Source organism: Eretmochelys imbricata, chromosome 8 (assembly GCF_965152235.1).
Source record: "Eretmochelys imbricata isolate rEreImb1 chromosome 8, rEreImb1.hap1, whole genome shotgun sequence".
Lineage (NCBI taxonomy): Eukaryota > Metazoa > Chordata > Testudines > Cheloniidae > Eretmochelys > Eretmochelys imbricata.
The window spans coordinates 78,300,939-78,354,046 of NC_135579.1; the positions used below are offsets into that span (position 1 = coordinate 78,300,939).

The following is a 53,108-nucleotide window of genomic DNA, read 5'->3' on the forward strand; positions in this document are numbered from 1 at the left end:
GGACCAGGGTTTGAGAATTGCTGTGCATGAAAATCTGAAGATAAATTTGATTAAAAATGGACTAGTTTATTTTCATTGTCCTCGCTGAGAGAAATACAAAAACTAAACAAGCAGTATGAGCAGTGGAAAATTAAAACTATTTAAAATTCTTTGTGTTTTAATGATCAAAGTTATTTGTCAAGCAGGCCATTTGTTTCTGTAGATATATAAAAATGCATGGGGCTATATTTTCCCCCTCTGCGAAAATGAACAGATGGGGCTCTAACCTGGGGGTAACAAGGTGAGAGGCCTTAAAAGGTGTAGTGTCCGCTCCATTACATACTCCCCCTTCCCATATTCCATTCTATGAGCTTTGTGTAGTTAAGGCTCCCTGGATATTTGGGGACAGGAGTGGACAGAGCCAGGCAACAGCTGTTCCCTCCAGAAACCATGTGTGATGGGATCCCCAGGGTGCAGCCTGGGACTGTGAGACCACTGTTCCCCATTAACTCTCCAGCCTGGGCTGTCTCTCACAATGCTTTGCTAGTGACAAGCAGCAAATCCCTCCAGGCACTGTTATCATTCAGCACAACCACATGTGGAGCCCCACACCCAGCTAGATTGCATGAATGCTCCCAGAGCCACTCATGAATCACACAGAGAAAGGCACCAACTGAACCCCTGCAGCTCCCAGCCTTGGACTTCAGGAATATACCTTCTTGCACTGCTTAAGACAAGCAGTGCTAGCTTATTAATTGGTTCACCACTTCATCAATGGAAAGTGGATATACATCAGCCTTTGTAAACGTGAGCAGATTTACCAAATTTCAGGCAAACTCACTGGTAAAGATAAACAGTAAAACAAGTTTATTGACTGCAAAAGATATAATCCTTTAAAATCTAAGTGATAGGCAAAAGGTCAGAGTGGTTACCAAAATAAAATATAAGCATGCAGTCTAAATTCTCAACCCTATTAGACTGGACAACATCTAAATTAAGCAGTTTTTCAAACTACTGTACTGGTGACCCCTTTCACATAGCAAGCATCTGAGTGCGACCCCTCCCCCATATAAATTAAAAACACTTGTTTATATATTTAACACCATTATAAATGCTGGAGTCAAAGTGGGTTTGAGGTGGAGGCTGACAGCTTGAACCCTCCCATATAATAACCTCACGACCCCCTGAGGGGTCGAGACTCCCAGTCTGAGAGCCCCTGAGATAGAACAATGACTTTCAGCAGATCATAATCTTTCACCTGATACCTTACATGGCATGCTTTATATGCAAAATCACAATTATATATAAATGAGGACTATGGGGGTTATAGGGCGCTCCTCTGAAGTATAGAATGTTACACCATGGATATCTGAGTAGGAATTAATGTTACTTCTCGGAGCATAAATTTCTGCTGGCCCCCACTGTAGTTGCAAGTGTGCCATCTACTGTTCTCAAATAGGAGTTGTACTGGTAGAGCGAAGAGGAACGCGAGAGCTGTGTGGCAGGATTGTTATCCGCACAAAATTCTCTGTTACTCACACTCTCTAGGGGCACCCACCTTTACCCCATTCCTAGGGCTCAGGGCATAACCTTACTCTCTAGGGCATCCACCTTTACCCTTCCGTGGGCTCAAAGCATAACCCTATTCATTTAGGCACCCATGATTACCCTTCCGTGGGCTCAGAGCATAACTTAACACTCTGTGGGTTTGCAGGGTCTTTTACCAGTGAAAGAGCCTTACACAGTAATATCCTTAACCTCTATTTATTAACAATCACCAAAACAGAGTGCACACTAAGCATACAACGCTCACCACTCCTAATGAAATTTTCTTGATGGCCAGTCAGGATCAGGTCATCTGGGGGACTCCAGCTTCTGCTCTTCATGGTGTGATTAGCAGGGTATTGAGTCTGGCAGCTCTGATCTTGGGGCTGTGTCTGGGAGTTGGTTCCCAAGGACTTCCTTTTGGACTCCAGTTTATATAGTGAAACTTGAGTCCTACTTAGCTATACCTTAACCAATCATTTTACTAAATTTTACAAACAATTTTCTAACGAATCCTAATATATTGTAAAACAATTATTTAACCAATCATACCCCACCACCTTAATTGATTTACACCAAGCAAAATTAGTTATGCAACAGACAGAGACCACACAGATAAACAATAGAGAAGCGGAGACCATAAAGACAAAACAATAGAAGTATAGATTTTACAATCACAACTGTTGATAAGTGATTTCTTGTCAGACAAAGTTTTCTTTAACCATCTTCAGATCTATATCTTTATCTGGTGATGGTGGGTACTGTTAGGACAGGATCACCTTCTTAACACCCTGATATTACATTGTTTTAATGGCCTCACCCGACTCTGCAGGTTAATTAGAGTCAGGTGTTCTCATTAGCCTGGAGCAGCCCCTGCTCTGGTCAGTCAGGGAACCGAAAACTGCTAATCCAGTGGCCAGCATATTGGCCTTCTGCTCCTCTGCTAAACCCGACTGGCCTGGAGGGAGGAGGAAGCCTGCTGCTGCTACTACTGCCCCAACTGCTCCCCTGGCTGGGCCGGACTGGAAACCACCCATCCCCCTTCTCTGCTACCTTGTTGCTAGCTAGCTGCTGGACCTGCCCCCCCTTGGGTGCTGCTGTTACTGCTCCAACTACAGCCCCGGGGGGGCTGCTTGCCCACTCCCCGGGGGGGAGTGAAGGACCCCTACCCCAACCAGTGCTGCTGTGGACATCACCACCTGTGAGGGGTCCTCTCTGCCTACCTGGCACCGGGCTGCTGCTGCCTTTGCTGCTGCTTGAGAGCTGCTGGACCCCGAAGGAGGAGGGGACAAGGCCATCTGCTGCTGGGGGGATGCATGGGGACTCTGCAGACCGCTGTGGAGGGGGCCTGAAGGCTGAGTAACTTTTGGTCTGTGCTCTTGTGGTGGGGGTTCTGACTGTGTTTGTGGGGACACAGGGGGTGTGGCATGGAGCCTGCCCCCCAGTCCATCTGTGTGTCTGCCCCCCAACCCCCACCACCACCGTCAGCGCTGCTCCCTCCACCACCCCCAGAGGACACTTACCATCTGCCTCAAGCTCCTGCTTCTGGGACTCCGCTGCTTGCTTGGCCTGCCGCCCCCTTTCACCCCCTTCTGGGCCTGAAGCAGCAGCCAGCCCGCACTGACTCTTTGCAGGTGCACGTGCACCCTGCCCCACCCTGGACTGACCCCCTTCAGCAAGCCCCCCAGCTTTGTCCCTGGTTCCCTGCTCCATTTTGCCCCTTGCAGGCTTTTTGCCCTCCCCTTTACTCCTGCACCTTGCTGGCTTCAGTTTGTTTGCCTGCCCCGCCCTTTTCCCTCTGCGGCCTTTGTTTGTTTGCCCGGCCCCTTGGTTCCCTGTCTTGCCTCCAGCCTGGTTCTCCCCCCTCCCCACGTGGTACCCCTGCCTTGATTGGCCCCTTACTCAGTGCGCCCATGCCCCCTCCCATGCGCTTGTGTCCTTCCCCTGTTTGAGTTTGCCCCGATCTCACTGCACTCCCCAAACGTTGTTATGACCCCCCTCCCCTAGTGCAGCTAGAGGAGCCGGATTCCTACCCTGAGTCGGTGACTGTCCCCCACAAGCCCTTGATAGCCACCCTGTCCAGCCCGTCCCTTTTGGCGCCCTCCTCCCCTGCCTGCAGCCTAGCGGGGAGGAGTGGTTGACATGCCTCCCCTTTCCCCTCCTCTCTCTGGTGTTTTCCCCTCCTTCCCCACTCGTTATGGCAGGGGACACGACGGGTGGGGCCCCTCCAGCAGCCCCAGATACCCCGCCCCCGCCTGCCCCTCCGTCACCCCCCCCAAGCCTCTACCTCAATCGCCGCTGCCAAACCACCTGCCACCACCCCCGCTGGGGCGCCGGCAGCAGCGGGCACCGGGGTGACCTCCGTTGCTGCCACTTCCCTCCCCCCCCTTAGATTCTGGGGGAGCTTCCCCAGCTAGTGGGAAGGGCCAGGGTAGGAAGAAGGGGAAGGGCCCTGCCAAAAAGACCAGGCCCTCCATGGCAGGGACTGCCCTCGCTGCCGTGGCCCCACCTGCCGCTCCATCATCTCCCCCGCCCACCGCCTCCACTACCAGCTATAGCGGCCGGGGCCCCTTTCCCACCATGACCAGGAAGCTCAGCGTCCGTTGCCTCCTGGTGCCTGCCTCGCCCCACGTGGAGACGTACGTGCGGGCGTTGGCGAGGGTGGTGGGGTCCACAGCCATTGTGGCGGCCTCCAAAATGTATGGGAAGGTGGTCTTCTTCCTGGCAGCGGACGCCTCTGCCCAGGAGGCGGTGGAGAAGGGCCTGGCGGTGGGGGGCGTGTTCGTCCCTCTGGAGCCACTGGACAACCTGGGCGTCCGCCTGGTCCTGACTTACGTCCCTCCCTTCCTTCCCAATGCTGCCCTGTTAGCTGCCCTCTCTACCCTGGGGAAGCCCATCTCTGTTTTGAGCCCTCTCTCCCTGGGCTGCAAGGACCCCGCCCTCCGTCACGTCCTCTCGTTCCGCCGGCAAGTGCAGCTGCAACTGCTGCCAGCGACGTGTGACGGAGAGGCGCTTGAGGGGTCCTTTTAATCCCCTACCAGGGGATTAATTACCGGGTGCATTATTCCACGGGGGAGGCCCGGTGCTACCTCTGCTGGGCGATGGGGCACGTCCGGAGGGACTGCCCCTTGGACCGGCAAGGAGAGGCATCCGGGATCCCCGAGCTCTGGCGGGGTGCTGGCCCCATCATCGCTGGCGCCCCTGTCTGCCAGGCGCCTGAAGCCGCCCCTCCTCCTACTCAGTCCACCACTGCTCCCGCTCAGGCCCAAGGGGCACTCCCCCCAACACGCCCAGACAAGCGGGAGAGCCCCACCTCTGCTGCCTACAATCCGGCGGGGCCCCTAGAGGAGGGTGCGGCAGGGTTACCGCGGAGCATGAGAGAGGGCCCGCCCCAGGGGGAATCTTCCCTCCCTCATTTCGCCCCACCACTGCCTCCCACGGTCCCTGAGTCATCATCCTTGCCCCCGACCCGACCCCTGTTAGCTGGCCCCCCCGATGATGCCATGGAAGGCTGGGCCCTAGTTCAGGGGAAGCGGGGCAAGTGGAGGGCTTGAGCTCCACTCCTTTCCACCGATGCGGAAGCCCCCCAGAAGACCAGAAAGGGGGGCGCCGATGCCAAGCTCTCTGCCTTGCCCGCGGGCGTGTGCCGTCCCCTGGTGCTGGCTGGGGAAAACGTGGCAGCACGGGAGGGCAGTACCATCCCTCCGTTGGAGTCCCTTCCCTCCAAGGCCCCCGATGGAGCCCCACCTACCCTGTTACCATCCGGAACCCCCGTGAGCCCTGGGGCGAGCGTCGCTTCAGGCACTGGCGGGGAGACCTCTGGGGTGGCGGAAGAAGAGCTCCCCTCCATTTACGAGGAGATCGAGCCCTGGGTCTGACCCCAGTCACCCAGGGGGAGGACGACCCTCTGCTAGCAGGCCTCAATCTGAGCGACCTCACCCCGGCCCCGCCTTTCCCATGCTCCTTTCCCTTAACCGCTGCTTCTGCTCCCGCCTCCGAGGGTTCCCCGGGCTCCTCCATCTGCCCGGCCGCAGGTGGTACCCTGCCATTGGCCGCCGAGCCCACCAAGGCAACCACCAGTGCCGTGTGGCTGGGACCTGAGTCCCACGGGCTGCCCCTCGTAGGCGTGGGGCGACCGACCTCCGTCCCAGGCGGGGACCCCACTGAAGATGCTGTGGCTACTCCGCCGGCCGTGGTGCCGGAGCCCAGTGTCACGGAGGGCCCCCTACCCCGCCCTCAGCTCCCAGAGCCCGGTCGAGAGGGGCCATTTCCCAACGGCCTGGCTCCTGGGGCCCAGGATCCTGCCTTTGCCCCTCTCCCTGACTCTGCATCCAACCCCTGCCTTGCCCCTCCTCTGGATCCCTGCCCTGCCCCTGATGTCAACTCCGCCCCTGCCCCCTCCACCTCCTGTGCTATCATTGCCGCCCCTGGGGCCGTCATCTCCTCATTCCTGGAGGATAGCCCCCAAGGAGCTGCTTCTGTATTTCCCAGTCCCGACTCACTAGGGGCTGCTACCTTCCCTCCACCACCCCCAATCGAGCCAAGGTTTGAGGGGGGCTGTGTGGTGCCAGCCCATCGGGCGCCACGTCGGGGGTCTGCCCCTTACCTGCCCATTTCGGTGGGCCATGGGGCTGTGTCAGTGGTCCCTCCGGAGGACAGCTGGGAGCTAGTGACCCCGGCCCCCCATACACTGCGAGAGGAGCTGCGGGAGTTCCTTGAGGACGTCTGGGGCTCCCGTAATAAGGTGCAGCTCGCCCTGCAGCAATGGGGGGACTTCCATCTAATCCTCCGGGCTGTGAGGGCCCTCATGGGGGAGGGTAAATGGATTAGGAAGCAGCCTGCCGCGGCCTACCAGCGGGTCCACCTCTTCCGTGATTCCCTACTTACCTACGGGGTAGGTCATGGATTGTTGTGTGGCCTGTTGGGAACCACGAGCGTCCCTGTCGGCGAGGATCCCCCCCAGCCCTCCTCATGGCACCTCTTACCATCACAACGTTAAACACCCAGGGCTGTAGGATGGGTCTCCGCAGGTGCCAGGTGCTCTCCTTCCTTCGGGAGGGGGGTACTCCGTGGTTTTCCTGCAGGAGACCCATATGGATCCGGCCGCCGAAGATAGCTGGCAGCTGGAATGGGGGGACAGGGTCTACTTTAGCCATCTCACAGTTCGTACGGCTGGAGTGGCGACCCTGTTCTCCCCCGACCTACGGCCCGAGGTGCGGGGGGTCGCCGAGGCTGTGCCGGGCTGCCTGCTGCACCTCCAGGTCCGTATGGAGGGGCTCGTGGTCAATCTTGTCAACGTTTATGCCCCGACATGGGGCCCGGAGCGGCTGCTTTTCTTTCAGCAGGAGCCCGCCTTCCTCGGTACCTTGGATCCTCGCGAGTGCCTGGTCCTGGGCGGGGACTTTAATACGACCCTCGAGGAGCAGGACCGCTCGGGGACCGAGCAGTGCCCGGCCGCCGCGGACGTCCTCGGGGAGATAGTAGACCATCACTCCCTGGTGGACATCTGGTGCGACCACCACCCGGACGACGTCTTGATATTCACTTTTGTCCGGGTGGAGGCCCATCGGTCGTGCCACTCCCGGTTGGACCGCATCTATTTATCACGTTTCCATCTTTCACAGGCCCACTCCTCCAGCATCCAGCCGGCCCCATTCTCCGATCATCACTTAGCCACCGTGACGGTCTCTCTCTGCGCAGAGAGGCCGGGGCCGGCCTATTGGCATTTTAATAACAGCTTGTTGGAGGATATGGGCTTTGTGGCGTCCTTCCGGAAGTTCTGGCTGGCCTGGAGAGGGCAGCGGCGTGCCTTTCCCTCGGCGTGGCAGTGGTGGGATCTAGGGAAGGTGCGCGCCCGGCTCTTCTGCCGTGACTACACCTGGGGCACCAGCCGATGGAGCAAAGCGGCGATAGGGCAGTTGGAACGGGAGGTCTTAGAGCTGGAGAGGCGTCTGGCCGCCAGCCCCGAGGATCCATCCCTCTGCGGGGCATGCAGGGAGAAGCGGGAGGAGCTCCGGGCCCTCGAGGACCATTGGGCCCGGAGTGCTTTTGTTTGATCCTGCATCCGCCTCCTTCGGGAGATGGATCATGGCTCCCACTTCTTCTACGCCCTGGAGAAAAAGAGGGGGGCCAAGAAGCATGTCACCTGCCTCCTCGAAGAGGACGGCACCCCCGCTCACGGATCTGGCGGAGATGTGCGAGAGGGCCAGGACCTTCTACGCAGGCCTTTTCTCCCCGGCGTTTGGCTTTGGACCCCAGTTTGTGGGTTTTCTCCAGGTTCTGTATGCCTCCACAGAGTGTCTGGTCAGGCTCAACTGGACCCTGACCGAACCGGTCAGCCTCAGGCGAGGAGTATGGCAGGGGTGCCCCCTCTTGGGCCAGCTGTACGCTCTGGCGATCGAGCCCTTCCTCTGTCTCCTCCGCAGGAGGTTGACGGGGTTGGCACTACAGGAGCCGGAGCTGAGGCTGGTCCTGTTGGCATATGCCGACGATGTGCTCCTCGTGGTCCAGGACCCGGGTGACTTGGCACTGGTGGAGGCTTGCCAGGCTGTTTACTCGGCAGCCTCCTCCACTCGGGTCAACTGGGTCAAGAGCTCTGGCCTGGTGGTAGGGGACTGGCAGCAGGTGAGCTCCCTCCCACCCGCGCTTCAGGCCATCCGGTGGAGCGCGGGTCCGCTGCTCTATCTTGGCGTTTACCTTTCTGCCACGCGTCTGTCTCTGCCAGAGAACTGGCAGGATTTAGAGGGCAAGGTGGTAGACCGGCTCCAGAGATGGACGGGACTGCTCTGGTGCCTCTCCCTTCAGGGGAGGGCACTGGTGCTTAATCAACTAGTCCTGTCCATGCTCTAGTACCGGCTCAACACCCTGGTCCCGGCCCCAGATTTCCTGGCCAACCTCCAGATGTTGAATCTGGAGTTTTTGGTCAGGACTGCACTGGGTCTCTGCAGGGGTTCTCCATCTACCCCTGGAGGAGGGAGGGCAGGGCCTGAAGTGTCTCCGCACTCAGGTCCATGTCTTCCGCCTCCAGGCCCTGCAGAGGCTCCTTTATGGTGCAGGTAGTCCGGTGTGGAACGTACTGGCGCACGCATTCCTGCGCCGCTTCCGAGGGCTCCGATATGACCGGCAGCTCCTTTACCTTCATCCGAGGGGTCTTCTGCGAGACCTCTCCGGGCTGCCGGTCTTCTACCAGGACCTCCTCCGGACCTGGAAACTGTTCACAGCAACCAGCTCCGTGGGGGAAGATCTCCTCGCGGAGCCCCTGCTACACAACCCCCCAGCTCCGTGCGCAGGTGGTGGAGTCCCCCTCAGTGCGCCAGAGGTTGGTTCTGGCAGAAGTTACCAGAGTCGGAGACCTCCTGGACTACGACCGGGGAGACTGGCTGGATCCCCTGACGCTCGCTCAGCGCATGGGGCTCTCCAGACCTCGTACTCCCCTGCGCGTACTTCAGGAGGTGAGGGCCGCTTTACCGCCCACTGCTCGGGTTTACCTCGACTGGGTCCTACGAGAGGGCGCGCCCCCGCCCACCCTCCACGCCAGACCCTCCGGACCTTTTCATCGGGCCCCTGCCCCGTGGACCCGACTGACCCCACTCCCCCTGCCCCTTCACCGTGAGCCGGCTAGGCGAGCTGCAGCCGGTCCGGTTCCAGACCGCACCAAAGAAACATCTCTACACGCTCATGCTCCACACCCTTCACGTCCTCACCCTCGCGTCCCACCCTGACACAAAGTGGCGGGACCTCCTGCCACCTCTAGAGGGTGAGGAGCCCCGGTGGGCCAGCCTATATTCCACCTTAGTTCCGAAGCCCACCAGGGATATCAGTTGGCGGCTCCTTCACGGGGCCATGAGCATGGGCGTGTACTTGGCGCGGTTCACTCCAATCCCGGACACGTACCCCTTTTGCAGCATGAGGGAAACACTGCACGTCTACCTGGAGTGCACCAGGTTGCAGCCCCTATTCCGGCTCCTCACGAATATTTTGTTAAGGTTTTGGTTGCACTTTTCCCCTCACCTCCTTATCTACACACTCCCTGTCCGTGGCCCCACTAAGTCTCGGGACCTCCTAGTCAACCTCCTCCTGGCCCTGGCTAAAGTGTCCATCTATAAAACCAGGGTGAGGAGGTTGGCCGATGGACTCCCCTGTGACTGTGGGGCCTATTTCCGATCCTCGGTCCATTCACGTCTCCGGGCAGAGTTCCTCTGAGCAGTGTCCACTGACTCCCTTGACGTCTTTGAGGAGCAGTGGGCACTGTCCGGGGTCCTCTGCTCGGTGTCCCCGTCCGGTTCCCTTCGTTTGACCCTTTGACCGCACTCCCATCCCTGTTGTTCATTAGTTGTCCCCTGTAATTACTTGGTTTTCCAGGTCCTGTGGACCTCCCCCCGCTTAGGGTGGGGGGGGATCCTTTAGCTTCGCCCGCCCACTTCCTGGATCCCAATAAGGCTACTCTGCTGTACCCAATTGGCCTGGGTCTATCACAATAGGCTGTGAGCTGTTTGGGGCAAGATTGTCATTTACAGTGTGTGTGAAAAGTGGCCAAAACAAGGAAGCCCCAATTGTAGTTGGGTCCTCTAGGTACTTGTGTAATATAAAGAAGAGGAGGAAGAAAAAGAGCCAATCACAACTGATAGATGAAAACTCAGATCTATCATTTTTGACTGTCTCACTAAATAAGTATTTATATGAGACATCAGTGCACCCTTAAAGAAGCTGTTTTGGTCTATCGGGTAAATGTGTGATTTTTGGAAACATAACTGAAAATTTTTTGTGTGTATATTCTGATGATCCACTAGATGTCAGTGTAACCAAAGCATTAAACCGATAGATAACAGGTCTATTGGCTGGAGAACCAGGACAGAGATGTCCGTGGAACAATAGTTATGCTCTCCCTTGCCCAATGGACACAATACATGTCGGGACTGCTTCGTTTTTATGCTACTCTAGGAAATATGTCCAGGAACAATATCACAACTGATTACTCTGACTCTGTGATATACTTCCTACCCATACAACTTCTGTGGAGTAGGAATGTAAATACTTTTGAGAATGATGAGCTGGTAGTACCCTTCAGTTCAGAGGTAGGATGAGCAGGCAAAATGAAGTGCTACCAAACAGGTGGAATCCAGGTAAAACTAGGGGCACTTGAGGGGGTTGATACCTGTGAATGTTGCTTTGTGATTGTAATTTTTCTCTTTATTCTTCCCTGAAAGGGGTCTTTCCAGCTTTTCTTCAGAATGTGATGACTATTCTTCCAGACACCGAGGAGTGGTCCTGGCTCCCTCGAGAGATTATCAGGGCTGCTTTCGAATCAGGCAGAGAGCTTGATGCAAAGTACTACAAGGTGCTCCCTCCCTAGGTTGAGGACATTGTCTCTTTACAGTGCTCCTAGCTTTTGCCATGTCAGGAATGAAGGACCAGCCCCAAACACGGATCTCCAGCTGGTAATCAAACTGTCATCACTAAGTCAAATGCTCCTAGGCTCCCAGATCAATTTTTCTATCTGGAAACAGCTCGGCTATATATGATTGGGCAGATCTATCAGGTGAGAAATCCCCTATTCTTAGAATATTTCTCACCAGGGCTAGAGAGTAATTAAAAAATAAAAAGTAAAACACAATCCTCAATTCCCATGGTCTGTTTTGTTTTACTGGTCTTTATGCATAACACATATTCATAAAGCGTCCAAGCCTTCTGTTTATTACATACTCTACTAATCACTCTCTTCTGTCCTATTCACCTATCCCCAAGAGACGTGAAGAAAACCACCAACATGCACCAGACAAAACAAAAATGGGGAGTTATATTGCCTTTACTTTTGGAAGAGCAACTAAGAGTTCAATTAAATTTCTTACTTTCACTTTATACCATAAAAAACCATCAGCGGACATAAGAATTGCACTACTTAATCAGATCCATGGTCCATTTGAGCCCAGATCCCATCTCTGAAAGGGCTTGTCTTTGTTAGGATATAGATATTCAGGTCTGTCTGTAAAGGCCTGTACTCTAAGAATTTAGGTGTATTCTTATCACTTGGCTAGTTATAGAGGTATAAAAGAAAGAATCAAAACCACTGTCTGCCGGTGTAAGGGCCTTCTCTTACTGTGACAGTCTGAGGCCCTGTTCTCAGGCTAAGGCCTTTGGCTAAGCAACAGAGGCAGCCATAAACTGGGAAGTGAACGGTCACATCCTCACATTCCAAACTAGTCACATTGAAATAAGGTGCTATTGGGCTGTTAGGCACTATCAGGACAGGATTGTATTCCTATCACCTCCAGAGAAAGGGAAGTGCCTAGAAAATGTAAAAGGAAACTTAGTTTGATAGCATCCTGTCTGGCAAGAACTCACTTATCAATAGCTCGGATGTGAAATCCTCACTTCTGTATTGTCTTGTCATTATAGTTCCCACTTTGCTATTGTTTGTCTGTATAATCTCTGTCTGGTTCTGTGATTGTTCCTGTCTGCTGTATAATTAATTTTGCTGGGTGTAAACTAATTAAGGTGGTGGGATATAATTGGTTACATAATCATGTTAGGATTGGTTAGTTAAATTTCAGGAAAATGATTGGTTAAGTATAGCTAAGCAGAACTCAAGTTTTACTATATAATCTGTAGTCAATGAGGAAGTGAGTGGGCGTGGGTGGGGGCGAGAGTGAGGGAAATGGGAACAGGGAATGGGGGTAAGAAAATTGCAATCATGTTTTGCTAAAGGGCAGGAATGGGAACAGGGACACAGGTGTAAGGCTCTGTGGTGTCAGAGCTCGGAAGGAGGATACTAAGGAAGGAAACTGGAATCATGCTTGCTGGAAGTTCACCCCAATAAACATCGAATTGTTTGCACCTTTGGACTTCGGGTATTGTTGCTCTCTGTTCATGCGAGAAGGGCAAGGGAAGTAAGTGGGTGAAGGAATAAGCCCCCTAACAGTCTTCACTCGTGATTTTCACTTAATATGTTTGTGAAAGCTAACATGGACATTCCCCAATGTTTGGTCCAGGCATGGTCCAAATGTAGTAACTACCTTGAGCTGTCAGTTAATTAAAATTATAAAAAATCTGAGTGTAGGCATAGCCATGTTGGTCAATATTACTAGATATACGTCAGTGGAAGCAGCAAAAAACCCCATAATGGACAATTATGAAATAATTTGCACATGGAAAACTTCCTCCCTAGCCCTTGTTAGTGATAAGCTGATGACCTGAAGCATGAGGGTTTATATATCTTATAAAATAATTTGATCCCATCTAATGTAACGATGGATGTTTTCATTATCCAAAGAATAGGCGATCTTTTCCTATTTCTGGAGCGTCACATCACAGATCTTGATGTTGCAAATTGGGCTTGCAGGAGATGGGAAAAACCAATGAAAAGTCACCTGGTGAATAGCTTTTCCTCTTGGGTGCTACATGCTGTCGCTTCTGTCACATACTGTAGTAGGTGGAATTTCTGCTACCTAGAAATTTAGTGTTTTCTCTTCTACTATTTTGCATTTGTTCTATCATTTAGAGTTGAAATGTTGCATGTGTGTTTGATGATTTTGTCAGGTAAAAAGTGTTTTCCGTAAGATCATTTGTGGATAACACATGGCCCTGATCCATGAATACTTAAACACCTGCATTAGTCATAGGATGAGAGTTGAGTTCTGCATGTACCTAAGCATTTGCAGGCTCAGAACCAACAGATGTATACATTTATGTTTCCTACACATTGAATATAACTGAAAGGAATGTATGAAAAATTTCAGATCTAATTTCTTCTTTAATCCTCCTTTCCTGACTGCTAAGCAACTGGAAAACAAAATTAGAAAGATTTTTTTCCTACTTTTTAAAAAACAAAGCATAGAGTACCTAATGTTGCAGAACTCTTGCAAGATTAGAATTAAAGCATACAACTAGATTGTCATTTATATGCTACACCTTATAGTGATGTCTTCATTTACTCAGTACATACTTTTAAATTCACTGTTCAGTCTACATACATGTACTATAACATACTATACACTCATTGAAAGCAGATCAAAATACATCTAAATCCACATTTATTTTAAAGTCAACGACTTAATTTTCAAATCTATTACAAATTTGTTTTTCCTTATGTATTTTGAAAACAACAAATAGAACTAATTAGGATAAATACCTACTGAGCTTTCGTCTTACAATTAGTTCTATTACATTCTGAGCGCAGGGCCTCCCTTTCCATTTTTCTTATATAAAATACAAACAGTTGTACTTACAACTATTAATACAACTATTACAGCTCCAGTAACAATTAATACTATTATTGAAACATTGATACCATCACTGATAACATCAGGAGGAAGCGTACCAGGCAAGGATTCCTTTGGAGGAAGAAACAGAGCTGCTTGTGCTATATTAGACACCTCTGAGGTCAGGAAAGCATTATCAATGGCACGTATTGCAAAGTAGATTACAGTGCCATTTTCTATTGTGACACTTTCTGCTTTAAACTGAAATGATTCTTTGGTGCCGGCAGGGTTAGGTATCAGACTAGAGGTATTCACGGAAATAGCATTCTCAAAGGTGTTTCTTAGGTCCAGAAGACTTTCACTCATTTTTATTATGTATCTGTCAGCTGGAAAAAGAGAGGTATGCAAGTAAGAATGTGTTAGTATGCCTATTATACTATCTGTAAATGTAAGGATAGTACAGGATTTGTAGAATAGTTTTGTATCTTTATAAGAACTCCAGTGATACTCCATGACCAACCCGACCATTTTACCCACCCAAGTTATTGATGGGCCTGCTTAATTGACTAACATTCTTTCTCTGAAGAGCTCTGGACAGAATTCCTGTTAGAACTTATCAGTTCCACATTTCAGTTGGGTCAACAGTCTACTGTTAACTGATGTGGGGCATTCCTTCCCTTCACGAGCACTAACCACATAATGTTCCCAGCACTCTTAGCTTCTGCTGGGCTGAGCAGCAAGAAACCAAAACCAGGAATTTGAGATGAGTCTTCCACATGGCAGTGCAGAGAACTTCCATTAAACTGCCCCCATCTATGCCTTACTCCCCCATGCTTTACACAAAAGTATTTATAGTACTAAAATAAAAACATAACTTTTGGATGAGAAATGAAAATAGGATTTCTTTCACTTGTCTCTAGGGAGTATCCAGGTCAAGTATAAGACCAAACAGTACATTTGAAAAACACAGCAGTACAGGGACCCTGCATCCTGGTCAACATTCCCTCTCTTAATGTGAGCAGGTTCTAAAGCATAGGCTGAGAGATAGAAAAATGCCTGCTCCATTTGCCAGCATAGTTAGTGTGTCAGGGATCTTGCTGCAAATGTGCCTGGCTTCCCACTGTCCACAGTTGTCATTTCAAGACTATGGTTCTGTTCTGCTAGTGGGTTTTCTAGTTCTTTGCTTGATTTGAGTTCTACTTCCTGCTCTGCATCTTCTTTTCTGTCCCTTCAGAGAGGGGGTAAGGGGTAGCATAAGAGTGCTATTCCAGCTCTACACCATCAGAGGATGCTCCTAACTGAGGTTATTCTTCTGTTGCTGGCTACTCTAGCTGTAGGGCTGTTTTGAGCCAGACGAGTAGTGAAAGTAGCCACATAGAAGAACCTAGGCCAGTGTTTTGGGGATTTAATGGAGTTGCTGGTTTGTTCCCTGGTGAGCTGGTTGGCAAGAGCTGTAGGTGTATGTAAAGATTTTAATCTGAAGCTGCTCTCTGTGTGACTGAAGGTTGTCTATCTTAACCTCTCTGGCTTGTGTTGATGTGCACACTATAACATAACCTGGTTACAACATACTTAAAATATATATTATAAACGAGACCTAGCTGTGTCCCCATAAATGGACTAAAGCCTTGGACTGTCCATGTTATAATTGGGACCCCTGACTTGTTTATAGTTGCAGTGTAGACAGTGGCTAAGCCTTGGAAGAGTCACTGGTGAGTGTGGTTTTTGATTTGTTTGCCTTTGTAAATTAGCATAAGGTTGGTTGGTATACAAGTTTTGCATTTTCTGTTGTACCAGGTTTGGGAGCACAGGCACTGACTTTTGGCTTTTCCAGGGGGTACTCCACCGCCGCTCTGCCCCGAGGCCCCACCCTCACCCCATCTCTTGCCACCCCTACTTTGCCCCCTCCCCCAAGTCCGCACTTCTTCCCATCCTCTTCCCACTATACCCTGCCCCATCCCCTTCTCTTCCCACTACCCCTCCCCCTCGCCATCAAACAGCTGATCGGCAGCCAGCCCCGGGACCCTGCTGAACCACTGTGACTAGTGAGTGCTGAGCCTCCCCTATTTTTTCCATGGTGTTTGAGCCTGGAGCCGCCTCAGAGTTGGTGCCTATGTTTGGGAGTACTCCATGTTTCTTTAAACATTTTTTTTAAAGGATTAAGTGGGACTAATGTGAGTATCATATTGAACAGTGAATTTATTGGTTATTAAGTCCTGGTCTACACTAGGAAATTTTATAGAGAAAATCTAGAGTCGGTCAAGCCATAGCAATGGTCATATTTTTTGCAGATGGGAAAGACAGCTCTTTTCCTCACCTCTCCTTCGCTGGCTCTTCATATGTAATTTCAGATAACTGACAATAATTCATCACTTCCAGCTGACTAAAACAAAACTTCACCTTACCTTGTCCCACATCCAAGTCATTCCCAGGAGCTGTCCAAGACAAGTGAATTTTATCTTCTTCAAACTGAGCCTCGAGGTCAATAATTTTACAGGGTGGGAACACATCAGTAGTTCCTCCTGATGGAACATTCGCCACTACAAAAGAACCTCCTGTTGCAACTCTATTGAAACTTCCTAGTTTTGCTTGAATTTCATCATCACTAACTTCAGGTCTCGGGGCATTCATTTTGATTTCACCTGCCCCAAAAAAAGAAAAAAATTGCTCATGCTATTTGAACGTTACAAAACTCCAAATTGTAACACACTTTTTATCTAGCATCCTTCTCTCTTTAATCTACTTTTTTTGTTGGCCTATTCAAGCTTAGTGCAAAAATTAGCAAGGCTAAAAACCAAAGTGAACTTCAGGATCCTGCATCCTTGCACAAAACTAAGGCAGACCCCCAAAAGCAAACCAGATTTCAACGGCAGTTGAAAGTAGCAACAGTGCCTATTGTCAGTTAGGGTATTTAAGGTATTGAGCAGGTGTCAGTGGGAAGTGGTTGTGATAAGGTAGCTTCCACCCATCTCCTCCTAGGTATTGCAGGCAGCATAAGAATTACAATCTTGTAGGAATTTCCTTATTTTTCTGAGTTTAAGTTGGAGACATTTTTTATGTAGACTTCTTTAATTCAGTATATTCTAATTTTCTAGGAATACAGAAAATTGTCCCTCTGTGTGCACACACATGTGCAAGAAAGAGGATATGACATGCAAAAGCTAACAATCTAAAATTAAGGTTGAGAAATCAGGCACTCAAAAGTCAAGAAATTCAAAAAGCTAAGTTTTCTATTACCATATTTTATATATATATATATATATATTTACTCCTGGGGGAGCTCTGCATTACTGCATGCATGCATAATTAATGAGCCCCGCAGATTTTTAATTTTTTGTGCAGAAAAAGCTTCTGCCGAAATGTTGCTGCAGTTCTGCCTTTAGCCCACCAGAGGGTGCTGTGGTGATTGAACAAAGCTGCAGTTCACAGCCAGCTAAGGAAGAGAAAGCCTGCCTTATTTACAGTGCCTGTCAGGCCAGGTCAGGAGACAGACATGGGGAGATAGACAGCGTGGGGTGTTGGGGGGAATCAGACAGGGGCTCATAAGGGCTAGTGGGGGAGGACAGACTGGGGCAGGGGCTGAATGGGAGTAGAGGCACAAGGCAACAGGAGGAAGGGGTGGAGGGAGGTGCAGGGCCACATGGTGAAGGGGTGCAGAGCTACATAGGGACAGGGGGTGGCTGAGTGGGGGCTCAGAGACACTTGGGGACAGGGGATGGGTACAGGGACACAGGGACAGGGGAATAGCTGGGTGGGGACATAGACACACATGGGACAGGGAAGGGCGTACAGAGCCACATAGGGACAGGGGGACAGGGTGCAGGGCCACATGGGGATGGGGCGAGGGATGTCTGAGTGGGGGTGGAGGGACACGTGGACAGGGGGTGCAAGGACACATGGGATGAAGGGACACATGGGGACAGGGGCAGATATGCCTGACTGCATGGGAGAGGCTAGGGATCAGCCAGGGTCTGCATGGGGGAAGCTCTCTAACAATTCCTCCCCGCTCCCCGCCCCCCCAAACCCCCCGTGTTCCATACTTTTCCCACCCATACTCAACAACCCTCCAAGTTCACACCCAGGCTCCTTCCCAGCAATTTACTTCCCTGTTCCTCAGCTCCTCCATTACCCCTGACTCCCCCAAGCCTTTGCACTGCTTCTGAGGGGTGCAGGAAATATGGTTCTGTACTGTAGTTTAAATGAATTATTACTCAGTATTATTGCCTAGTAAGGAATCTACTTGTCAAAGATTCCCTGAATCTTTTTTGTTGTCTGTATTGTTACAGATATACTTGCTGACAGGTATTTTGAAATAAATGACCAAAAATAATTGAAACTGGTGTGATTATATTGTGTTATTTTGACAAATAAAATATGCAGAATTTTGCAGAATTTTAAAATATTGTGTGCAGAATTTTTAATTTTTTTGTTGCTGAATTTTAAATTTTTTGGCACAGAATTCCCCAAGGAGTAATAATATATATATTTACCATCATATTGCACAATTTGCTGGGGTGGGGTTTTTTGTCGCGGGAGGGGGGGCATGTACTGGTACAAGAATGTTAAGATGTATATTTAATAAGGAAAACAGGAATAGGAAATACTACATTGTGCGAACACTGAGTGAACACTGAGGTATAAATCTTAACTGTTGGAACTTCCTGAGGTATTTGGGTGCCTAATATCTCACGCTTAGAGTGTGTTTCTTACTCAGTAGAGCAGCAAGTCTGTCTACCCAGAGTCAAATCTGCTGGATTAAATGGCAAAAAGCAAGTTACTATTTTTTTCTCCAAACAAACCGTTGTTAACCAAGTTCCATTTGCAGAGCAAACTCTGTAACTAGTGCCTTCAAATTATGCCCCCAGTTACACTTGTGCAATCCCACTGAAGGCCAGAGGACTGCATAGATATACTGAGCATGGCATTTGGCCTGCAGACCCTGGTGACAATTCACAAGCCAGAAAGAACACAATTTGATTTTCAGATCCTAGGCTGAGTCTGCAGGGCTCTGAGTTGTTAACAGCACAGTTGTTCTTTGTAAATAGAACAATTTTCTTCTGGAGTGATTGAGAAAACAAGTGTAGAATTTGACAATACTATTTTTACAAAGTCACTTTTCAGAATAAAACTATATTTTAATGATGAATTAACTGTTTTCTTTGCATTTGATTTCTCTGGGGCCTCTAGATCAAAAGAGAAATGCAAAAGTAGTGGAAAGATGAAAAGATATATTAAGTCACAACACACTCGTAACAGACTCACTGTAAAAGTATCATTAACTGAAGCTCCATTGATTGAGAAGGCTTAAGCAGTAAGACCTGAATAGCAGTATCCATACCTGTGGTTTCTGGAACTGAGAATCTTTAACTCACATGCCTAATGGAAAGAGTCCTGAACAATGTGTCCAGAAAACCCAACAGAAGAACAGAAAAATTCTCATGTGGATGCATTAAACTGATAAATTTAAATTTCTTAACTTTGAAACGGATTCCCTAAAACCTCATTTTTAAGTCTCAGTGAAACATACAAATTTAAAATTTCTAACTTCAGCTGTTTTTTTATATGATTTTCAGTTCCAGGATCTTTGGCAACTCCCATGTGTTCCAAAGAGCACTTAATTATTATAATATATATTTTTTTTATAAAATGTGGTCCTATACCCATTGCTCAGATATAGCAAAAATGCTGTGGTTCCAGCTACTGTTTTCTAAAAGTATAAACAATAGTGGAAAAGATATATGTAACAAATGTTAAGGTTAAAAAGCTTTTTGTGAAGCTAAATGATCTCCCATTCACCCATATTGAGAGAGAGAGGAGAGAATTTTCTACTTCATAAATGTTTCTTACCATTTTCTATGTAGCCTGGAACATACAAGGCTCGGCTCTGCCTGCGGCCAAGTCTGACAGTCTTATTTCTCCCCTGGATATGCACTTTTAAGTTGTATCTACCATTTCCCTTGAAAGATGTAAAGTACTTTGAATAGATTCCATCATTCTTGGTAATATCAGCACCTTGACATACAAATATTAATAATTACCCATCCAAACAAGGTACTTTTGTTAAGCAAGAGCATTTTTTGCTGTTCAGTTCATAAACACATAGGGTCTACACCTTCTTCTATTGAAATCAATAAGAGCTTTGATACGGACTTGGGTGAAAACAGGATCTGTCCCATTGTGTTGACATGAGCTCATTACTTATTTAACTGGAGATAACAATGTAGCATTAAAACATGTTACTGTGTATTTACTGTTGTTTCCAATAGGCCAGCAGTTCTCAACTACTTCTTAGTAGTTCTCCATAGTAGTCTGATCTGTGGAGTCCTTCTTGGTGGTCTGCAGACTAACATACTTTGAGATTGAAGCAATGATGGAATGTGGGGAGGAGAGAGTCTACAGTTTGCATTACATGGTTCAGATAATGGAGAAGGTGGAGAACAATAGAATTATGCATTTGAATCACATCACCTCTGTAGGCACAATAGATTTGAAAAGGAGAATAATAATCCATGTAATTTATACTTTTGAAGGAGATGTTTTTAACATTAGCTATACTGTCTATATAGCATGTGACAAGCTATAGAAACAGACTCTCGCTCTCCTGTTCTGCCACCTGCATCCCCTCTGCAGGGCAGACCTGTATGTAAAATATACATAAGTTCAAACGGTGAATATGGCTGAATCAGACCCACAAGGCAATTGACCCCTTTTCTGTCCTTGTGCTAGCTATTTGCATGATGAGTAACAGCTCAGGAGAGGGAGAAGGCTCTGCACAACCATGACACTCCCCTTCTTCTTGGGCACAGTTTCTCTCTCTCCTCCTTCCTAACACACCCAACAGCGTAAGTGCACCAGCATGTCAGGGCACACATGCTGCACCAGTTTAGACCCAGTGCAGTTTATTCTCATCCTGAAGCTGTGGGGGAGACCAGAGTTACCATCTCCCTCCACTAGATGCCTCTTGTTCTGTGCTCATGGCATAGGCATGGCTGAACCAAAATGGGGAATGTATACATTTCTCGACAAAATGTAAGGAAAGTAATAATCAGATTACCTGAACCATCATCAAGGAGTTTGAGCTCCACTGCAGATCCAGTCTGTGGTTCAACAGTGGCCATCACGGTTGCACCAAGAACAGGCAAAAATCCTTGACTAACTTCTGCATAAATCACCATTGGATGAGGGAAGTTGTTTGTATCCTTATTCATGTGGGCTTTCACAGTCACTGGAGGCACAGTCAAAGATGCTGCTCGAGATGTTACTATCATTGATATGACTTGAGAAACTGTGTGGCTATTTTGAATCCAATATAACCAATCTCCCACCTGGAAATCAAATAGATATAAAAATATAATATAAAAACTTCATTAGTCTAAGGGCAGCTTTGTGTTTCCCTTAGTTAATGATTATCTTAGTTCAGGGGAGATTTCCCAAGGCAAACAGGGCAGTTAAGGTATTGCTACAGGACCACAGCTAAGGTAATTTGCATACCTTACTTGTGATTCTTCATGCTCTCAAATGTTTGGTTTCTTTTAAATTTAACCTTATATCTGAATTTGCTCAGTTTTAATGGTGGATGTTTGAGAATTATCACATTCTTGGAAGGATTAGAACCTGTATATTATAGATATGTACCTCAAGCTTAATTTCCCCTGAATTCAATATTTTGTCTGGCCGTCTTGTGTACTTGGGATGTGTACAGTGCATAATAAAAATTAGGAAGAGCACAGACAACCGACTTCCATGGCAAGTCAGTTGAGTTACAGGAAGGATAAAATTGGTTCATTAGGAATATATGTTTATAACTTCTAAAAAGAGAAGGTGCATTTTAGTCTATGAAAATGTTAACATATTTGAATAATAAAACAAAGTTTAGTTTTTACCTCTGCAGTGCCTGATATATTCAGTCGAGCTGTTCGGAGGTTTAGATTACTAACTGTGAAGCCTGAAGTTCTATATTCTTTTCCTTTGGGGTCCCTCAGTAAAATGTCTGGTGGAGATGTGCTTTGATCCCATGTAACTACAAAGAAGGTGTCATTTCCCACAGTGCTATCTATAGTCACCGTACCATTCATCCACTGCTTGACTGCGACACTCCGAGCTGTACTTTCAAGCTATTAGACAAATAAAATATGTTTTACGGCAAGTTAGCAGATAAACACTTAAAATACCAGTAATTTCAAAGTGGTTCATTTTCCTCTTAAAGGGGAGAACAAATCAATATTTTGTCTATTCAGAGGGCACCTCGACTGGCTGGTGGATAACTGGCCCACTACTGGAAGAGGGGATAGAGGAGCATTAATGCTGTCACAGGCCTGTTGGCACCCCCCTGAGCAGGTCTCTGCTGTTCTGTGCAGAGCTGAGGGTTGTGCACAGGAGGCAGGAGCCTCCTGACACTGTGCCTCCACACATGGGGAACTAGCAGGAGGATGAGGGCCACGTGGATTAGCCATTGAAGGGAGTGGAATGATGAAGGCCTAAGCACATTTTCAGTAATGCCCATTTGCAGAGTACAATTACTTAAGAATGTGAAAGTATAGTAACCAAGCATCTCCTTCCACTGTTATATGTGGTCTATCCACCTACCTATCAAATCACATCTGTGCAGGAGATTAGTGCTACATTTCCTCTCCAGCTCTAAGCCTGTTTCCAGAAAGATCGCACAACAAGAGAACCATACAACCACACGTAGAGACAACAGAAAAGCAATGATAATTGAAGAGACAGAAATAATAAAACACAGCAAGAACAGAAACAAGATTTCCTTTACCAGCATTGGTATTGCACACGTGGGCCACCAGAATTTACAGATAAGCTACCAATATGAGTTTTATAGTGGCCCACTGGACTACTAGGCTGCCAGTAGATTTGCTCACTTCTCTTTTAGGGATTAAAAAAACTCCAAATAGAAAAGTACCTTTTAATAAAATAACTTTCTGTTTAGAATAAAAATGGGAAGCTAGATACTGAAACGCTATTTCAAAGAGCATCCGAGTGGACATTTGAGAGTCAGGTGTTCAGACGGTACTCTAGTGATGAGATTGATATAAGTGCTTAGAAAGTGAGATAAACTGTCTTTTAAGAGCAGCTGTTAATAGCCCAGAAAATAAAGAAACATTTTGTTTTCTTTCTCCTGAATAGAGGTGATAGTGGAGCTACAAAAACAGGAACCTAATAATAATGGGGGATTTCAGCTCTCCCCATATTGGCTGGGAATGAGTCACCTCAGGATGGGATGCAAATATAAAATTTCTAGATATCATTAATGATTTCTTTTTGTAGCAGCTAGTCCAGGAACCCATAAAGGGAGATGCATGTCTTTAACTAGCCCTAAGTGGTTCACAGGATCTGGTCCACGAGGTGAATATAGCTGAACTGCCTGGCAGTAGCACCAATACTGTAATTAAATTTAACATTCTTGTAGGGGAGAAAATACCAAAGATACCCCCTCAGCAGCATTTAACTTTGAAAATGGGAACTAAACAAAAATGAGGAGGTTAAATGGAAATTAAAAGGAACAGTCAGAGGAATGAAATGCCTTCAAATTGCATGCAAACTTTTAAAAAACACAAAGATAGAGGCTCAAAAGAAATGTCTACCTCAAACAAAAAAAATGCTGTTAGTTTTTGTCCCTCTTGCTAGCTGCTCTTCACATTCTTTTTTGGCCTTCCCAATTATACTTCTGCACTTGATTTACAAGGGTTTGTTCTGTTCTATTTTCCTTAGTAGGATTTCACTTCCAATTTTTAAAACATGTCTTTTTGTTTCTAACCACATCTGTTTACTCCGCTGTTTAGTCATGATGGCAGTGTTTTGGTCCTCTTCCTGTTTTGTTTGAGTACATCAGAGGCGGGAAGCCTGCCAAACAATCACTGAAGCCACTGGATGATCAAAGTGCTAAAGGAGCACTCAAGAAAAAACAGACCTTTGTGGAGAAGCTAAATGCATTATTTGCATCAGTCTTCACTGCAGAGGATCTGAGGGAGGTTCCCACACCTAAGCCATTCTTTTTAGGTGACAAATTTGAGGAACTATCCCAGACTGAGGTGCCAGTGTAGGAGTTTTTGGAACAAATAGATACATTAAACAGTAATAAGTCACCAGGACCAGATGGTATTCACCCAAGAGTTCTTAAGGAACTCAAATATGAAATTGCAGAACTACTAACTGTGGTATGTAATCTATTGCTTAAATCAGCCTATATAAATATGACTGCTGGATAGCTAATGCAATGCTGAGTTTTTTAAAAAGCTCCAGAGGCGATCCTTGCAATTACAGGGCAGTAAGCCTAACTCCAGTACCAGGCAAATTGGTTGAAACTAGTAAAGAACAGAATTATCAGACTAATAGATGAATGTGATATGTTGGGCAAGAGTCAATATGGCTTCTGTAAAGGGGAATCATGTCTCACCAATCTACTCTATTAGTATTCTTTGAGGGGATCAACAATTTTGACACAGTCTCCCACAGTATTCTTGCCAGTAAGTTAAAGAAGTATGGACTGGATGAATGGACTATAAGGTGGATAGAAAGCTGGCTAGATTGTTGGGCTCAATGAGTAGTGATCAATGGCTCCATGTCTAGTTGACAGCTGATATCAAGTGGAGTGCCCCAAGGGTCGGTCCTCGGGCCGGTTTTGTTCAATATCTTCATGAATGATCTGGAGGATGGTGTGGATTGCACCCTCAGCAAGTTTGCAGATGACACCAAACTGGGAGGAGAGGTAGATAAGCTGGAGGGTAGGGATAGGATACAGAGGGCCCTAGACAAATTGGAGGATTGGGCCAAAAGAAATCTGATGAGGTTCAACAAGGACAGGTGCAGAGACCTGCACTTAAGAAGGAAGAATCCCATGCACTGCTACAGACTAGGGACCGAATGGCTAGGCAGCAGTTCTGCAGAAAAGAACCTAGGGGTTACAGTGGACGAGAAACTGAATATGAGTCAACAGTGTGCCCTTGTTGCCAAGAAGGCCAATGGCATTTTGGGATGTATAAGTAGGGGCATTGCCAGCAGATCGAGGGACGTGATCGTTCCCCTCTATTTGACATTGGTGAGGCCTCATCTGGAGTACTGTGTCCAGTTTTGGGCCTCACACTACAAGAAGGATGTGGAAAAATTGGAAAACGTCCAGCGGAGGGCAACAAAAATGATTAGGGGACTGGAACACATGATTTATGAGGAGAGGTTGAGGGAACTGGGATTGTTTAGTCTGTGGAAGAGAAGAATGAGTGGGGATTTGATAGCTGCTTTCAACTACCTGAAAGGGGGTTCCAAAGAGGATGGCTCTAGACTGTTCTCAGTGGTAGCAGATGACAGAACGAGGAGTAATGGTCTCAAGTTGCAGTGGGGGAGGTTTAAGTTGGATATTAGGAGAAACTTTTTCACTAGGAGGGTGGTGAAACACTGGTATGCGTTACCTAGGGAGGTGGTGGAATCTCCTTCCTTAGAAATTTTTAAGGTCAGGCTTGACAAAGCTCTGGCTGGGATGATTTAGTTGGGGATTGGTCCTGCTTTGAGCAGGGGGTTGGACTAGATGACCTCCTGAGGTCCCTTCCAACCCTGATATTCTATGATTCTATGATAATTGTGGACAAGAGTGATCCAGTGCCTATACTGTATGAGGACGTTCAGAAAGCTTTCGACAAGGTCCCTCACCAAAGGCTCTTAAGCAAAGTAAGCAGTCATGGGATAAGAGGGAAGGTCCTCTCCTGGATCAGTAACTGGTTAAAAGACAGGAAACAAAGGGTAGGAATAAATAGTGAGTTTTCAGAATGGAGAGAGGTAAACAGCAGAGTTCCCCAGGGATCTGTACTGGTCTACTGCTGTTCAACATATTCGTAAGTGATCTGGAAAAAGGGGTAAAACGGTGAGGTGGCAAAGTTTTCAGATGATACAAAATAGTTGACTGTAAACGTTAAAAAACTGACTGCAAAGAGTTACAAAGGGATCTCACAAAATTGAGTGATTGGGGCAACAAAATGGTAGATGAAATTCAGTGTTGATAAATGCAAAGTAATACACATTGGAAAACATAATCCCAACTATACATACAAAATGATGGAGTCTAAATTAGCTGTTACCACTCAAGAAAGAGATCTTGGAGTCATTGTGAATAGTAATCTGAAAACATCCACTCAATGAGCAGCAGCAGTCAAAAAAGCTAACAGAATGTTAGGAACCACGAGGAAAGGGATAGATAATAAGAAAATAAATATCATAGTGCTGCTATATAAATTCATGATGCCCACCCCTTGAATACTGTGTGCAGTTCTGATAGCCCCATCTCAAAAAAAGAGATGTTAGAATTGTAAAAAGTACAGAGAAGGGGGGAAAAAAAAGATTAAGGGTATGGAGCAGCTTCCATATAAGAAGAGAATAAAAAGATTGACTGTTCAGGTTAGAAAAGAAATGACTAAGGGAGTATATGATAGAGGTATATTAAATCATGAAGGGTGTGGAGAAAGTGAATAGGGAAGTGTTAGTTACTCCTTCACATAAAACAAGAACTAGAGGTCACCCAATGAAATGAATAATCAGCAGGTTTAATACAAACATAAGGAAGTACTTCTTCACACAACATACAGTCAACCTGTAGAACTCGTTGCCAGGGGATGTTGTGAAGACTAAAATATAACTGGGTTCTAGAAAGAATTAGATAAATGCATCGAGGATAGGTCCATCAATGGCTACTCACCAAGATGGGCAGGGATGCAGCCTCATGCTCTGAGCATCCCTAAACCTCTGACTGCCAGAAGCTGGGACTGGAGGACAGGCGATGGATCAGTTGATAAATTGCCCTGTTCTATTCGTTCCCTCTGAAGCATCTGGCACCGGCCACTGTCAGAAGACAGGTTACTGGGCTAGATGGACCATTGGTCTGACCCAGTATGGCCATTCTTAAGTTCTTGTCAAGACCAGTATATAATTGCAAAGAAGCTAAGTAGTCCATGACCAAACTTATATTAGTTGTTGTGCATGATTCAGATAAAGTGCAAAACTGGGTCCATAGCAGAGATTTAACAAAGTGAGGGCTGAGTTGTTAAGTTGGAGCTGCAGCTAGCAAGAGATGTCAAAAGTAACAAGAAGGGTTTCTTCAGGTATGTTGGCAACAAGAAGAAAGCCAAGGAAAGTGTGGGCCCCTTACTGAATGAGGGAGGCAACCTAGTGACAGAGGATGTGGAAAAAGCTAATGTACTCAATGCTTTTTTTGCCTCTGTCTTCACTAACAAGGTCAGCTCCCAGACTGCTGCGCTGGGCATCACAGCATGGGGAGTAGATGGCCAGCCTTCTGTGGAGAAAGAGATGGTTAGGGACTATTTAGAAAAGCTGGATGAGCACAAGTCCATGGGGCCGGATGCGCTGCATCCGAGAGTGCTAAAGGAGTTGGCGGCTGTGATTGCAGAGCCATTGGCCATTATCTTTGAAAACTCGTGGCGAACGGGGGAAGTTCCAGATGACTGGAAAAAGGCTAATGTAGTGCCAATCTTTAAAAAAGGGAAGAAGGAGGATCCTGGGAACTACAGGCCAGTCAGCCTCACCTCAGTCCCCGGAAAAATCATGGAGCAGGTCCTTAAAGAATCAGTCCTGAAGTACTTACATGAGAGGAAAGTGATCAGGAACAGTCAGCATGGATTCACCAAGGGAAGGTCATGCCTGACTAATCTAATCGCCTTCTATGATGAGATTACTGGTTCTGTGGATGAAGGGAAAGCAGTGGATGTATTGTTTCTTGACTTTAGCAAAGCTTTTGACATGGTCTCCCACAGTATTCTTGTCAGCAAGTTAAAGAAGTATGGGCTGGATGAATGCTCTATAAGGTGGGTAGAAAGTTGGCTAGATTGTCGGGCTCAACGGGTAGTGATCAATGGCTCCATCTCTAGTGGGCAGCCGGTGTCAAGTGGAGTGCCCCGGGGTCGGTCCTGGGGCCGGTTTTGTTCAATATCTTCATATATGATCTGGAGCATGGTGTGGATTGCATTCTCAGCAAATCTGCGGATGATACTAAAGTAGGAGGAGTGGTAGATACGCTGGAGGGCAGGGATAGGATACAGAGGGACCTAGACAAATTGGAGGATTGGGCCAAAAGAAATCTGATGAGGTTCAATAAGGATAAGTGCAGGGTCCTGCACTTAGGACAGAAGAACCCAATGCACTGCTACAGACTAGAGACCGAATGGCTAGGCAGCAATTCTGCGGAAAAGGACCTAGGGGTGACAGTGGACGAGAAGCTGGATATGAGTCAGCAGTGTGCCATTGTTGCCAAGAAGGCCAATGGCATTTTGGGATGTATAAGTAGGGGCATTGCGAGCAGATCGAGGGACGTGATCGTCCCCCTCTATTCGACATTGGTGGGGCCTCATCTGGAGTACTGTGTCCAGTTTTGGGCCCCACACTACAAGAAGGATGTGGATAAATTGGAGAGAGTCCAGCGAAGGGCAACAAAAATGATTAGGGGTCTGGAACACATGACTTATGAGGAGAGGCTGAGGGAACTGGGATTGTTTAGTCTGCAGAAGAGAAGAATGAGGGGGGATTTGATAGCTGCTTTCAACTACCTGAGAGGTGGTTCCAGAGAGGATAGTTCTAGACTATTCTCAGTGGTAGAAGAGGACAGGACAAGGAGTAATGGTCTCAAGTTGCAGTGGGGGAGGTTTAGGTTGGATATTAGGAAAAACTTTTTCACTAGGAGGGTGGTGAAACACTGAAATGCGTTACCTAGGGAGGTGGTAGAATCTCCTTCCTTAGAAGTTTTAAGGTCAGGCTTGACAAAGCCCTGGCTGGGATGATTTAATTGGGGATTGGTCCTGCTTTGAGCAGGGGGTTAGACTAGATGACCTCCTGAGGTCCCTTCCAACCCTTTTATTCTATGATTCTATGATAAGTTATAAATAGCACAACCCAAGAGCTATGGTAGAAATAGGAGGAGGGGATAACTCAGTACTACTAGCCTCAATTATTTTGAAGAAATCGTCACTGAGTTGAAATAGATCATGAGACATGTCAGGAAAGCTGGGAATCAAAATGTCATCTATTGTTTAGAAGAGAAGCAGTTAAGATAGTTTCCTCATTATTGATAACGTTAGTATAGTAACTATTCTCTGGAAGACAAGATCACTTATTTACAAACATACACATACACATATTCTATTGTTGAGAAAAGCCCACTTCCACTTTAATTGAATTGTCTCGTCAGCACTGACCCCCCACTTGGTAAGGCAACTCCCATCTTTTCATGTACTGAGTATATATACCTGCCTACTGTATTTTCCATTCCATACATCTGATGAAGTGGGTTTTAGCCCATGAAAGCTTATGCCCAAATAAATTTGTTAGTCTCTAAGGTTCCACAAGTACTCCTCGTTTTTGCTGATACAGACTAATACGGCTACCACTCTGAAACCTGTCACACATACTATGGTATTTCTGACTACCTCTATCTATATAAGTCCCTTTGCATTAGCTAATTGTGAGAAATTTTAATTTTCTTTGTTTCACTATCTGTTTCATTTTATTGTTAATAACAGACCACACACACACACACAAACACAAAAATTCCCACTGCCATTTCCAAATATCAGTTTATATTTTAAGATCAGTCACTGGCAGTGCAATAGTTAAGATTAGAGACTACTAAAATTACTCTTAATTGATCAGTAACTGATTAATAATGTGAAAAAACAAACAAAATTTGAAACTCAGACCTGAATAGACTGTTCAGCAGTATTTCCACTTCCTGATGAAATTCCACTGAATGCATCAATTAGGCCATTGGAATCAACTGTATCTGTGGCATACAACTTTAAGCCTCCTGAAATGTGATGGTTAAAATAATCACAATAGTCATTTACTGTAAAACAGTAGGTTTTTGTTATGTGCATTATGTTTGTTTAGCTGTTGCTATAGAGCACAGTGTTAGTTTGATAAATCAAATTTTGATCTTTTATTATCCTTTATTCATCTCAAAATAAGTGCAGGAAGGAACCACTGTGTGGTGAGGAATCAATTAATACAAACACCCAGAGAGTTCCTGCAAAAAGCAAGTCTGACCTGGGAAATGATCCCATCTGTTCACTTTTTAACTCCACCTAGCTTGGTCTGACTAAGAATTGTCACCTGTAGCACTTCATCAAGTACAGTGCTCACTTGCTCATGGGCTGTTCTTGGTAAGTCTGGACTCTGAGCCATGGACCTATAAAGTGCAATTCCACTCTGAAAAACACCTCTGTAAAAATGACATGGTGGAATTCCAAGATTATTGCTTCTCAGTGACTCAGATCAAATCTGCTTAGTTTACAAATATAACGTTCGGGCCTCTTTTTCATTTGTGCTGAGCACCCGTAATGCCAATGGGAACTTCTAGTGCTCAGTGTCTTTGGAAATCTGGCCATTTATTTAAAACAGTGAGCACTGCCCGCTGAGACTGGGCTCTGAAAGACCAGCTGCGTTCTTTCTGGCTCATACAATCATTTCACACTAAAGTTTCTGTGATCAGAACATAGTGAACTATTCTGTTATACTACACAAACCAGAACAGAATTCAGGTTGTTCTTCCACAGCCATGTTGGCTGTACAGTGCTAACAAGAGTAAAAAGCAGTGCAATCTTATTTAAGTCCCTGAAGCAAGAAAATGTGACTCTGAATACACAAAATGAGCATCTCTGTTGACTAAGAAGGTGCAATTTATACATAGTCACTATTCAGAGTAAAGCTACATTCTGAATCAACACATGGAATTCCCATTGGTAGTTGCCCTGTACTGCAGCCTCACCCTGAACCCATCTGGCTTTCTTTAAAATGGCTGAAGGTAAAAGTAACAGTGCAGCTCCAACTCAAAAATCCAAAGCAGACCTGACTGAGCCTCCTAGTTGTAAGTGTAGAGCCTGTGGTTGCTAAGTCCTCAGCTAGAACCCTCTAGCTGTGACTATTTGTGAGTTGGTAATTGTTTAACTATTTAGGACATTAATAGATTTGCATATTACTGCTAAGTAAACCTCAGAAATAAAATGTTAATCACTTAAACAGGAGCTTATCTTTTTGTTTAGAGGAACATCCTCCAGTAACATAATTATCAAACCTTGCTATTTCGCAGGGTGTTATCAGGATACAGTTTTTTTAAAGCAAGAACAGATAAAGATAAACAATTGCTCCCAATATTGTTGTGTTTATTCAGCTGAAAATAAACATTCTGTAACTATGATTGGAATTAGCTGACCTTATTTTCTTTTCATATTACAAGCTGTAAACCACTCTAGTTTTACATGTCCTGCTTAAGGCGTGCATGCCAAAAGTAGGATTAGTTTATAAACTTACTTACCTGTCATGTCTGAAAATTGTTCTAGTTGTGGAGCAGCACTTGGCCCTAAGGCAATGGTGTGAATGATTGATCCACTGTTTTCTACCTCCGTAAGGCAACTGCTCATACCTGAATCCTCTCCATCCGTCAGCAGTACAAGTTCAGAACCATCAAGATTAGAGTATTTTTGTTTAATCACCTGAATTGATAAGAAAATTTCAGGTATTAGCCATAGGACTTTATTGTAAATGTTAGCTGCTATAACACAGGCAGTGTCTACATCAAGAGAAACTCTTAAAGTTCAAGTTTAAAGCAAAATCTTTTCCTTACAAGTGTGAATTGTGCTGGTGTAGGAGGCTGTGTCATGTGGCAACAGCTGAATTGAAGGAGTCTGAATTACACTGCCTGTACAGGGCAGGATGGTTCACAGGAGAGGTGTCTAAGGGTGGCACACTCCTTACAGTATGCCAAGTAGTAGTAACGTGTGTCTGCCGGCCCCCACTCCAGGTCCTGCAGCCAATGACAGCATATGCACAGGGCATGTGGAAGCCTGTCCATGCCCATTGAAACTATGGAAAATTATCTTTAATACAGTTCTGTTCTGGAAAGTAACTTGAGAAATCATGAAGCATGAAGGTGTCATTTTACATAACCCCGTTTCAGAATAAAACCATGCTTAAACCAATGTTAAAATAAACAAAATTTGGATTTTCTATATGAGAAGTTATATGATTTTGATCTTCTGCACAATTCCTTGAGATTCTGGCAAAGCATTCTTGTAAGATTTTCTCAAAGCAATCTTATTTTTTTGCTAGTATAAACATAACAGGGCCTTGTTAATTTCTTAGCTCAATAGGAGCAGTTTCAGGGCCTAACTTGATTGAGCTTCCTAAGCCTCTCACTATAAAACACATTTTAGAAACCTCTAATTGTTCTTGTAGCTGTCTTTCTGAACCCCTTCCAGTTTCCCCATCCCCTTTGTGGATACCAGAGTCAGTATTCCAGTAATGATCTCAGTACTGCTGTACATAGAGGTGATATCACCTCCCTACTCCTACTCACTATTCTCCTCCTAATTCCATTTCATTATCACTGCATTCCAGGATACATTCCCCCCCAAGTTCTCCTTCACCTCAAATCCTTCGCGTACTCCTTTGCAGATGTTAGTTCCTCCACCAGCTGATGTAGGCAGGTGTGCGATAAGATTCTGGCGTACATTATCACTGACTATTTGTTGTAGATTACTTTTAATTTGTGCTGTAGAATGGAATGTGACAATTCCAACCCAGGAACCTATTTCGATAATCTGTAGCAGGAATATCTCCGCAGCTTGGTAAAGACGTTTAATGCGGTTATTCTGCAGGTGAAGAAAGGGATGTACTTAGAACTAGCAAGGCTTTTCAAGAGAGATTGCAAAAAGCAAGAATACAGCAATTATTAATGTTGTTCAGTTTGTACCGATAAATGGGAATGTACCTGCCATAGAGTAGATGAGAGATTTGAGGGGAAAATATAGAAAATTAGACAGATACCCAATATCTGGGTACCCCAAACTACCTTACACATCATCCCCCGGCATATTCTTTCCAGGCCAGTGGAGATGTACACTATGTTCTGCTTTCATGGAAGGGTATCTGCATATTGAAACATCTAGGAGATATATAACTGTGTCAGCCAAACAGCATTCTAATAATGTGATGATATTCCTCACAAATACGGGTTTTTCTTTCACATTGTTTTAAGAAAATTGCTGCAGCCTCAGAGAACAGTACTCAACCTACCTATGAATTAGGATAGCCCCTCTATTTCACAGTTTCCTGGCATTTTGAAAATTTGGTAATTTCAGTGAAAGAATTTATTTTAAATGTAAATATTTGAACAGATTGCTGAAAACCAGCTGAGAAAGTTTACCCTTGGAAGCTTTCCTTTCTCTATAAAACTAGCTGTCATTATTCTTGATCTAGTTAAGGATATTCTTCCTCTCCTATATTAAGATTAAGGGATGGGCTGATTTATATCTTTTATCTCTGGAAATCTAGTACATGTTTGCCACTTAATAGCTTTGGGGTGAATTTGATGCTAATGACAGTAAAATGCTCATAGTACTAGTCTACATAAGCTTTTCCAATCTGAAATCTCTCCAGAAGAAGGAATGCCAGCTGTATCAAAACATTTGGTTGTGAGATGGGTATAAATAATCATTAGAGAACACCACATTCATTTTCACTTGTGATCTAGAATTTGAAGTATTATCTCTAGAGGGAAAAGGTACCTGCTTTCAGACAGTGTTTAGTACTTTACTTTCAAGACCTCTGAATTCCATTCTGCTCAACTGTAGCTCATCACAAAATACATCACTTATTTGAAATCCATATCTTTCTTTGTCCCAAAGAAAATTAAATTATGATTTGATATTGAGAAATACTGAATTACAAAACTGAAAGCATATAAAACATTATATAGTACCCTGTAGGCCACAGAAATACGCCATGTGCCATTTTAAACATCTTCCTGTGCATTTTCATTGGATTCATTATTGTGGGTTTGTGTCAAATATTTTAAGAGACACTCACAACCTGTTTAAGCCCCATAAATTATCTTTCTGAGAAAGAAGATGGATACCATACACCATCCTTTGCAAATTCCATACCATAAGCCTAAGATTTTTTTATCAAAACTTCATCATTTGGCTCCTCAGTGGAGTTGTGTTGATTGTTGAACTGAAGACCTAAAATATTAGTATTTTAAAGAAAGCTATAGTAGAACTCTTATTTATACCATATAATCATATATATGGAGTACATGATAGTGTGATATAGCATGAACTGGAGATTCTAATGTTGTTTCTTGATGATGAAATTTTGAGTGACTATATTTGGTATGACAGAAAAAAGCATTTTTAGAATGTTTTAGAGAGATTTTAATTTTTTTATATTGGGACTACTTTGTATCCCTCCACCTGTAAAGCCAGGTGCCTTTGTTATCATTATTCAACCCACAGAGGGCTCATAAAGTCTTCTAAAAATTACAGAAGTTTTTTTCCAGACGTAAAGATGCCACCATTTTAAAGCGAGATATCTGGGGCCTCTCCAGGGCACAAAAGGATGTTGTGCCTCCCACAGGGAAGCTGAGGATCTTCTCTTCCCAGAGATATACTGGTGGGAAGGTCCTATTTCTAGCCCTGAAGGTTTGAGATATATCAAACTTGAAAGTTGTAACATATTTGAGAACAGACGTTGTCACTAGCTCAGGATTGAATGTTTGAAACAAATACATTAGGGATGAGGAAATTCTGTATATTAGGGAAAGAATACATCAGAGGTTCATATAAAAAATAGCTCTTGGAAGCTGGGTAGTGGTTTGGAATGTACGAATAAAACCTGAGGGGATGGATTTATGGGCAGAAGGCAGGTGAAGCTTGAAAAGGTACAGGATAAACTGCAAAAAATGTGGCAAACTTATCATATGACTCTCACTTCTACGTGCTATTTATACATATGAACACACCTTATTCAGGGAGGTTATATTGGATTTACTTTAAGAATGATAAATTTGAGGCCCTAAACAGATTGAGAGTCTCTTTAAAGGCTCATATCACCTGAAGCAGCCTTTACAAGAAGAGAATTGTGTTAAGTTTAAATAAAAAAAAAAGCCTCACCCTGGTTAATCCAGCATCACTTTATGACAACCCAAATTTTTGACTCATTAGGATGAATGATTATGAGGAAAGGTATTTCATTTTTATTTTGCTATACCTAGTGACATATATTGATTTTTAAAATAATTTGAGAGAGTCACATATGAATAATATCATGAAACTTCCATCTATGATATATTTTCTGTTTTGGGGAAGTACAGTGGTTCTGTCATTCTGGATCTGAAACTAAAAAGAGGAGCAAAAGTTATCTTTTGTAAAGAAAAAGAGACCAAGTCTGGCATATCATTTTTAGGAATTTGATGAGTTTCCTTTTAGCAATCCCTAAATATGTATAATGGGAGAAATAGTGGCCTCAGTTTTTTCTTAAAGAATAAAGGATGGTTACTGAAATATTGACAAAGGAAAATATTGTCATATATATACACCACATAGTTTTATAACTGCCTAACTGTTTCTAAGCAGTTCTGCTAAAAATAAGAACTTATATGTTTATTCTTACCCCACTCATGCTCCCAGAAACATCAAGTACTAGACAGACGACTCTGTCTTTGGTCTGCAGCAATGAGAAGGAGGTCTCAAATGGAGGACTTGCGCTATTTATTTGAGAGGTGTTATTGAAGTCAGGAGAGTTCATAATTACTTCCCATGTGCTGTGGTAGTTGCACATTTTGTTCTGCATATTTGTAGCCTTTTCATTATGAGTACTTCGATCACAGAACTCAACCACCTAAAAAAAGCCAATTGGTAGAGAAGAAAAATTATTGAAAAAAGCAAGTGAACACATGTAGTAGCAAATCCCAGTTTACTATTTTTCCATGTCTCACCACAACCACAAATACAGAAATTCTTTGCCTGCTCTAAGGGCTATAGAGAATAAAATCCTTCTATGTCCTGGACCTTGGAAAAAGTCATCAAAGAAGAGCGTTCCCCAAGAATCTGTCTCAGGAGTTACACAGGTATGTCCACACTGCAATCAGAGGTATGAGTGAAGCTCAGGCAGGCATACACATGCTGTCTTTAATCCAGCTAGTGTCTCTACTGATAGCAGTAAAAATGTGGCAGCATGGGCTGTACAAACCTACCCAGAACCCTGGATATATACTTCACATTGCTAGCCTGCACCAGTGTCCATGCCACCATGTCTTCGCTGCTATTTTTAGCCTCACTAGCTAGATTAAAGCTAGCACCAATATGCGTACCTGAGCTTCCATCATACCTCTGATTGCAATGTAGACATACCTGTATTTAATCACTGTTTTTAAGGATGCCCTGGCAAATCAGACATCATCAGTAAAGTTCACAGTTATGTAGATACCATGGAGTCTCAGAGCATTGATACATAAGGCTCTAACTCACCTGGGACATAACACACTCTGCCAGGGGAAAATCATGCACAAGGGGGAAAAAATTTCAAAGCAAAAACCCTCTGATCTTCCTGGCTGGCAGGAATACTTTTAAAGAGGATGAATAGCTCGCTGTGTCTGTTCCCCTTTGCTTTTCCTAGCAGGGCAGAATTCAACCCATAAAATATTTTCAAAGCTTCGGAAGTAAGGTGCAGCGTGCCTCTAGCAAGTTGCTGAGCACACTCAATATCCATACATTTTAGTGGGAGTTTAGCACATCACAGGATTAGACTGTCACAAAGGAATAAACCTTCTCAATATTGTAACAGAAAATGCCCCACCTGGGTAACTTTGTTATCTGACCCAAAAGGGAGCAAATGTTTCCACAATGTCAGGGTATTTCCATACCCTGTGATGGAACAGATAGGCCCCACACTGGCAATGAAAGGCTTAATGAGAACCTATGGACCCAGTTGGCCCCACCCTACTACACCAGCAGCAAATGTCAGGCATGGAGAGAGGAGATAAAAGGAAACTTAGCTAAACTCAGGGCTGCCCAGGAAGGAGAGCAGAACTCCGCTTCTCCAGAGAGAAGCCTGGTTGCAGATCAGAGTCTGAGCCAGCTTGCTGGCCTGACAAGCTCCTGTTAGAAGGGACAACCAGATCCTGGGGGATCAGCAGAAGCAAGAACTGTTTGGAGATAAGCCTTGAATAGAAAGGCTGGGTCCCACATAAGTTTCATTGGACAACTCTGTTCTGAGTTGTATTTTTTCTCTTGTTTTAGGATCATAGCATACCAGGGTTGGAAGGGACCTCAGGAGATCATCTACTCCAACCCCCTGCTCAAAGCAGGACCAATCCCCAATTTTTGCCCCAGATCCCAAACAGCCCCCTCAAGGATTGAACTCACAACCCTGCGTTTAGCAGGCCAATGCTCAAACCACTGAGCTATCCCTCCCCCTGATTTCTGTGGAAGGGGCAGGACTCAAGTGAGCCTTGGCCAGAGGGCAAAAGCAATACTACTTTGGACCTCGTAGACATAGCAAAATATCATTAGAGACCTGCAGCTGGATGAATCATACCCTGAAGGGCCACAAGGGGGCAGCCCATTCAGAACGAACTTGGGGAAGAATGCAGACAGAGATCTAGCACCGGGGGAAAGGGAAGAGGTCAGGACATTTAAAAAAAACAAAAAAACCCACACACATAAGGAAGAGACTCCCCAGCAGTATGGACATGGAGCAATTACTGAAATCAACGGTGGAGCAAAACACCCACCAACACCAGCAGCAACAGCAGATCCCACAGCAACTGGCCCCTCAGTAGCAGCAACTGACTTGAGACTTAGCTGCTCAGCAGCAACAGCAACAAAGGTTGGTGCAACAGGGCATTACCTGACTGCAGCTTCCCACAGTCGCCAAGCTTCTGCCATGGGTCTGGTGGACATGGACCTGGCCTGGGCCCTGGTACCCGTCAGATTCATGAAGATGGGGACTTAAGATGATCCAGTGACTTTTCTTGAAATTTTTCAATGGGTGGCAGGGGTAGCACGGTGGCCGCCAGAGCACTGAGCAGTCTTACCCATCACCTACTTGACCAGGACAGACCACAGGCTGCCTACTGTGGGCTAGACGCAGCGACAGCATGGGATTATGCCTCCAATAGCAAGGTTTATGCCTGTGGCAAGGTGGCCATTTTAAACTCATTGGATATCTCTGTGGGCCTGGTCCTGCCTGGTGGCACAGAAACTACAGGACTTGTGCTGGTGGTGTGGGGTCGGTGGGGGAGCTCGCAGGGCAGGGGACCAATAACAAGTTCTGGAGGGTCTGGGGCGGGCGGGCGGGGAGCACCCTCCCGCAGGACCCGCTTAAGGAAAAACCGAGAGGCGGGTGATAAGATACACCTCCTGGAGTACACGCTGGAGAGTATGAGGGGTGGAGAGCGCTGGCCAAGTGCCAGGGGATCCACCCAGTCCCCCCGGTCATAGTCCAAAAGGTCTCCAAGTCTGGTTGTTCCTGCCAGGACCAACCTTTGGCGCACCAAGTGGGACTCCGCCTCCTGCACACCAAGTTAGGGGGTTGTGCAGCAGGGCCTCTGTGAGGAGATCTGCCGGTGGCCACCACTGACCTGGTCACCGAAACCAGCTTCCAGGTCTGGAGGAAACCCTGGTAGAGTCTAGCGGAAGACCCATTGGATGCAGATAAAAGTGCTGTCAGTCACATTGGAGCACTCAGATGTGGTGAAGGAAGGCGTGCACCAACATGCTCCATGCTGAACTAACTGCAGCATAAAGGAGTCTATGCAGGGCCTGGAGGTGGAGGAGATGGACCTGACTGCAAAGGAAGAACAGGTTCTGTCCTTCCCCCTCCAGGGGAAGACTCAACCCCCCCACAGAGACACAGAGCAGTCCTGGCCAAAAGAATTCCAGAGCTAACCTCTGGAGCCGGGCCAGGATATCCAGGACCGGGCTCAGGATGTTGAGCCGGTGCCAGAGCATGGACAGTACCGGCTGGTGGAGCACCAGTGCCCTCCCTGATAGGGAAAGGCACTGGAGCAGTCCTGTCCACCTCCTCAGCTGCTCAGCCACTCTGCCCTTCAAATCTTGCTAATTCTCTAGTGGAGAGGGATGGGTGGCGGCAAGATAAATGCCCAGATAGAGCAGCGTCCCCACGCTCCACTGAATAACCTGAATCACGGGTGGGAGAGAACTCGCTACCATCTGTCCCTGACCACCAGGCCAGAGCTCTTGACCCAGTTGACTGGAGTGGAGAAGGCCACCGAGTAGATAGCCTGGCGGGTCTCCAACCTGCGACAGGTCAGTCAGGTCCTGGACCATGAGGAGTATGTCATCAGCATACGCTGACAGGACCACCTGCAACTCTGGCTCACAGAGCACCCACCCTGTTAACCTTCTACAGAGGAGACAGAGGAAGAGCTCAATGGCCAGAGTGTACAGCTGGCCTGACAGTGGACATCCTTGACACACCCCTTGCCCAAAGCTGACAGGTTTGGTCAGAGTCCAGTTGAGCCTGACCAGACACTCCACGGAGGCATACAGGACCTGGAGAAAACCCACAAACTGGGGCCTGAAGCCAAATGCCCACAGATGTCCTGGAGATAACCGTGTTCCACCCTGTCAAACACCTTCTCCTGGTCAAGGGACAGGACGGCAAACGACAGACCATCCCTACACCTTCCCTCAAGGAGGTCCCGGACCAGATAAAGATTGTTGAAGATAGCATTGCCTGGGATGGGGCAGGTCTGGTGGGGTGGACCACATCCACCAGCACGGACCCCAACCGCAGCAAGATGGCCTTTGCAATGACCTTGTAGTCCATGATCAGAACCAAGATGGGATGCCAATTCCAAAGGTCACAGAGGTCTCTCTTCTTGGGTAGCAAGATGAGTTCAGCTTGCCTGCACAACAGGAGAGTCACCCCACTTCCAAAGGACTCAGCCCAGATGATGGCAAGGTCTGGACTGAGGACGTCCCAGAACACGCGGTAGAACTCCACAGTCAGCCCGTCCATATCTGGAGATTTATTAGTGAGCATCTGATGGAGGGCTTCTGAGAACTTGGTCAGAGTGAGAGGCAGCTCCAGCCGGCCCTGGTCACCTGCGCTGACTGTCAGGACTCCATCCCAGAGAACCCTGCAGGCATCGGTGTCAGTCAGACCAGAGAGAATAGGCTGGAATAGAAGGTCTTGGCCCTCACATGCATCTCCACCAGATCTGTAAGGGAGTGCCATCCTCTGCCAACAGGTGACATGCTTCTTAGCCCCCTTCTTTTTCTCCAGGGAGTAGAAGAAGTGGGAGCCGCAATCCTTCTCCCAAAGTAAATGGATGTGGGATCGAACAAAGGCACCCTGAGCCCCATGGTCTTCAAGGGCCCGAGGGAACCAACAGCTGAGCCAGTGCTTTGGACACAAACAGCAATTAATTCCCCCCCCCCCCCGGGTGGATTTGACAGGGCCTAATTAGTGGATTAGAATGGGCTGGGGGAGCACTAATGAGCAAATTGGCCCATTAACACAGGAGGTAGAAAAAGGCATAGGAAGGCAGTGCAGGGGTGCGAAAGGCAGACTAGCAGAGCCAAAACCAGGAAGGATCTCTGGGTAGCGAGATCCCTTCCCTTCCCTCTCCTCTCCTCAGAGAACTGAGGAGAAACTGAAACTGTAAATAATGATGGTACATGGATCGGTAAGGGTATGGGAAGAGCAAATGCAAATAAACTGCACTGGGGTGTTTGACAACTTAAGGTTCCTGAGTCTCTGCAGACAGAGAGAAGACAGGATCAGGACATTGCCCTGTCAGAATGTCAATCTCTTAAAGCCATAGAAAGCTGGGGAAGGCCTATCTGTAGCTCATGTGAACCTTCTGCTAGGTGGTGTTAGCAGCAACAAGGGCCAGGTTCAATATCTGAGATAGAGAGCAGCTGATGAGTGCATATTCAGGTTCCAAGGCAGAGTCAGTACCAAGGGTCAGAGTCCGAGTCACATTTTGGGGTCCAAGTCAGAAGGTGAAGTCCCAATCAAGCTGAGATTGGAGCAGGGAGAAGTCATGGCAGCTACAGAGAAGCCATGCTGTTCCCTGGACACTTCCTGGAATGCCCCTTAGATTTATATAGGGTGGGGAGCCAACCAGAAGTCATGGGGCTGCTGTCTGTCAGACCCCTGAAGGTGGGACTTCCCATGGTCTGTGTCCACAGCAGGTCATGGGCAGTGCCTGGCAGGATACGACTACCAGTTTGTAGCAGGGTTCTCATCTATTGTTGCCTTTCTCAATAATCTGCTTAAGAACAGCAGCCTGAGAAAGATCCGTTGAACGGAAACCTGTGAGAAGGTCTTTCAGCAACAAAAGGCTCACCTTTGTACAGAGCCCATTTTATACAGCCAAGAAATTCCTCCTACACACTGATGCTTCTGAAGCTGGATTCGGGGCTGTCTTCTCCCAAGTGGTTAATGGTGAGGAACATCCCATTCTGAGTTACAAATTGTTCCCAAGAGGGGCCTACTCCATTATAGAAAAAGAGGACTTAGCTGTGAAATGGGCCATGGAGGCACTCCAATATTACCTTCTTGGCAATTAATTCACCCTGGTCATGGATCGTGCATCTCTACGATGATTCCATGCCATGAAGGACATCAACCCCCAACTCATGGTGATACCTCTCTCTCCAGACCTTCTCCTTCTGTGTCCGGCATAGGACTGGGTTGCTCACTGAAATACAGACTTTGTCTCTCAGTAGAGGAGAGCTTCAGGGCAAAGCAGAGACCTAAGTAAGATCCTTTTTGTGTGTGTGCATGTGCACGCAGGATGGGTGGGTGATGAGGCAAATAGGCCCGGCAATGACAAGGTTAATGAAAGCCTGTGGATTCACCTCACAATACTTCAGCAAATGTTGGGCATGGGGAGGGAAGGACCGGAAATGTTGCTCGGAAAGCAGAGGGGAAGTTTTTTGGGCAGAGTGATGGGTGGAAAAAGGCTTGGAACTGTGAACAAAGAAAGTACCTCCTGTTGTTTGATTCCTGCTATCTTCAGAGTAACAGGACTTTATGTATATTCTTTGTAAACAAACCAGATTGCATCAAAGAAATACTTTACTACATATCAGTTTCTCCTAATGGAAACAACCTACAAGACCCCAAATATTGGCTATCCAATTGGGTGAAAAAGCAATAACAATACTTACAGAAGGGAGGCTTTGCATGTACATTATAGATGCTAGGGCATTTTGTGTTTTATCTGGTACAAATTTACATCCAGCTTCATACAGCTTTGTCTGTTGATCATATTTGCATTCTCTTGTCGTGCAGCTGTTTCCCGTGCAGCTTTGGACTATGTATTTACCAGTGATATCACCTGAACATCTGAAGGAAGATGAGATAGAAAGAGGCTTAGCTAACAAGCCACATATAATCAACAAATAAGAATCTGTTATTTATTATTTGAATCATTGTAGGCCCAAAGCCTCCAAACATGACTGGCATTAGTTAGACACCATGGGCAGTGGGTGAACCACGGTCTTGGGGAGGCTAGCTAGCTCCTGGGCCACCTCGCCTTTTCTGCCTGGGGCCCCACCCCTCTTGCCCACCTTCCCCCTCTGGAGTGCAGAGGCTCCCCCACTCCCGCCAGCCCCGGGCCACTCGAGCACCTCTCCCTGCCAGTCCTGGAGTGCCCGGTGGGCAGGCAGGCAGCGCAGCCCCTAGCCCCAGAATGGCAGGCAACCAGGCTAGTAGGCAGCTGAACACAGCCCCCCAGCACAGTGGGTGGGCAGCGCACCTTCCCCTCCCAGAGCTCCAGGTGGGCAGGCGACACGAGTACCGGCTCCAGCCGCCTGGAGTCTCTGGCTGCAGGCCAGCCCCCACCAACCCCAGGGCAAGAATGGGAGGTCCGGAGGCTCCCACCCAAGCTGGAGGCGGAAACAGCCTCCGGCCTGTGTCACAGGCCCCCCGACCTGGGCAGGCGGAGGGTCCCAGGCTCCGCACAGCTGCCTGCGCAGCTCTCCCCGACCTGGCTCCAGCCAGGGTGTGGGGCTTCAGAGCCGCAGCCTGGCCATTATAAGAGCCGGATGGGCAGGTGGAGGGTCCATGGTTCCTCTTAGCTGCCTGCGCAGCTCTTACTGTGGCCAGGCTGCAACTCTGAGGCCCCTCCCGGGTTGGGGAGAACCGTGCGGGCAGCTGTAGGGAGCTGGTGCGGCGTCACAGACCCTCCTCCTCTCCCAGGCAGCCGAGACTCGGGCTGAGGGCTGCTCTCAGCCTCCCCCCCGCACCCTGGGCAGGTCTGCCATGGCTTCCCACAGCTGTCTGGTCTCCCTGGCTGGACTCCGTGCTGGCCTGGACGGGGTTGGGGCTTGAGGGGGGAGGAGGAGGGGAAGGGATGCGGTCCGGCCAGGCCCGTTCACTTTCAAAAAGTGGGAGGGCTATGGCCCCCAGGTCCCCCCTGGTTCTGGTCCTGGGCCCCGGCTACATGAGAAGGAAGAGTCACAACAGAGCGCGGCTGGAAGCAGGAGGGGATCAGGGGGTGGAATGTGGGCGGGGTTATTTACAGATTGTGTGTCAAACACCATCTATGTGAAGAATAACAATGCAAGTGCCTCCACTATTCCATCAATATGCATCAATCCAGACATGAAAGACCCTCTCCTGAGGTCAACTGGTACTACATTCTCCATGCCCATTCAATCACTGCCTCTGGGACAGAGTTCTAAGGCTATAGCTCACCCAAGACTCTGATCACTAAGGTACTATCTATTCCCCCTGGAGTGGACTTAACTGGGAGATGGGTGCTCAATGGCTTAATTAGACACAGGGCTGATGTGCTAATGAGAGCAATCAATCCATCAGCTGGGAGTAGTTAAGAGGCAGGACGGAAGTACAAGAGGGAGGATGCCAGGAGATACAGAAGCTGAGGAGATCTTTTCCTCTGCCACACCAGAGAGTGGGCTATGGGGAAGTTTACATACACTGGTATGTTGCTGCCCAAGGCTGTACTGATGAACTGGTGGAAGGGTCCTAATAAATAACACACTCATGCTTATAAATCTGGAAAGTGTCCAGCCAGTTTGAGGTGGTTGAAAGGGCGGAGCAGGGAGCCCTGTCGCAGTCTCCTTCAGTGGTGATTGCCAATTGGAGTGCCAATTGCAGTTCAGAAGTTTGGTGATGTTGATACTTGTCCATTAGGAATTGGACTGAAAACACCAATTCATTTCACAGTGGTCAACAAGTGACTGGCTGATAGTGATGGGTTTAAGGCACTACCAAACTGGTTCCAGTTCAGATCAGTGCCTGAGAGGTGAAAAGTTCTGTATCCCATTTCCAACCCTCTGAGATATCCAGTCTCACTCTGTTTTTTTGTTTCTCATTGACAGAACTGTACATTTTAAAAACACCACTTAAATATGCAGAATTTAGAGAACATTATCATAAAATAGTAATAGCACTATAACATGGCAATAATGGGGTGTGCACTTTGACCATGTCCCTTTTTAATATTTAGATAACACTAAACATGAACTAGTAAGAATGTTTTGAAATTTCAAGGATCACCCCCCCCCCCGAGGAACTTGAGAAAACATTCTTATTTACTACATGCTAACTGCTATTTGATAAAGCCATGGTAAATCAAAATGTAGAGAAGGTAACTCAAATCTGTAAAATTTGCACCTAAATTGCACCTATAAATTGCACCTAAATTAAAAGCTCATTTAGTAATAAAAATGTGACACATTACAAAATGATAGTGATAATGCAATGAGACTGATCTGTAGGCAGCAATATTGTTAGTTAAACATTATTGTATAATCTTCTTTTTTAATCCTATGAACAAGACTTTCAAGGATTAAAGACTTTTCGCACGGGGCTCAAAGTACAGACTGAACACAGATAACCTGTATGTGCCAAGTATCACTGAGGGATTTAAAATTTCATCATCCTCCCCCACTCTGAACTCTAGGGTACAAATGTGGGGACCTCCTAAGCTTATCTTTACCAGCTTAGGTCAAAACTTCCCCAAGGTACAAAATATTCCACCCGTTGTCCTTGGACTGGCCGCTACCACCACCAAACTAATACTGGTTACTGGGGAAGAGCTGTTTGGACGCGTCCTTCCCCCCAAAATACTTCCCAAAACCTTGCACCCCACTTCCTGGACAAGGTTTGGTAAAAAGCCTCACCAATTTGCCTAGGTGACTACAGACCCAGACCCTTGGATCTTAAGAACAATGAACAATCCTCCCAACACTTGCACCCCCCCTTTCCTGGGAAATGTTGGATAAAAAGCCTCACCAATTTGCATAGGTGACCACAGACCCAAACCCTTGGATCTGAGAACAATGAAAAAGCATTCAGTTTCTTACAAGAAGACATTTAATAAAAACAGAAGTAAATAGAAATGAAGAAATCCCCCCTGTAAAATCAGGATGGTAGATATCTTACAGGGTAATTAGATTCAAAAACATAGAGAACCCCTCTAGGCAAAACCTTAAGTTACAAAAAAAGATACACAGACAGAAATAGTTATTCTATTCAGCACAATTCTTTTCTCAGCCATTTAAAGAAATCATAATCTAACACATACCTAGCTAGATTACTTACTAAAAGTTCTAAGACTCCATTCCTGGTCTATTCCCGACAAAGACAGACTATAGACTGACCCACAGACCCCTTTGTTTCTCTCCCTCCTCCCAGCTTTTGAAAGTATCTTGTCTCCTCATTGGTCATTTTGGTCAGGTGCCAGCGAGGTTACCTTTAGCTTCTTAACCCTTTACAGGTGAGAGGAGCTTTCCCCTGGCCAGGAGGGATTTCAAAGGGGTTTACCCTTCCCTTTATATTTATGACACAAGGATTAAAGACTTTTCGCACGGGGCTCAAAGTACAGACTGAACACAGATAACCAGTATGTGCCAAGTATCACTGAGGTATTTAAAATTTCATCAGCTGAAGATAAAATATAAAACATTGTTACCTAGTTGCTTCAACACTTCCTGTTCCAGAGTTTACAGACACATAGAAAGGTGCATCGTTATTATATTCATCAAATACTCCCCAACGAAGATGGGCCCATTCATGGACAAAAACTTTAGCTGGGGAAGAATAGGATCATTTGTGAATTCTAAATACAACACTTTAAAGTTTACTTTATATTTCCATAGATCATTTAAACAAATTTAGGCCCAATCCTACAATTGTCTCTGCTTGGACTTACCCCTGTGCCCACACAGGACTCACTGTGGGATCCGGCTTTAAACCCAAATAGATCACTGTGTTCAGATTAATCCTCCCAGAATATTAACAGACCTAAAGTAAAGATCTTTTTCCATACAGTAGCTTCTGACTATTCCAGGTATCAAGCAAGGTTTCTCATGTTACCCATGTCTTTTAAAATAATAATTCTTGGCTCTTATATAACACAAAGGAAAAGGTGTATATTAGAAAACCATACAGAAGTTAGTTTAACTTCAGTTCAGGGTAAAACTAAGGATTACTTAGTAACTTACTTATTAGTAACTTAGTAACTTATTACTTACGTAGATAGTTGAAGGCGGATAAAGTGTAAAAGATTAGACAACCAGAATACTTTTGCAGAAAACCAAACTATCTCACCAAGACAATCTAACCCCTTTCTTGCAGGTGTTGGAAAAGCCATTGACATGGAGAATGTATATAATGTTGTCTAACTAAAGCTTTCAACTAAAGATGGGCCAAGGAAGCAGAGCTCAGATCAGATTAAGTTTAAACCAGAATTCAAGGTTTGAGTTCAATGCTTCACTTGGCTAGAATTTGCATTTGTATTTGATTTAACTAGAATCCAATGAATTATTCTAAGGAGATTTTTGTCCCAAACTGCCAGAAATCTGATGAGAAAGACTGTTCTTGTGAGACTTCCACCATTTTAGGCCAACAAACCTCTAAATTTTTGATCCAAGCTAATGCAGTTTCGTCTTGGATTTGAATCCCAATAACCTTGCACATTTACCAGGGTTCAGATTTGAGGGGCTGGTTTTGACCTAGCTCTATTTTAAAAGAAACACATAAATGATTTATTCTAACTCGTGTATGGAACAGAGATAAATAAATTGGACAGTATATTGGTTAAATGGACATAGGAGAAAGTCATTGTTAATGACAGGAGGTTACACTGCACAAAACTGAGAGGTCTCTTTTGGGACTTTTTTATTTGTTTATTAATGGCCTCGCATAGGCAATGCTCATGCAGCCAAAAAATGTGCTGATGAAATCAAAATGGGAATATTGTTAATTCCTTGTGAATGTACACTTACAAGAAGGGTAGTTGGGCAAATGTGATTTTCAGAAGTTCCAATAAAAACCTTCACGTCCTCAGAGCAGGATCCGCTCATGGGCGTTTGGTCTATTCTAGAATCCTCTGAGACTGGTTTTACCTGCGTATTCACCAGGTTACACCCACTGCAACTCTCAGATTAGTTTACTGCACTGTAATGTTAGGATATAGATTATTCCAAGTCAAAGCAATGATTTAAGAGGACAAAAAACTCACATTTACTGAAAAAATATTAGCCAGAATTTTCAAGAGACTGGTAATGTTAGGTGCCCCCATTTCTGAGTGTTCAACTCAAGACTCATCCAGGGAGCCTGATGTTCAACACTGTGTGAAAAACCAAGCTCTTTTAAAGTTTTGCAGCTTGGGCAACCAAAAACAGAGGCATCCCAAATCACTAGTCACTTCGGAAAATCTTGGCTATTGCATATTTATAACTACAAAGGCAGAAAATTAAGGTCCAATAGATGGTGCTACCTCGTGATCCATAGATGTTATTCAAATTGTCTTTTAACAGGAAGTCGGGAGTGAAATGAATGTATCGTCCCTTTTCCCCACATCCTCCATATTGCAGCGTGTAGGGATCATCTCCGTACTTCAAGAAAGGATTAGCCACGATAACATCTGCCTAAAAATAAAATAGCCCTTGTTTAAAGAGCAGGAGGAAATAGAGGGTGGTAGATGATTCTGTTGAATGGGCTCATCCTGCAGCTTTTACTCACGCAACACTCCCATTGATTGTTTCCCTGGGTAAGGACTGCAGGACTGAGCACTAGAGGGCAATACAAATTCTAAAAATAGCAATTTATATTCCCTCATTATCGGAAAAACTTAGGTCTTGTCTACGCGGTGGGGTAACACGCACTACCGGGGGATGTGTGTGTGTGATTTCTAAAGTGCAGCACTACATTAAAGTGCATCAGGGAACGCTTAGTGCACACCAGCAGGTTCTACAAGGACCAATTAATGAGCAACACATTAATGTGTTTTAGAAATCATACCTCCATAGTGTGCATTACTCTACCTTGTAGACAAGACCCTACGTCTTAAGCGTATGAACACAACATATATTTTTGATTTATAAGGGCACTCTAAGTCTTACCTTATCATATGACTCTGTTTTTACACTTAAATACTCAGGTTTTGGCAGCCAATGCAGAGGAATTATAATTTTTACAGCCTTGAAAAAAAATCTCTGTTTTGTAGCATGGAACAAGTAAGTAGAAGCCTCTTTGATCATGGCCTGGGAGGGAAAGAAAAGATTTATGAATCACAAATTGAACGGTAGAGGCAATGAGTAGTTTAGCCTGGCCAGGAAAGAAGAGTACATAAAGTAACACTAAATATGTGAAGGCATAGAAAGAAACCAATCTTGGCCAAGGGAAGGGCTGGGACAGATTATTTCCCTCATGGAGCAAGGAGAAATCAAATTGTAACTCTGAAAGACTCTGGATTGCTCCTAGGACAGTACAAATATACACTGCCCCTTGCTCAGGGCTATGATAAAAACCAGAATCTATCCCTTAAAATAAAACCTGAAAGAGATCCTTCCAAACATGACATTTCTTCAAAAAAGTTACATGGGCTTGAGGTGATGGATGGTTCAGTCCTGGACTAATCCTTTTCATTAATCTGTAAAGTGTACTGTGGTGCTTGATTAATAAAATAAAATGATAAATTGTAAGTAATATCCTGTGGTTTCCTTTTTCTTCTCCCTGGGATTCCTCATTTCTCTGTTCTACTTGTATTAGGTTCTACTTTCTTCCTGCCTCTACAGTGGGCACTACTTTGTCACTATTTTCCTGTTTCCCTCCTCCTTGTTCCTTCCCCACCTCTCTTGAGTAGTTTGGGGGTCACTAGTTAATGGCTATGCCCTCCTCTGTTTATTGTTCTCTTTACAGCAACTGAATGCTCAATGACCAAATCATGTAAACATGGAGTAAAGATCTACACTGTGACACTGAGAACTTAAAGAATAACGAAAAACAGAAATATCACGATACACACACACACGCATACATATACACACAACAAGGGTGTTTAAGAACACAGTGAATGCCTGCAAGGACAGGGAGAAAGGAGGGATAAAAGTAAATGGCAAACTCTGTAATGGAGCTGAAGTAATTGGAAATTAAATATCCATGTTCTGGAGATTCTCTAGTCTAAGTACTCATGTTTTGGAAAGAAGTAATTAAGAAGGAGGTGATACATATTATCAGCCTGACCTTGAGCCATAATATTCCTGTTAAAATTCAAGAGATGAGTACATTTATTTCATTAACAGCAGCATCTGAATAAAAATTCAAGCAAAGAACAAATTTAGTAACCATAGAATTGATCTTGCTCCCATGAAAATAATAATAATAATAAAAAAACCTTGACATTAATAAAAAGAAAAGGAGTACTTGTGGCACCTTAGAGACTAACCAATTTATCTGAGCATAAGCTTTCATGAGCTGCAGCTCACTTCATCGGATGCATAAAGTGGAAAATACAGTGAGGAGATTTATATACACACAGACCATGAAAAAATGGGTGTTTATCATACACATTTTAAGGAGAGTGATCACTTAAGATGAGCTATTACCAGCAGGAGACCCCACTCTTAAGTGATCACTCTCCTTACAATGTGTATGATAAACACCCATTTTTTCGTGGTCTGTGTGTATATAAATCTCCTCACTGTATTTTCCACTTTATGCATTCGATGAAGTGAGCTGTAGCTCATGAAAGCTTATGCTCAAATAAATTGGTTAGTCTCTAAGGTGCCACAAGTACTCCTTTTCTTTTTGCGAATACAGACTAATACGTCTGCTACTCTGAAACTTGACATTAATGGGAACTGGAACTGGTCTTTTAGGATCACTGCTAATCTAGAGGTAGAAATAACCTGGAAGTCTGAATATCACTGAATGACAAATATACAAATGTTCTTACCTGTATGTTTCTAATGATATTGTGATCTTCTGGTAACTCAGGGTTAATTGCAATAACAATATCCTCATAGCCACCATTTTTCAGCTGTACTGTAGAACCTTTCACCATAGGTACTAAAAATAAAAGAACAAAGCTCTTAAACACCCTCATTGTCCCGTTCCCCACAATTTTTTGTTATAAAAATGATGGCACAGCAGTACTATTTGTACAATTACTGATTCACATGAAGGCTTTGTACATTTTATGGCAAGTATATATGGATCTGCTGTGTAAATCCAGGTTGCATAACTGCGTTCAATCTGATGGTGTCAGGTTATATATTAATACACTAGAGAAATTCCCAAAGACTGTAATGATCTAAACCTGAACTACTTCCGTATCTATTTCCAACACATGAAAACAAAATAAGGCACCAAAAGAAGAGTGAGACAATTTGAATTTTTTTATTTAACAAATGCTTTTCTAGCCTTTTTCTGTGCAAATGCACTAATTATTAAGGAAAAATCTAGCTTTTGTGCAATGTCACAGTTGATATTAAGCATGACGATCCCATTCAAATGCTCTTTTCCCATAGTTGAATATATCAGAGGGGTAGCCGTGTTAGTCTGTATCCACAAAAGCAACGAGGAGTCCAGTGGCACCTTTAAGACTAACAGATTTATTTGGGCATAAGCTTTCATGGGTAAAGAACTCACTTCTTACATCTGAAGAACTTTTTTTTTATCCATGAAAGCTTATGCCCAAATAAATCCGTTAGTCTTTGAGGTGCCACGGCCTCCTCATTGTTTTTATAGTTGAACCGTGATAGCTCTTTACCTGCTTCAACATATTGAAGGTGTGTTCACCTGAAGCCACTGATGCAGGCAAACTGACAAAAATATGCAATGCAATTGTGATATTTGGAAACACACCAGAGAGTCCAAGTTCAAGTATTTCTTGAAGCAATTCCTTTGGCTTGCAATCCAATTTAAAGTTCGTGGAATATATTCATTTGAGGAAGATGACCTCGTCATTGAGATCTTTTGAGATTTCTTTTTTGTACTGTTACTGAAATTGTTCAGCTGCAGAAAGTAGATCTTCATTACTCAGTCTGTTGAACTGCCAAAGAAACCCAAAAAGAGTACAAATTAGTCGCAGTGACTCAGATCAACGTGTAAGACCTGATTGAATAGATTCAGTGATGACAAGGAAGACATTGACCCTATAATGCTGCTCGGCATTGGATTCAGTAAGTAAGTTGCGATTGATGGAGAACTCAGATGAAATGCCAATATTCTGTGCTACTAATTTGGACTCCGTCAGGATCGCATCCCATTGTTCACAAATCTGTTGAATGTCATTGATAAGACTTTCAATGTTATCCCTCTCAACATCAAGTGTAGCATTGCATGCTTCAACTACCAGATTAGTTTGGTGGATCATTGTAAGTAGCTTCATCCACAAGCCTGTGCAGTGAGACTGAGAGATTCAAGCTCATTTAAAGCCTTTCTCACTGAATTAAAATGCTGCGCATCTGGTTGAACACCATCAATCTGTGCAGACCATCTAGTTTTGGACATCCTATGCAGTGAAACAGGAAGATATTGCTATAGAATTTCCCACCTTTGTGGACTGCTACTGAAGAGATTGTACATTTGCTGAACAGTCCCAAAGTAAGTAATTGTCTCCTTGCATGATTCAGCACAGTCAACACCTACAAGGTTTAGTGTGTGGTTTCCACAGCTGGAGAAAATACAGTTTGAATTATGCTCAAGCAGAACTTTGTACTTCCCAGCCATATTAGATCCATTGTCATAGGCTTGACCAATGCAGACTTGAAAATCTAACTTAAAACCTTCTAGAATTGCTAGTACTCGATCAGCAATTTCTTTTCCAGTTTTTCTCATGAAATTATTAAAAATAAACCTTTCCTCAATTGAAAATTTTGAGCTGTCTACAATCTTAACATATTGAATAACTAGAGTAGTCAGTTACTTGTGAGAACAATCTGGAGAGGCATCAACAATGATTGAAAAATACTTGGCATTTTGAATCTCATCAAGAATTGTTGTTTGTACGAATGACCCACATAGCTCAATAAACTCGTTTTGTATGAGTGTGGAGAGATAATGGACTTGCATACGCTTTGACTCTCTTGCGATTCTCAAACACGTTTAACATGCTCTGATAAAAGTGGGTTATATTTGCTGAGGAGCTCAACTATGCCTAGAAAGTTTCCATGTGCACGATCACCAATACGTTGACTGCAACCAAAGAACATCAATCCCCGCTCAGAAAGAAAAAGGATGACATTCAGGATGCGCTCAAGAAGTTTTTTCCAGTTGTTAGTTTCTGTAGAGAGTTCAGTCAAGAAGAGTAAATTCTCAACTGAACTTTCAGCTGATGCTGCTTTACTGGCTGATTTCCATGCCACAGAATTTTCTTTGTGTGATGTTGAACTCTCATGTGATGGTATTCACATGAGAATCTTTCAACTTCCTCCAACCTCTGTTGATGCTCCATCCTGATTGATCAGAGGGAACTGATGCATTTTCAGCACTTTTGTTCAAAATGAAGCAAGGTGCACAGTACAGAGATTGTTTTTCCATACCCCAGCATAACCAGTCTCTTGTGCAGGTCTCATCATTTGGAAGAGTTTTTGTCAGCAGATGAGTAGGAAAAGCATGATTATCAGCATCTTGTGGAATGTTACTTGGAATTTGAAAACAACTAATTTGAAGAAAAGATTGCATTTGTGCAACATTGCTCTTGTCAATAATTCCAGTGTCAGTCACAGTCAAACCCGTTGTACTCATGAATTTCTCTTGCTGCGTAAAATCTACATCTTCTTGTTGCTGTTGAGTTTCTTGATCGTACACAGGATCTTCTGCTGCATCTGTTACTGTTGGCACATCTCCTTCTTGACTACTGTCCTCATGTTCAGGTATTGGCATTGAAATATCATCTGTTGCAGTTGAAGAGTTTTTATTATCTGTAGCATTGTTTGTTGGGTAAGGTGTGTTTTCCAGTGGTTTGAGAAATGAAGTTATTGGCTTTGAGCTCTTAGCTGCTGCTTCACTCAGTTATTTTCGCTGTCTCTTGCTTGCACCACTTTCAAATCTCCTCTTCATAGTGATCTATCTGGTCAATATGTAGCCTATCGACACTTGAAATATTCTGCTGTAAATAGGTGGCTTATCTACACTTGTAAACATGTACACAAATGCTGATAAGACTTAAAACGAAGGAATACTAATTAAAAACACAAAATGAAACAGTCAGGTTATTATCTTTATCACTGAATCAAAACTCAAGCATGCAAGGTATAATATAACAGGCTGAGCTGAAGACAAAGGAATGACACATATATATATATA

At 45.1% G+C, this 53,108-nt stretch overlaps 1 protein-coding gene across 1 annotated transcript; it reads right to left on the reverse strand.

The window, feature by feature from the left end:
• Positions 1–13,682: 13,682 nt before the first annotated feature.
• LOC144269580 (calcium-activated chloride channel regulator 1-like) lies at positions 13,683–49,902 on the reverse strand. The gene is made up of 14 exons (XM_077825361.1): positions 49,753–49,902; positions 47,918–48,058; positions 47,293–47,443; positions 45,484–45,601; positions 41,711–41,888; positions 35,175–35,402; positions 32,150–32,374; positions 31,039–31,216; positions 29,426–29,532; positions 21,605–21,835; positions 20,776–21,046; positions 19,569–19,733; positions 16,127–16,363; positions 13,683–14,107 (listed from the first exon to the last, which is right to left on the reverse strand). The coding sequence occupies exons 1-14, from the start codon at positions 49,900–49,902 to the stop codon at positions 13,683–13,685; spliced, it is 2,805 nt and encodes a 934-aa protein (XP_077681487.1).
• Between the last annotated feature and the right edge of the window lie 3,206 nt (positions 49,903–53,108).

Coding starts and splice junctions, on each gene's coding strand:
- LOC144269580 (XM_077825361.1), bottom strand. CDS start 49,902: ATGAGGGTGTTTAAGAGCTTTGTTCTTTTATTTTTAGTACCTATGGTG. Junction 21,836..29,425: donor CTGCTGAACAGTCTATTCAG/GTCTGAGTTTCA, acceptor TTTGTCTAATAG/CTTGAAAGTACAGCTCGGAG. Junction 19,734..20,775: donor ACTCCTTGATGATGGTTCAG/GTAATCTGATTA, acceptor TTGTATGTCAAG/GTGCTGATATTACCAAGAAT.